The sequence below is a fragment of the Pygocentrus nattereri genome, chromosome 18 (genome assembly GCF_015220715.1).
Source record: "Pygocentrus nattereri isolate fPygNat1 chromosome 18, fPygNat1.pri, whole genome shotgun sequence".
Lineage (NCBI taxonomy): Eukaryota > Metazoa > Chordata > Actinopteri > Characiformes > Serrasalmidae > Pygocentrus > Pygocentrus nattereri.
The window spans coordinates 35,944,313-36,016,401 of record NC_051228.1 but is presented as its reverse complement, the minus strand read 5'-3'; the positions used below and the strand labels follow the sequence as shown (position 1 = coordinate 36,016,401).

Here is a 72,089-nt window from a genome sequence, read left to right as displayed (position 1 = left end):
GAAAGGTTTCCTTTAAAATGTCTCTCAGCGTTTGGCTTTTTACAAGCCTGAAATCGCTTCTCATTCGCCAGCTTCTTGTTCAAATTTCCCTGCTCCACCTTAAATGGTGCTTGAGGCTCCACAGTGTAGCTAGCTATATAACTGACTGTTGCAGCATTTAAGGTGGAATGTGAACATTTGAGTGAGGAAACTGACTTCAGCTTCGCGACTTTTTAGTGTTTGATGGTTTCTCACTGCAGATTGTATCAGGAAACCAGCTGGAGGGTTTATAAATGGCAATAATTTGTCTCCAATTCCATTCGTCTCCAAATGATCAATGTTCTTCTTAAATGTTTGTCTTTTCGTTGCCAGGTGAGATTGTTATCTGCATTGTTAGGACCTTCAGGGTTAAAGAGTGAATCAGCAGTTTTACATTAACTCCAGCGTTTAAGACCATTTACCGTTAAAAAGCTTTATTTTACTGTAAAGGAGGATTTAATTTTTGCCTAAAAACCTAATTCTGCTGTGGAGCCACGACAGGGCAGTAAAGGAGCTGTATGTGGCTCTGAAGCTGCATGGGGCCGACCCCTGACCTAGGACTATTAATGCATCTAGTAACGTTAGCAGGGCTATGAATGCATTCGTATGAAAAGCAATAAAGGCCAGGGGGGTTTTGGGGTAGCTACTGAAAAATTAGTAGTTAGCTACTTTGTAGCTACTTTCCCAAAATGTGTAGCAGCTACAATTTAGCTACTTTTCCAGAAATATTAGTGGCTACTTTGTGACTACACCTGATTGGTGTATGTACAGACATGACATTCAGAGTCTTTATTAAACTTCAGCAACACTTCAGCCTCAAAATCCTCATCGATGACTCCGCCTCTGTTTGGGGTGAGAATCAGGCCTAAATAATCTGTCCACTGCTGCTGCAGCTCCACAGCAGAACTAGATTTCTAGGCAAAATAACATAATAATCCTCCTTTACTGTAAAATTATTAACACACATTTCTAATGCAGTTTTCACAATAAATGGTCACTGGATTTAATGCATAACTGCTAATTCACCAGCCTTTAACGCTGAAGACTGACGCGCAGACTGTTGGACACACAGCAACACGGACAGCTAAATGGCAAAGATGGAGATTTGAGACAAACATCGTTAATTTGGAGATGAACTGACTTATTTATTCGTTTATAAATCACTGGTTTGCTTATACATTTAATCTGCAGCAACTTGTGAAACTGAAGTCACTTCTTCTCTTTCTTCAGCTTCTCGTTCGATTTTCTCCCGCTCCACCTTAAATGGTGCAGCAGTTCAATCTGCCGCCTCAGGCACCATTTAAGGTGGAACGGGACAAATCGAACAAGAAGCTGGTGGATGAGAAGCGACTTTAGCCTTGCAAAAAAGGCGAACAATGGGAGACATTTTACAAGAAACTCGAGGAGAAGTTTCCTGAGATGCGAGAAAAGCAGCTACAGCCGAGCTGAAGGTTAAAGCAGAGCAGAGTCTGGGGCTCCCAAGGTGGCTTCATGTTTGTTGAAAGCGCAAAACGGCTCTTCTTAACGTTTGGGTTGCCACCCCCGAGTTAAGCCTGGTAGTAAGGGGTGATCAGCACGTTTGCTCGAACCGTCCACAGCTCAGTCAGGATTGCACAGTCGCCACCAGCCCAGTTAACGACTGTGTTCTGTGGTTCATTTTGCGCAGATTGATTGAAGCCTGTATTGAAATTGTAGTGAAAGTTTTCGCAATGGCTCCACAAAAGTTTGTAGGTGCTACAGCTACTAGCTACAAATATTTGTAGAGAACTACAAACAGTAGCGTGATAATTAGCTACTCCCCCATCCCTGATGTTACTCATTTAAAATGTCAATTAACACATTCAACCCACTAATTCAGTTTTGGCAAAAATATTTGTGTATTTAAACTCATGTTGATGTATGACAGTGAAGTTTGAGGATCAGTCATTTATTTAAAAGACACCTTCTGGGACTCAAATACCCATGAAAAGATTTCATCTAGAGTTTCATAAAGACAGTCTTAAAAATGCGTCGAAATTCAGCAAATCTGTTGGGTAGAGCAGACGCAGGTGAGTTTCCTCTCTCTCTCTCTCTCTCTCGCGCGCGCGCTCTCGCTCTCTCTGTTAAAATGAATTTAAATTCCCCTCACGCTCATCCCAGGAACATCTAGAGTAATACCATCACACAGCGTATCTCAGCAATAGCACACATCTGGAAACGGATCCCCTCAGACCCCGTAGTGATAAACATCACCTTCAAACCAACGCCCAGTAAACCCTCTCACCAGCACAGTGATCAAAATGAGTCCACGCACAGAGAGAGGTAGAGAAAGTGAGAGAGAAGTGGAGAGAGGGACACGGAGAGGTAGAGAAGAAAAGTGAGACATACACAGAGAGCTCGAGACACACACTGAGCTACAGAGGGACACAGGAAAAGAGAAACGGCAAGAGACACACGGAGGCAGAGAGACATGGCAAGAAGCAGACACACAAACACAGAGGTAGAGAGAAAGAGAGAGACCCACTGAGAGAGACACGGCGAGAAGCAGACACACACACAGACACACACACACAGTGGTAGAGAGAGAGAGAGCGAGAGACCCACTGAGAGAGACACAGAGAGAAACAGACACACACATACAGAGGTAGAGAGAGAGAGAGAGAGAGAGAGAGAAAAACAGACACACATACAGAGGTAGAGAGAGAGAGAGACAGAGAGAGAAACAGACACACACATACAGAGGTAGAGAGAGAGAGACAGAGAGAGAAACAGACACACACATACAGAGGTAGAGAGAGAGAGAGAGAGAGAGAGAAACAGACACACACATACAGAGGTAGAGAGAGACAGAGAGAGAGACAGAGAGAGAAACAGACACACACATACAGAGGTAGAGAGAGAGAGAGAGAAACAGACACACACATACAGAGGTAGAGAGAGAGAGAGACAGAGAGAGAAACAGACACACACATACAGAGGTAGAGAGAGAGACAGAGAGAGAAACAGACACACACATACAGAGGTAGAGAGACAGAGAGAGAAACAGACACACACATACAGAGGTAGAGAGAGAGAGACAGAGAGAGAGACAGAGAGAAACAGACACACACATACAGAGGTAGAGAGAGAGAGACAGAGAGAGAAACAGACACACACATACAGAGGTAGAGAGAGAGAGACAGAGAGAGAAACAGACACACACATACAGAGGTAGAGAGAGAGAGACAGAGAGAGAAACAGACACACACATACAGAGGTAGAGAGAGAGAGAGACAGAGAGAGAAACAGACACACACATACAGAGGTAGAGAGAGAGAGACAGAGAGAGAAACAGACACACACATACAGAGGTAGAGAGACAGAGAGAGAAACAGACACACACATACAGAGGTAGAGAGAGAGAGACAGAGAGAGAAACAGACACACACATACAGAGGTAGAGAGAGAGAGACAGAGAGAGAAACAGACACACACATACAGAGGTAGAGAGAGAGAGACAGAGAGAGAAACAGACACACACATACAGAGTTAGAGAGAGAGAGAGAGAGAGACAGACACACACATACAGAGGTAGAGAGAGAGAGACAGAGAGAGAAACAGACACACACACACAGAGGTAGAGAGAGACAGAGAGAGAGACAGAGAGAGAAACAGACACACACACACAGAGGTAGAGAGAGAGAGACAGAGAGAGAAACAGACACACACATACAGAGGTAGAGAGAGAGAGACAGAGAGAGAAACAGACACACACATACAGAGGTAGAGAGAGAGAGACAGAGAGAGAAACAGACACACACATACAGAGGTAGAGAGACAGAGAGAGAAACAGACACACACATACAGAGGTAGAGAGAGAGAGACAGAGAGAGAAACAGACACACACATACAGAGGTAGAGAGAGAGACAGAGAGAGACAGAGAGAGAAACAGACACACACATACAGAGGTAGAGAGAGAGAGACAGAGAGAAACAGACACACACATACAGAGGTAGAGAGAGAGAGAGAGAGAGAGAAACAGACACACACATACAGAGGTAGAGAGAGAGAGACAGAGAGAGAAACAGACACACACATACAGAGGTAGAGAGAGAGAGACAGAGAGAGAAACAGACACACACATACAGAGGTAGAGAGAGACAGAGAGAGAGACAGACACACACATACAGAGGTAGAGAGAGACAGAGAGAGAGACAGAGAGAGAAACAGACACACACATACAGAGGTAGAGAGAGACAGAGAGAGAGACAGACACACACATACAGAGGTAGAGAGAGAGAGAGAGAGAGAAACAGACACACACATACAGAGGTAGAGAGAGAGAGAGACAGAGAGAAACAGACACACACATACAGAGGTAGAGAGAGAGAGACAGAGAGAGAAACAGACACACACATACAGAGGTAGAGAGAGAGAGAGAGAGAGAGACAGACACACACATACAGAGGTAGAGAGAGAGAGACAGAGAGAGAAACAGACACACACATACAGAGGTAGAGAGAGAGAGACAGAGAGAGAAACAGACACACACATACAGAGGTAGAGAGAGAGAGACAGAGAGAGAAACAGACACACACATACAGAGGTAGAGAGAGAGAGACAGAGAGAGAAACAGACACACACATACAGAGGTAGAGAGAGAGAGAGAGAGACAGAGAGAGAAACAGACACACACATACAGAGGTAGAGAGACAGAGAGAGAAACAGACACACACATACAGAGGTAGAGAGAGAGAGACAGAGAGAGAAACAGACACACACATACAGAGGTAGAGAGAGAGAGACAGAGAGAGAAACAGACACACACATACAGAGGTAGAGAGAGAGAGAGAGAGAGAGAGACAGACACACACATACAGAGGTAGAGAGAGAGAGACAGAGAGAGAAACAGACACACACACACAGAGGTAGAGAGAGACAGAGAGAGAGACAGAGAGAGAAACAGACACACACACACAGAGGTAGAGAGACAGAGAGAGAAACAGACACACACACACAGAGGTAGAGAGAGAGAGACAGAGAGAGAAACAGACACACACATACAGAGGTAGAGAGAGAGAGACAGAGAGAGAAACAGACACACACATACAGAGGTAGAGAGAGAGAGAGAGAGAAACAGACACACACATACAGAGGTAGAGAGAGATAGACAGAGAGAAACAGACACACACATACAGAGGTAGAGAGAGAGAGACAGAGAGAGAAACAGACACACACATACAGAGGTAGAGAGAGAGAGAGACAGAGAGAGAAACAGACACACACATACAGAGGTAGAGAGAGAGAGAGAGACAGAGAGAGAAACAGACACACACATACAGAGGTAGAGAGAGAGAGACAGAGAGAGAAACAGACACACACATACAGAGGTAGAGAGAGAGAGAGAGAGAGACAGACACACACATACAGAGGTAGAGAGAGAGAGACAGAGAGAGAGAGAAACAGACACACACATACAGAGGTAGAGAGAGAGAGACAGAGAGAGAAACAGACACACACATACAGAGGTAGAGAGAGAGAGACAGAGAGAGAAACAGACACACACATACAGAGGTAGAGAGACAGAGAGAGAAACAGACACACACATACAGAGGTAGAGAGAGAGAGACAGAGAGAGAAACAGACACACACATACAGAGGTAGAGAGAGAGAGACAGAGAGAGAAACAGACACACACATACAGAGGTAGAGAGAGAGAGACAGAGAGAGAAACAGACACACACATACAGAGTTAGAGAGAGAGAGACAGAGAGAGAAACAGACACACACATACAGAGGTAGAGAGAGAGAGACAGAGAGAGAAACAGACACACACATACAGAGGTAGAGAGAGAGAGACAGAGAGAGAAACAGACACACACATACAGAGGTAGAGAGAGAGAGACAGAGAGAGAAACAGACACACACATACAGAGGTAGAGAGAGAGAGACAGAGAGAGAAACAGACACACACATACAGAGGTAGAGAGAGAGAGACAGAGAGAGAAACAGACACACACATACAGAGGTAGAGAGAGAGAGACAGAGAGAGAAACAGACACACACATACAGAGGTAGAGAGAGAGAGACAGAGAGAGAAACAGACACACACATACAGAGGTAGAGAGAGAGAGACAGAGAGAGAAACAGACACACACATACAGAGGTAGAGAGAGAGAGACAGAGAGAGAAACAGACACACACATACAGAGGTAGAGAGAGACACACAAGGTAGACACAAAGATAGAAAGAGACATAACCACTAAGGTAGAGAGACAGAGACAGGCGCACAAAACCAGAAAGACTCACAGAGGTAGAGAGGCACAGTGAGATGCGCGCTCACACACACACACACACACACACACACACACACACACAGACAGACAGCCGTTTTGGAGTTCACTCTTCTCAGACATCAGCTCAGCTGTCAGCAGTGTAAAGGTGCATCTCCTCTCTGGTTTGTGTGAAGTGTCTGATCATTAATTCTGTAATGATCTCAGACATGTTTACAGTGCGTCTTTCGCTTTATTGATTCAGCTTTTCTCCCTGTTCTTTTTCAGCATTGTCCTTTTTCACTGCTGTCATCCTTTACTCTGCTGCTGTCCTTTTTCACTGCTGTCATCCTTTACTCTGCTGCTGTCCTTTTTCACTGCTGTCATCCTTTACTCTGCTGTTGTCCTTTTGACTTTCATTGTCCTGTTTCACTGTCGTTGTCCTTTTTAACCGCCGTTGTCCTTTTTAACCGCCGTTGTCCTTTTTAACCACCGTTGTCCTTTTTAACCGCCGTTGTCATTTTTCACCGCCGTTGTCCTTTTTCACCGCCGTTGTCCTTTTTAACCGCCGTTGTCATTTTTCACCGCCGTTGTCCTTTTTCACTGTCGTTGTCCTGTTTCACTGTCGTTGTCCTGTTTCACTGTCGTTGTCCTGTTTCACCGTCGTTGTCCTTTTTCACCGCCGTTGTCCTTTTTCACCGCCGTTGTCCTGTTTCACTGTCGTTGTCCTGTTTCACTGTCGTTGTCCTGTTTCACTGTCGTTGTCCTTTTTCACCGCCGTTGTCCTTTTTCACCGCCGTTGTCCTTTTTCACCGCTGTTGTCCTTTTTAACTGCTGATGTCCTTTTTCACTGCTGTTGTCTTTTTTCACCATCATATTTTCTCACTTTCATACTTTTTTCATTGTCATTGTGGTTTTGTGCCACTGCTATGGTCCTTAATCATTTGATACTGTTCTTTTTCCGGTAGTCTGTGGTCGCATGAAAGAGAGTTCTTTTCTTTCCGTTGTTGTTTTTTGTGATCTCCTCTTAACTGCCTTTCATAACCTGAAACAAAGCTTTACAACAAGCGCTTCTGAGGCAACTTCTTGAGACAAATCTTGAAGTTTTAACCTTTTATCCATCATTTCCACTACACTATCTCCTCATTCTCTCTGCTTCTTCCCCTAGTCTCCCCTGCTAACCTAATCCTAGGCTTGGACAGTGTGCTGGAACCACTGATGCTGCTTGATCTGCTGCAAACTAGGCCTCGAGGATGGGTTGCGCTGAAGGCACCATTCAATCAGATTATAGCATTCTGCACAGAGTGAGCAGATTGGATGGGAGAGAGACACTTAATCACTGCATTCCAGAAGAACTACCAGTAAAAGAGTGGGATGTGACTATAACATGGAAAAATACACTAGTTTATACTTAGGTTTCGGGACATAATCCATCCTAGATATGCTTCATTTACCTGGACACTCCCATTTATCTTACCTTGTGATAGGCCCTTTCTGAAGTGCAGAAACCCTTCAGTGATGTCCTGTTTTCTAGTAAAGGGATATTGTCCACAAACCATCATGAACAGCAGGACACCAAGCACCCAAACCGTTGCAAGATCGGCATGATACCTGTTCTCCAGATGAAACTCGGGAGGGCAGTATGGAAACGTGCCTGAGAAGATAACAAGGGAGAGAAGTAAGCACCGGTGAGCACAATGATCCATTTAACCACTGAATAGCTGAGGGCCACGGTTCTCCATTCAGATCATGGCTATAGTGAAGCACCTCGTAGACCTAGTTGGTAACTCACTCACACACTCTTTCTCTCACTTTAATCTGCAATGACAAACTGTTAAACACTATAAAGTCGTGAGGCTGAAGTCACTTCTTGATCAAATTGTTCCGTTCCACCTTAAATGGTGCAGCGGTTACATTCTGGTTGCTCAGGCAACATTTAAGGAGGAAACACTGGCACCAGTGAACGAACGTCTACTCTCCGCCGAGCACTCGCTCTCAGCTGCTGATCAATTTTGAGGGTGAACATGAAAACTGTTGCTCTGAAAGCGGCTGCAGCAGCAACTTTAAACCACAGACTGCGTTCAGTGTAACGTTAACTTGTTAATGCAGACACAGAGGCTCTTTTACTCCGTATGACAAAGTTTATTGTCTTTATAATTTATAATTCAAATATTTTGGCCCAATCCCATTTCTTATTTTCACCCCTACCCCTTGTTATCGAGTGTCTCCTTGCCCCTTGGAACTGAGTTAAGAGGTAGTGGTTAAAATGTTCTATGAAATGGGACAAACCTCAAATAAACAGTGCATCACTTCATTAACAGCTACTAGCGCCGCTCTGTAGGCGTCCCTGCCCGTCTGCAGGGACAGCAGAGGAGGGGAAAGTTCAGCTCCTCACTGCTGGACTTTAGTTACATTTAGGGCATCATACGCCTTCAAAGAGGGGGGGAATTATTTATTAGCACCCACCCCTAATTCTTCAGTGATATGAGGCTGAAGTCAGATATTCTATAGATTCTTGTTCAAATTTTTCTGTTCCACTAACTTGCATACTACTTAACTCAAAACAAATTCCTTGTTTTTACTTTGTCCATTTTCTCTATTTTCTTTGATCATTTTCTTTATATCGTTTTCTACAGCCAGTGTCCTTAACTTTCCTTTTCTACTCCACTGCCAACCCTTTGGGCTGCATGTTAGCTCTTTTTTATCCCATCATGTTTCCTCAAAGACAGCATTTAGTTTTACAGTATGGGGCAAGTGGACTGACCTGGCACAGTGGATTTTTCTGTCCCTGAGTTGTTCTCTTGGGCTGGTTCACTGCCCACCTCTTGTTTGCTGGAGCTTCTGTGTTGGGAACCTCACTTGTTTCCCCCAAAGCAGTCCGGCCACATTTTCTACGTACAGATCATTTGAATATTTAATATTCTTTCTTACAACATAAGCTGAGATAACAACAAATATTATATTTTTATTTATATATATATATATATATATATATATATATATATATATATATATATATATATATATATGTGTGTGTGTGTGTGTGTGTGTGTTGTTATGATACATTTTATATCTTGTATTATGTTATATAGTTATTATGGAATAAGAAGTGACTGACACAGAGTGAGAGAAAGAGCAAAATGACTGACACACACAGAGAGAGAGAGAGAGAGAGAGAGAGAGAGAGAGAGAGAGAGAGAGAGAGAGAGAGAGAGAGAGAAAGAGCAAAATGACTGACTGAGAGAGAGAGAGAGAGAGAGAGAGAGAGAAAGAGCAAAACGACTGACTGAGAGAGAGAGAGAGAGAGAGAGAGAGAGAGAGAGAAAGAGCAAAATGACTGACAGAGAGAGAGAGAGAGAGAGAGAGAAAGAGCAAAATGACTGACAGAGAGAGAGAGAGAGAGAGAGAGAAAGAGCAAAATGACTGACAGAGAGAGAGAGAGAGAGAGAGAGAGAGAGAGAGAAAGAGCAAAATGACTGACTGAGAGAGAGAGAGAGAGAGAGAGAGAGAGAGAGAAAGAGCAAAATGACTGACAGAGAGAGAGAGAGAGAGAGAAAGAGCAAAATGACTGACAGAGAGAGAGAGAGAGAGAGAGAGAGAGAGAGAAAGAGCAAAATGACTGACAGAGAGAGAGAGAGCAAAAATGATTGAGTGACAGAGAGAGAGAGCGATCAAATGTGACTGAGTGACAGAGAGAGAGAGAGAGCAAAAATGATTGAGAGAGAGAGCAAAAATGATTGAGAGAGTGAGAGAGAGAGAGCAAAAATGATTGAGTGGCACAAAAAGAGAGAGAGAGACTCATACACAAAGAGAGATGGAGGAAGGAGAATGAAAGAGAGAGAGGACGTCTATTCACACGTCTGCAGTTCCAGTCCAGAACCTCTAGAATGAAAGAGAGCTTGAGATTAAATTGATGAACCCAGATTTTAATGAGCCCAGTCCAGATGTGTCCACTACAAATCCCCTCACCCCAGCCCAGCCCCTGTAATTAACACATACTGTCTGGCCAGTTCACTGTTATGTGTAACTCAGATCTGAGCAGCTTCTCTCTCTCATCACAAGTTAAATGTAACGCTTTGGTGTGTTCTGGGCAGAGTGATGCTGAAGTGTAGATACTTCTGACCCTGATGTTTCTTTTGAGAATCGATCTTCACATGAAAGTACTGAGTGTTTTTAAGCACTAATCTGAGTATCTGTCTTTTTTATCAAACTCAATGTGTCTTTATTACTGAAAACGTAAAAAAAAAAAAAAAAAAGATTTTAGCAGATAAACGTGTTGGACCTTTTTTTTCCTATGTCATCGTCCACCACTCCACACACAAGCTCACAGGCACAGGCAACCACAGGATGCAGTGAACACTCTAACATCATTATATGGAATAGAACAGTCAGTCAATGTGGAAGTGTATTTGATGCTAATGCAGAGGCTCTCAAACAGCCTTTTGATGTCCACATTTATACTGGGTTTTAGTCTGTCTCTCTCTCTCTCTCTCTCTCTCTCTCTCTCTCTCTCTCTCTCTCTGTGTCTCTCTAGCGTTCTCTCTCCTCCCTACTCCTCAACGAATAAGAGTAAATGGAGGTAAATGGCTAAAAACAAAAAGTTAAAATAGTTTCTAATCAGAACTTTGCTTTAATTTTAGAAAGTAGAAGGATGTATTTCACTAAAATCTAGTGATTTACTTGCAATGTACAACCCCAATTCCAAAGAAGTTGGGACGTTGTGTAAAACATAAATAAAAACAGAATACGATGATTTGCAAATCCTTTTCAACCGATATTCAACTGAATCCACTACAAAGACGAGATATTTAATGTTCAAACGGATAAACTTTATTGTTTTTTGCAAATATTTACTCATTTTGAATTTGATGTCTGCAACACGTTCCAGAGAAGTTGGGACAGGGGCGTGTTTACCACTGAGTTACATCACCTTTCCTTTAACACTCAATCAGCGTTTGGGAACTGAGGACACTGATTGTTGAAGCTTTGTAGGTGGAATTCTTTCCCATTCCTGCTTGATGTCCAGCTTCAGCTGCTCAGCAGTCCGGGGGCTCCGTTGTCGTATTTTGCGCTTCATAATGCGCCACACATTTTCAATGGGAGACGGGTCTGGACTGCAGGCAGGCCAGTCTAGTACCCGCACTCTTTTACTATGAAGCCACGCTGTTGTAACACGTGCAGAATGTGGCTCGGCATCGTCTTGCTGAAATAAGCAGGACGTCCCTGAAAAAGACGCTGCTTGGATGGCAGCAGATGTTGCTCCAAAACCTGTATGTACCTTTCAGCATGAATGGGGCCTTCACAGATGTGCAAGTTACCCCTGCCATGGGCACTAACACCCCCCCCCCACCATCAGAGATGCTGGCTTTTGAACTTTGCACTGAGAGCAATCCGGACAGTCCTTTTCCTCTTTGGCCTGGAGGACACGACGTCCACGATTTCCAAAAACAATTTGAAATGTGGACGCGTCAGACCACAGGACACTTTTCCACTCTGCGTCAGTCCATCTCAGATGAGCTCAGCCCAGAGAAGCCGGCGGCGTTTCTGGGTGGTGTTGATATGTGGCTTCGCTTTGCATGGCAGAGTTTTAACTTGCACTTGTAAACGGAGCGACGAACTGAGTTCACTGACAGTGGTTTTCTGAAGTGTTCCTGAGCCCATGTGGGAATATCCGTTACAGAATGATGTCGGTTTTTAATGCAGTGCTGCCTGAGGGGTCGAAGGTCACGGGCATTCAGCGTTGGTTTTCTGCCTCGCTGCTTACTTGCAGAGATTTCTCCAGATTCTCTGAATCTTTTGATGATATTATGGACTGTAGATGATGAAATCCCTAAATTCCTTGCAGTTGCACGTTGAGAGACGTTGTTCTTAAGCTGTTGGGCTATTTGCTCACGCAGTTGTTCACAAAGTGGTGAACCTCGCCCGTCCTTGCTTATGAACGACTGAGCCTTTCAGGGATGCTCCCTTTATACCCAATCATGACAATCACCTGTTTCCAATGAACCTGTTCACCTGTGGAATGTTCCAAACAGGTGTTTTTTGAGCATTCCTCAACTTTCCCAGTCTTTTGTTGCCCCTGTCCCAACTTCTTTGGAACGTGTTGCAGGCATAAAATTCAAAATGTGTGAATATTTGCAAAAAACAATAAAGTTTATCCGTTTGAACATTAAATATCTCGTCTTTGTAGTGGATTCAATTGATTATAGGTTGAAAAAGATTTGCAAATCATCGTATTCTGTTTTTATTTATGTTTTACACAACGTCCCAACTTCACTGGACTTGTGGAGCAGTGAACGACATGATCAGTGATTCAGTAGTAAAAACTCATTTATATATTTTTTTCTTCATAACTAGCATTGTTGGTTGTTTTTTGCATATGACAGTGGTCGGTCCAAATATCTTTCCAAATATCTTCCTGTAGCTGTTATGTAAAAGCCAGTAGGGGACCTGTTTCTCCTAGTAGTCTTCGTTTGGTGAGCGTCGGGGCCGTCAGTGTTCATCTAACCAAGTGAGCAGTTCAACACGCTTTCAATGACCAGATGCGGGGCCTGGTCACGAGGGCCCCAAGCTGAGAGCAGCCTGTAAAAAACATAATACATTTACATATTGTGACGATGCTTCGTCAAACCCCGTGAGGAGACACAAAGTCACCGGGTAGGTTGTAGCTGAATGGGTAGGAGGAATGCAGGTGCAGGCTGAAGATGGACCAACTCAGAATGATTCTTTACAAACGGCGCGATTTATTTACAAAAGTGGAAACACACCAAGAAAAACTGTACAAACACAAAATAAACGATGATTAAAATGTTGACCTGACTCGATAGCAGCACCAGTAAATATAGCTAGTCTTAGGCCACAAGGCCATAGGACTATACTGTCAAGCTTTGCTCTACTCCTTTCTCCTCAGTCTCCTCACAATCTGAGGTGAGTATCTCAGAGCCAGCCTCCTCCCAGAACCTTCCCCCACTTCTTATAGGGTTAGCACCGCCCCTGCATCACCTGAGCTCATCCATTCCCCTCTGCAGGGGTGTTGCTGTCCCACAAGAGTGGATTAAAAACAAGAATAAATAAAAGCACAACTGATATCACAAGGCCTTAATATCCCATTACCGGTAAAGGTGTCTAGCTACAGTCTGCACACCTGCTCCCCTGTCTTACTCTGTTTTCTGCATATGTTACAGACATCACCCCTCTCATGAGCAAGCTGTGGGCCCTCCGGCACGTTCATGAGTGAGCCTCCCTTTTGCTGCCTCTGCCAGGTAACTGTCAACAGGTAAATATCACACACACTCTCAGTCTCTCACTCACTCACACTCACTCTTACTCACTCACTCTCACTCACTCTTACTCACTCACTCTCACTCACTCATTCACTCACTTTCTCACTCTCTCTCTCACTTTCTCTCACTCTCACTCACTCTCTTACTCTCACACACTCTCTCACTCACTCTCTCACTCTCTCTTGCACTCTCTCACTCACTTTCTCTCACTCTCTCACACTCACTCACACTCACTCACACTCACTCTTACTCATTCACTCTCTCTCACTCACTCACTCACTCACACTCACTCTCTCTCTCTCTCTCTCTCTCATACACTCTCACTCACTCATTCACTCCCTTTCTCGCTCTCTCTCTCACTCACTTTCTTTCACTCACTCACTCACGCTCACTCTCACTCTCTCTCTCTCACTCTCACACACTCTCACTCACTCACTCTCACTCACTCATTCACTCACTCTCACTCACTCACTCACTCACTCACTCACTCACTCACTCACTCACTCACTCACTCACTCTCTCACTCCCTCTCTTGCACTCTCTCTCACTCTCACACACTCTCACTCTCTGGTGATGGGCAACGCATACATCCAGATGTTTAGTAAACATCATTTACGATGTGGGAGCTGCTATGCAGCTAGCCACTGTTCCTCATCAGCTGTTGTAACTACTCAAAATAGCAAGACAATATAATGAGTTGAGTTGAAAATGTAATAAATGTTAAATTTGATGCCCAGCTCCTTGCCTTCTACCTACTGATCGCTGGGATAGGCTCCAGCAACACCCCTATCCGCAGCGCCCAGGGAGCAGGTCAGGGTCAGGTGTCTTGCTCAAGGGCACTTCACTCACATACTGCCAGCTCAGGGGAACGAACCAGCGACCTTCCGGTCACAAGGCTGGTTCCCTAACCTCCAGCCCATGACTGCCCCATATATAGATGGTTCCTAGTAGAGGATTGTTTGGATCCATTGACCTGTGGGTTATGGGCCCAGCCTGCTTCTGCTAGCACTAAACCCCAGATGGGACTCTCACAATCTCTGGCTTAGGATGCCAGTGCTTTATCCATTAAGCCACTTATAGCCTACTTTCTTACCCATTCTATTATTCATAATGAAATGTATCTCTACTGAAATCAAATCTCCATGCAGTCCATCTGATCTGTGTCTTTCTGTTCTTGCTCTTTTACAATAAGCCGTGAATGTTGCTAGTCCAAGCTGAATGTAAAATAAAGGCACAGATGTGTAGATGTTGGCTTTTCTGATGATTGTGAGTGGCTGTGATAGTGGATAATCATTATATTAATTATTATTGCTTAATGGTCAGTCACTTTTGCTTGGGTTGTTGCATTTGAATCTCACTTTGTTTCAACTGTGCATGTGTGTTTGTGCTACAGTGAGCACATGTAGGTCAGTGTGTAGGTCAGCACTGCAATGTCCAACAGCTGTATTCTACCTTAATGCATACAACAATTGGTTTTAAGTATTATGTTTGAGGGCAGCCTGATATTGTAGCTTGTATTGTAGAGCTTGATTGCTTGACCTCTGAAGCGACCTGCCTGCATGTTGTTGTGTGATTACTGTGTTTGGCTGTTTTGAGTGGACTGTTCTTCTAAGGGAGTGAGACGGTCAGCGTAAGAGTGCACATAAGACAATCCGTCTGAGAGATTATGTTGAATTGTTATGAGTCTATCAGTGTGTCCATTTCAGTGCATGCAGTAAATTAAACAACATATCTACCACAAACAGCATCACTCAAAGTGCTCAGCGGGTTTCCCAGGGCTAAAACCTGAAAGCAGTGGCAGGTGTGAACCATCTACCAAACCGAACTGAACTGGAAATGTCAAATACTCTTTATAGCACAAAACACTGTGCTAATGTGAGACAGTGCGTGTGCATGTTTGTGCCTTATGATACACTAGAGCCACATTCATGCTATTCATGCTAGGCTGTCGCCTCTCTCCAGCAAATATGGATGGTCCTGATATGATTTTGGAGGAAACATAGTGAGCAGATATCGCTAGCTAGTAAACTTGTTTGTTTCGTCTACATGAACTCAGCCTGTAGCGAAATCTTTTGTTTCATTTACTTTGTCCTTTAGTATTTAAAGTAAACTGGCTTTTTTGCCAGGCAAATAATCCAAAATGAGACAAAAGTTTTTTTCAGTTCTTATTTTTGAACATGATTTGAGCCTTTGGTGGTTGCCTTTTACATTGTGTGAAAATGTTAGTGAACAGACTAATAGAAATGCTCCAAAATTACTTGAAATCTCTTTACATTAACTTATATTATGTAACGCATGGGAGCGATGATGAGACGGACACATACGGTGAGAGAAGCGAGGTTTATTGGGGGCAAATCCATACTCAGGGTCTTAACAGTCCAGGGTCAAAGAGGTAACACAGAGAGATCGAGGGACAGATATAAGGAAAAAGGAACAGAGACTAAACACACAATGGAGACCAGAAGAAACAACACCATACAAAGACCAGCAACTAACAGGGGAAAACACAGGGCTTAAATACAAGAACAACGAGGGTTAACAAGACACAGGTGAAAACAATCAAGGGCGGAGTCTAGAAACAAGGGGGCAGAACAGGGAAGAATCAAAACAAGGAAGCACATGGACAAGACTAGAGGTAAACAAAAGTACATGGAGGACTGGGAGGGGCCAGTCGTGCCACAATAAAAGTTTGGAACATTTTGCCTTCTCCTGCAAAGCCACCATTTTGGAGATACTTGTTTTTTTTTGGCTTTTTTTGGTGAGCATAATTCTAAGACTGACTGGTTTTCTTCCGACAGCAGCGACATCTGTTTCCATATCATCGCTGTCACTTGTTTTTTGTACAATATTTGAGAACAATTGCATAAAATTTTCAGGATAAACAGACAAACAGAAATAGTTAGTTACTTGTTTCATTCAACATCCATTAAAAGTTAAGAATTTTTTTCCTTCTCCTCTAAAATGACCATTTAGGAGAAACAAGGTTTTGTTCAGAGAGTGACTATATATTTGTAAATCAATGAGGCACAAATTTCTCTGCAAATCATAGAATCACTCCTTAAGAACATTGAGCCTCCTTTAATAAGTAAGTAATACTTTTTGATCCCACAAGCGGGGAAATTCCACCTCCGCATTTAACCCATCCATGAAGTGAAACACCACATACACACTAGCGAACACACACACTAGATGGCAGTAAGCACACTTGCCCGGAGCAGTGGGCAGCCCTATCCACAGCACCTGGGGAGCAGTTGGGTGTCTTGCTCAAGGACACCTCAGTCATGGACTGTCGGCACTGGGGATCGAAGCGGCAACCTTCCGGTCACAGGGCCAGTTCCCTAACCTCCAGCCCGTGACTGCCCCAACTGTTACAAACCGTTCTTAAGAGTAAATCGAATCAAATCGAGTCAAATTTATTTGTAGCGCTTTTTACAACTGACACAAAGCAGCTTCACAGAATTCCAGTAAAGATAAAGTTTTAACATGAATGTAAAACCCCCAGGTGAGCAAGCCAGGGGCACCAGTGGCGAGGAGAACCTCCCTCAGAGCTGAGGAAGAAACCTTGGGAGGAACCAAGGCTCACCTGGGTGGGACCCTCCTCCTCTGGTCAGACTACCTACAGAGTTATTATACTACTAATATTAATAGCAGTAGTATCAGTAGTAGTAATAGCTAGGAGTCCATGAAAACTTCAATGTAGGGTGGGCAGCTAGTCCAAGGCAATAAATTCCTTCTTAAAAGCTACTTATGCAATTTTTACAAAAACTCTGACATTCACCAGAGTTTTCATATTTAGGATCTTAGGTAAGAGCAGAATCTACAAACACTCAAGACAACAAAGGTGAGAACAGTTCTGTGCTTTAAGGACATGACATGAATCTGACGTAGAGTTTTTCTTAGGGCATTTTTCAAGAACAAATAAAAAAAAATAGGAAGCTATTGGTAAATAAGGCCCATCGTTCTTGGTACTTGTATATGGATATCAGCCTTGGAATTGGCCCAAGAGGCGAATGAACGGTCTTACTCAGTCCGAGTGAAACATAACCCTCGGTTTGGCTCATATCTGGTGTAGTTGTTGGTGCTGCCAAAGGCTGATAGGATATTCTCAGAGTGTCAACTTCTCAAATGTAAAACTATAAATGTTACATGTGAACGTTTAGCCTAGCAGCCAGTATCTAATCAGTATTTCAGCTCAAATGGCCAATTAAAGGTCTGCATATTATTTTACTTTGCTAAAACATGAATGTCTTAACATGCCACAGACACAGGTGTGGCCATGCAAAGTAGCACTTGGACTCTGCACTGGTGTCAGAAGTGTGATGTTGCCATGGATTTTGAAGGAATCTAGAGGTGCATCAAGGAACTCGAAGGGCGATGGGGAAGAATACATAGCCTGGAAGAAGATGGGTCCAGCCAGGAAACACACAGCAAGACATATTCAGCGAGGCTGTGCAGGATTTGGTGCTGGAACAATTCCTGAAAGCGCTGCTGCCAGAGGAGTTGAGATGTAATGGGATGGATGAGAAATGGAATTGCCCTCGTTGACACCGGCTTTTCAGTTTCATCTTCCAGCCTTCAAATCCACATGTGAGGGAGGAAGCAGCTCCTGATCGTGGTGGAGGGCCTGAGCCAAGTGCAAGAGTTCCGGCTTGCATTGCATACTTGGATTGGATTTCTCGTGGTGGCCGGGCCATGCTTGACCTCAGGAAGGAATTGCTGGGCTTGGATACTGGAGAAGGTTACAGGGTGTGGCCATGCAAAGTGGCTCTCGGGTTGCCACCACACTCTCAGTGTGAAAAGAGACATTTGTTGTATAAAAGCAGTAGAACACTTGAGGTCGTGTGTTTACGTGAAATAACATCATGGCTGTGATTTGGATGTTATTCGCAATAACACACGATCTCAAGTGTTCTATTGTTTTTATACAGCAGTTAAATAAATACAGTAAGAAATGAATAAACTGGCCGTGAACGCGGCGTTTAATATGTTTTAATGTTCAGTTCTTTCCTCCAAATTACAGCTCCTTAACGAGCAGCTTGTTGCTACGTCAGAGTAACGAGCTCCGCCCACTCGCTGCTCAACCGGCAGTTCGTTCTCCAGCTCCTTACACTAAATTGTCGTCACCAGTGAGCAGCTTTTAGTTTTTTATTGGGTCAATTTTATGGCTCAGTCTTGGTCAGACTCTGAAGATTACAGGCGAATGGTGTTGGGTTCATTTCTGGCTGATTCCAGGTTGTTCAGCTGTTCTTCTGTCACAGCTGCCGCCTGAAAAGCTGCTCAGTGGTGACGACAGTTTGGGAATTTAGTGTCGTCTCGTCTTCAGAGTCGGACCAAATCGGCTGTCGGTCAGATGTGATCTTAACAGTGTCGTTTTCTGTTTGTGGCAAAGTAAAAATGTTCAAATAGCTTGAGCGTCTCCTACAGCTGTCAAAGTTGTTGCTTAGCAACAGCGTCTCCGCGGAGTGGTACAGTGTTTGTGAAAAGCCGGTGATGTTATGGTGAAATAACAGCACAGTTAGAACGCTGCTCAACCAATCAGCTCGCGTGGCCCGAACTGTTGTATGATGTTGTTTATGCTGTGTGTGGTCGGTGTGTAGCAGTGTTCGTTAGGGTGACTGTGTCTGTGGAGAGTGTCTACCCTCACTTGTCATCCCGTCCCATGTTTACCCCCTCCCTGTGTTTCGTGTTGGGGACCGCTGGATTGGCCGTCTCTGGTCTTTGTAAAGACTCACTGTTGAAGTGTCTGTTCATTAAACCTAACCTGCCTGTAAGCCACGCCTTCTTCTACGCCGGCTTTATGTCAGGCTGTTTAGCCCCCAGATGTGCTCTGTAGGGTTCCTTCATCTCCATGCCAACGCAGAACCGCCCACCAACGGCACCAAGTACGGAGCTCCGCTGGCGACATCCTGTAAAATAAAAATAAGGCGTGGGAATGAGATGATTAAGACGTGGCCACGACTTAGTAAAGCGCGGAACGAGATCCTAATGCGTGGCCATGACTTACTAAGCCGTGGTCTCTTCCCCACGCCTTACGGAGTCATGGCCACGACTTAATCGTCTCATTCCCACGCCTTACTAAGTCGCGGCCGCGCATTAGGATCTCGTTCCCACGCGTTAATAAGGCGTGGCCACGTGTTATCTTTATCTATGCAGGAAGTCACCAGCGGTGAACACGCGTCACCTGTTTCCGCTACACCGGCCTCTCGCTCCACGCCGTCACCCGAGGCAGCGCGTGGAGCGGAACGCCATGCGCGCGCGCGAGTCCTCATTGGTCGCCTTCCTCAGCGCTCAGCCAATCATCTGCCGAGCTTGCCGCCAGCGCGCGCCGGATTTGCAAGTGTGAAGCGCTGCTGCTCCTTAAAAACAAAAACATTAACAGCCCGCAGCGCGAGGGGCCATGGAGCAGCGCGCGCTCCCTCACGGCGGCCACGAGCGGCAAACCCGTCCGCGCTCCGAGCGGAGCTGCTCGCTGACTCGAGGTGCGGCGGACACGAGGATGTAACGACCCCCGGCGCGTGTTTCTGAAGAGAATGGAGGGGCTGGCGAAGCGGACGCGCTGACAGGAGGGACGATAGCGCAGCGGCTGTCCGTCAAATGGAGACGAGCGTCAGGCAGAGCAAGTTGGAACCGCTCGCCGTTTTCCTTCACGCGGGTCCTCGTCCACAGTGCGTGTCCCGTTTTGGTCCAAACCCGTTTCTGTCTTCGTTCCGTTCCCTGGTAATGACTTTCTTCTCACTCTCTCTCCTCGAAGACGCGCAGGGAGCTCGGAAACGGGACCTCGCCCGCTGTGCGTGTGAGGCGTTGGTGTAACCCGACGGCGAGTTGCGCTCCTCTCTTCTCCTCCCAGAGCTGACCTCCTCTCTGTCTGCTCCTCACTGCTCCAGCTCGCCTGAATGAGTCTCCGTCCCTGAAGCCCGAGCTCTAGTCCCGGCATGTCCGAGGAGGACGTGGCCGTCGCGAGGAACCGCACGGACCCGGGACACGTGGGGCGCGCTCTGGGCTCGAGCGCGCGACCCGCCTGGGCCATCGCCGTGCTGGCCAGCGTGCTCATCTTCACCACCGTGGTGGACGTGCTGGGCAACCTGCTGGTCATCATCTCTGTGCTCCGCAACCGCAAGCTGAGGAACGCAGGTGAGCAGCGCTTCTTCTTGGCTGGACTTCACAACAGAGTTCAGACAGAACAGCAGCTCTGTGGAGGTTTAATCCCAAAGAGGTGTCATTTCTCAACACTACTCCACACTGCACGCTCTTCGAAGAAGGTTCCTCCAGGGTTCTTGGTTCTCCTTGCAGGGCGAAACGGTTCTTCGGATTGATGGAGAAGGTGTTGTAACGGTTCTTCTACTGGTGAAAGCATGACTTTGTAACAGCAGCAGAACCCTTTTAGAACGATTCCTAAAAAGCCCCAAAAAGGTTCTGTGTAGAACCGTATATAACACATTCTCCATCAATCTGAAGAACTCTTTCACCATGAACATGGTTCTGTATTGGACTCATGCTTCTAAATAGAACCACTACCTTTGAGGAACCCTTGATGAACCACATTTTGAAGTGTATATGATTAGAACATTGATGGGTGGAGTTTGGCTCTTCTGGTGTTTCTCTTTCTTGGGGGTGAAATCATGGGATATTAGTAAGACGGGCGGCAAATGCAATTTTATACATATTATTTTTGTAAATTTCATTTCATAAATTCACCATCCATTTGGAAAGACTGGTGGCTGAACACTTGCTGTGAAGTGCATTTCACTCCCAGGATTGCCTTGAAACAAATAAGTGCTGAACCATTAAAAAGCTCCAGTTATAAGCATTTCTAGTGTTTCATATGTCAAGAAAACCATTTTCTGGGTCATTCTTAGCGGCTGTGTTAGACCTAGGCTGGTGAAGTAGGTCCAGTAGCAGGAAATGCTACTTAGATTTTGTTTTATGTGTGCACAATATCAATGAACAGATCTTGACTACTAGCAGATATTGCTTGATTGACACAGGTAGATAGAGATAGATAGAACTTTATTGATCCTGCAGGGAAATTGCAGTGTTACACTCATATAATTGCACATAAACTTATATACATTATGCAGGTCATTACATTACCAGCACAAACCATTAAATACTTAATGAGTGTTTCTCTGAGTGATTCCTCTAAATCCTGCTTTTCCGTGCAGGGGATGAGTAACTTAACCATTAGGCTAAACAGCCAATTATAAGACATACATGCACAGCTCAAAAACTCCTCCATCCTGAAGTACAAGCTTGTAAATATGCATCAAACATTAGGACTGATGTCACAGCCAGTATTTTGTGTGAGGCAATAATTGTTCTTCTGTCTGTTTATATATTTATATACATATTTATCTGTTAGAAAAAGCTGTTGAAGTAATGCTGACTGTTTCTCAGCTGTGCGGTGTGCAAAAATGTGCAGTTCTGATGTTAGAAGCTGTTTGTATCTTTCTTTTTATTTTGCGCAAAAGTGAGTGGTGTCATTTTGTGTTTTTGCTATCTACTTGAAGGAGTGGTCAGAAACAGAATAAAGTATAAAAGTATATTTATTTATATATTTACATGGCATATGAGACCGATTCGCTGTATTTACAAGACAGCAGGTGCTCAGTGGTATAAGGAGGTCTAACAGCTCTTATTATAGGCTTGACTAACTTGTTGGTTGCACAGGAAGACTTATTAAAGTTGCACTTTTACGCAGAATAATGTAAATGCTTTTGGTTTTAAAACGAGTAGCTACTGACAGTGAGTCAAAATATTGTCTATGTGGGTGTAATCTTTTAATCAGCTTCTGATAATGGCCTGATAACGCGTTTTCAAACTGCCACGTTTTAAGCACACTGTGGAAAAACTCCTTTCCCCATAGACAAAGAAATAAGCACCAGTTTATATAACTAAACTAATATTACGTAAACCACAGGTGAGTGATGTTCTGATGTTTACCAAAGTGTCCCACTTTACCTGAACCCAGCAACTGGCTGTCAACCTGAGCCTTAGAGTAAAGAGTCAGGATAGTGTGACGTGGCAGTTGTGAATGACGGTGTGTGTAAGACGGCACGCGCCCGAGTCGCCACCACTCACGTGCGACTGAACGGGAACGTTATGAATGAATAATGCAGCGCATGAATTAACTCCCGGCCTCATTAGCCGGGGGCTTATGCTTTTTTAATGTGGCGGAGCGGGATTCGCTCTTGGCTTGAAAAGAGCTCACAATTAAAACTTGCCAGCTGATTTGGGTGCCCGGAGATGAGAGGGATGCTTTGTTCACAGTTGTTTTTGCCATTTAATACCTTTTTTTTTCTCTGCTCGTCTCAAAGACGTCAGTGTAAGTAACTTGCTTTAAAGGTTGCGTTATAGATGAAATGAATGTGGAATAGCACTGACAGCATGAATGGGACGAGATAACAAAGAGAAGGTGCGTGATGGGGCATGGCACAGAGGTGGAATGGAAAAAGTAACATGGGGTAATGTTTTTTGTTGAACCTCAGCTTCTTCTTTATTAGAAGCCAGTTGTTTCTCGTGTGTTAACCCGGGCCGGGCATATCGGGGCTGAGAGGTTAGGCTATGTTGTTGTGATATATTTAACTTTTTGATGATAAACAATAGATTTATGTTTACAGGAGAGGAAAAAAACCTGCTTTGCTTTTAATGGAAGTCGATGGAACCAGACTTTTTTCCAAGTCATTTTAATCCAATTCTTTTGGTCCATTTATCATGACATTTACACACAGTGTAAAGATCAACAGGCATTTTCAAAGTAGGTCAAAAACTGAAAAACAACAAAAATTGACTTTTCTTTCCCCCAACAGCGGCGATATATTTCAGTATTCCTGCATTCTTTGTGAAATGGCTTAAAAGAGTGATGTTTCAAATGGAAGATCCACAGCAGCCTTTATTAAATATGATAAGCCACATTTTTATTGGTATCGCAATATGAGTTTCCACTGTAAATACATGGTTGACTGCCATGACAGAACAGGCACAAACCATTAAATACTTAATGAGTGCTTCCCTGAGTGATTCTCTAAATCCTGCTTTTCCGTGCAGGGGATGAGTAACTTAACCATTAGGCTAAACAGCCAATTATAAGACATACATGCACAGCTCAAAAACTCCTCCATCCTGAAGTACAAGCTTGTAAATATGCATCAAACATTAGGACTGATGTCACAGCCAGTATTTTGTGTGAGGCAATATTTGTTCTTCTGTCTGTTTATATATTTATATAAATATTTATCTGTTTTTATAGCCTTTTAGAAAAAGCTGTTGAGGTAATGCTGACTGTTTCTCAGCCGTGCGGTGTATGAAAATGTGCTTGCAGTTCTGATGTTAGAAGCTGTTTGTATTTTTATTTTTATTTTAAAGTGAGTGGTGTTGCAATTTTGTGTTTTTGCTATTTACTTGAAGGAGTGGTCAGTTTGATTTCTGTTTACACATCCAAATAAATCTGTACTTGTATCACATCCAGTCAGAAGCAGAATATTTTAATAATAATTTTCACTTCTTATATCATCCCTGTGATATCCGAAACTTTTATTTAAGCATTTTATGTCATTTTGTGTCCGATTTCTTAGATCGGAGTAAGGGACAAAGAGAGCTGGATTTTAGCTCAGTTATCAGATTTATCAGTGCATGCAAAACAAACAAACAGAATTAAGTGAGCAGCGTCACCACGAGACGCAGCAAAACACTTTTGGAGCTTAAACCGACTTCATGCTTGACGAAATGAAGGATGTATGTTCTTAGTTTCAGATAAGTGGCGCGATGTTTTGAAAAAAAAAAAACAAAAGCCGCAGCACGAAGTTTGAGTTTACGTTATGTTTACGTCACGTCTTCTTCTGTGAGTTCATTGGCTGGTTGAAAAGCAGAAATCGGATTACTGTCTGACTCATGTGGGCCTGGAGTTTCCTCATTATCTGATTACACAAGTGCATGTAAACGCCTTGATTTGATTACTTACACAATCTGATTTTCTGCTGTTATTGGATTATTAAGTACATGAAAATGCACTCAATGTCATACAGCCCTAATTAAATTCAGTAAAATTTGGAAGTAAACAACAAATCTTGCTGAAAAAAGAACTAAAATAGACTAAATAAATTAAGGCGAACAAGGTCTGTTTTATAAATGTTATGCTTAGATTTCTTTTATACCACAAGAGTGCACAATCCTGGAGATCTAACACTCCAGAGAGTTGAGATTCAACACACCTGGCTCTAATTTCCGGTTTTCTCTTAAGACCTTCATTACCTGCAACAGGTGTGTTGGATTGGAGCTAAACTCTGCAGGGTGATAGATTTCCAGGATCAGGATTTGGCACCATGCTGTAAGGGATGCGGTTTCAGGTAGTGGATGTTTTTTTTTGTTTTGTTTTGTTTTTTTTATTTTTACACTCCCTGTCTAAGTACGCCTACAATTTTAGCAGACACTCACATTCAGAGCAGCTTAGTGTGGCTGACTAAGGCACTGGTGGAAGTCTTGCATGTACAGGGAACCTGCACAAGGAGTCGAACTGCAGTTTTCTACATACAGGGTGATGGAGTTATCCACTATGCTATCCAGCCGTTTTACACAGTATGTTATACCTTGAGGCTTCCACTTTGCTAATGTGCTAATTGGGCTTAAAATGAGCATATTGAATGTGTTGTGTGACTGCCATGGTCTTCAGGAAACTCAATTGCAAACATAAAATAAGGTGTACTAAGATCACTGTGATATTCATAAGGTTGCATAATTTGTACTGGTGGCACCTATTCAGTAGTTATGCAACCTAGGCTGCACAAAGGAAGTGGCTTAAAAAACCATATTTCTATTCTGAAGAGATTTGTATGTCAATAAAATCCTGGTTCGCTTAGTATTTATGCATTTTCATGTATAGCAGCTTATATGTACAGTTACTTAAGCAAATAAAGCAACAAAATGTATTAAATTGCTCAACAGTGTCTTCAACCAATACACAATTGAGATAGAGTACTTGGTTGTACAAAAGTTGCCTCACTCAGGAATAGAACATGATCTTTATACTGCTGCTCTTTCCTACTGGTTTGTGGAGGCTGCTGTTCTCTGATACAGTAGTAAAAACCTGTAATTGTGAGGTTGTTAAAATAAACATATCTCCTGTTTGTGCTGTCAAATTCCAACTACTGTTAAACTATTCAAATAGAAAAAAGAAATGGAGAAAAGAGCTAATATTCTCCTCTGAAGTGCTTATGTGACAAAGAATTGGAAGTGTGGCTCTACTATGATGAGCATCTCTATACTGACTTAAACTATATTTCCAAAAGTTTTCACTCACCCATCCAAACAATTGAATTCAGGTGTTCCAATCACTTCCATGGCCTCAGGTGTATAAAACCAAGTCCCTAGGGGCATAGTGCACAGAGGTCACCAACTTTCTGCAGAGTCAATCACTACAGACCTCCAAAGTTCATGTGGCCTTCAGATCAGCTCAAGAAAAGCATAGAGAGCTTCATGGAATGGGTTTCCATGGCCGAGCAGCTGCAACCAAGCCTTACATCACCAAGCACAGTGAAAAGCGTGGAATGCAGTGGTGTAAAGCGCCGCCACTGGACTCTAGAGCAGTGGAGACGTGTTCTCTGGAGTGACCAATCACGCTTCTCCGTCTGTCAATCTGATGGATGAGTCTGAGTTTGGCGGTTGCCAGGAAAACGATACTTGTCTGACTGCATTGTGCCGAGTGTAAAGTTTGGTGGAGGGGGGATCATGGTGTGGGGCTGTTCTTCAGGAGTTGGGCTCGGCCCCTTAGTTCCAGTGAAAGGAACTCTTAAAGCTTCAGCACCGAGAGTTTGAACGATTTCATGCTCCCAACTTTGTGGGAACAGTTTGGGGATGGCCCCTTTCTGTTCCAACATGACTGTGCACCAGTGCACAAAGCAGGTCCATAAAGACATGGATGAGCCAGTTTGGTGTGGAAGAACTTGACTGGCCTGCACAGAGTCCTGATCTCAACCCGATAGAACACCTTTGGGATGAATTAGAGCGGAGACTGTGAGCCAGGCCTTCTCGTCCAACATCAGTGTCTGACCTCACAAATGTGCTTCTGGAAGAACGGTCAAAAATTCCCTTAAACACTCTCCTAACCCTTGTGGAAAGCCTTCCCAGAAGAGTTGAAGCTGTTATAGCTGCAAAGGGTGAGCCAACATCATATTAAACCCTATGGATTAAGAGTGGGATCCCACTCAAGTTCATATGCGGGTGAAGCCAGACGACCGAATACTTTTGGAAATATAGTGTAATTGAGATAATATATATCAAACATGTTGTGCACTTATTGTATCCCAGCCTCTTTTTTTATTATCATTCACTAATTTAAACTGCTTCCACACATGCGATTTCTGAGGCTTCTTCACTCTTTCAGCCTTAAAGGCCACGTTGAAAATGATGCATTTTATTGTGCAGAAGAGGTGACCTGAATGTCTGGCATGAATTCATGTATTCAGCTAACCAGCCAAAATGTATTTATATCGAACCATTTCTAGATATTAACAGTAACTGTTGTGTCTAAAGGACTTTGCTGATTGCAAATTGATTCATTTTTGGCTACAACTAAAAAATGAATACCAATTTAAATATTCCAGTTATTTCTACCAGGCATAATCCAGATATATTCATTTGCATCATATCTATTTTCCTCCAGAAGTTTTGCTCCAAACATCTGTAAGTGCTATTATTGTGAAATGGAAGCATCTAGAAGTAACAACAGCTCACACATGAAGCTGTAGACCATGCAGACTCACAGAGTGGGGCCACTGAGTGCTGACGAATGCAGCGCCTATCCTCTGTTGAATCATTCACTAAAGACTTCCACAGAGTCCAAAATCGTGTAGAAAGCTTCCCAGAAGAGTAGAAGCTGTTATAGCTGCAAAGGGGGGACTGACTCCATATTAATGCCTATGGATTTAGAAGAGGATGTTATGAAAGCTCCTGTAGGTGTAATGTGTAGGTTTCCCAATACTTGTGTCCTTTTATATAAGCATATATATTTATATATAAGCATACACAGTACTGTGTGGAAGTTTTAGGCTTCTAAGCTAAATTTTCAACACTTTACCTCAGCAGGGAGTTTATCGCAATATACATTAGAATAAAGTCGTATTCATAATTCAAATAAACAGAAAAACAATAAAAAGTAACAAGAATTTCTTGGGTCCAGATTTTTCCTGGACACCTTCACAGCCGCCACAGAGACTCGTTAATATCATCAATTACATCATGAGCTCAATTTACTGAGCACTGATTGGTCAAACCAGGAGCTGCTTTATAACTACATATAATACTGGACTTCCTCGAGGAGCGGCTTGGAGATGGGTAAACAAACACACCAACATCCAGAAAATCACTATGTTTATTTCAATATTAACACTTTTCTCAGAAAATAAACACAAATTACACAAATAAATAGATTTTGAAAATGTGTTTTGGGTGCCTAAGAGTTTCGCACAGTACTGTGTGTGTGTGTGTGTGTGTGTGTGTGTGTGTGTGTGTGTGTGTGTGTGTGTGTGTGTCCTTGATTTTGCAACTTTTCCATCTGTTTTGCTCTTCAAAAACTTCTGTTTATTGCTAAAATTAAAAGATGTGTCATTACTGAGTCAGGAGAAAAAGACACAGTATAAATATGCTGTGCATGTGGTGGTGAGTCACACATGGTCCAGCTGGATGTTGCGGTCTCACATGTAAAATCAGCATTATTCAGATGAAGATGATGATATATAATTCACTCACATCCTCAGAAGACACGTCCTTCACCATGTTCTGACTGAGCTCTCTCCTAGTACTCTTTCAATGCGTTCCCAGGTGTGTGAAGCACTGAAGAGGTCTCCAAATCCCCAAAACGCACATAGTGTATCTTCTAATAGTTCTGTCAATGTTAAAACTGTGTGTGGAATTTTTTACGCATGTATAAGAATTGCTTCAAGTTTGTTTTCAGTTTGTTTTCATGGTGAGGCTGTTTATGGCTCTGCAATTTGGCCATATAATGGGACAACGTCGCATCAATATTCTTTTCATACCAGCACTCCTCCCACGCTAAACACATAGAATTGTCAACATAAAGAACATACAGAAATGAAAGGATGAATTAATCATTGCATTCCAGGGCCGGTTTGCACTCTCGAGACATTTTTATGTAAAATGGAGTTCCATTGACCGCTGCCATTATGTGGAGAACCTACTTGAGTGATGTAATGACAGCAGAAGTGGCTGTGAGTTCAGGTTGACGTCAGCTTTGAGGAGGAATGGAGGAGTCATAATGGACAAATGGCTAATGGACAAATATTATTTACTGATATATGTCCATCTTGAGTCCAGCACTAAAAAGTCCTGTGTAGTTATGTCCATTTGATCAGCTCCACTTACTGTATAGCTGCACTCTGTAGTTCTACAGTTACAGACTGTAGTCCATCTGTTTCTCTGATACTCTGTTACCCTGTTCTTCAGTGGTCAGGACCCCCATGGACCCTCACAAAGTAGTTTTTAAACACTGTGTCCACTCACTGTCCACTCTATTAGACACTCGTACCTTGTCGGTGCACCTTGTAGATGTAAAGTCAGAGACGACAGCTCATCTGCTGCTGCACAGTTTGTGTTGGTCATCCTCTAGTCCTTCATCAGTGGTCATAAGACGCTGTTGGCTGGATATTTTTGGTTGGTGGACTATTCTCAGTCCAGCAGTGAAACTGAAGTGTTTAAAAGTCTGATCCACTCAGACCAGCGCAACACACACTAACACACCGCCACCACATCAGTGTTACTGCAGTGCTGAGAATGATCCATCACCTAAGTAGTACCTGTTCTGAGGGTCCATGGGGGTCCTGTCCACTGAAGAACAGGGTAACAGAGTATCAGAGAAACAGATGGACTACAGTCTGTAACTGTAGAACTACAGAGTGCAGCTATACAGTAAGTGGAGCTGATAAAGTGGACAGTGAGAGTAGAAACAGGGATATAATGTTATGCCTGATTGGTGTATAGTAATGCTGTAACATGGGGGATTGGGGGGCATGGGGGGCATTTGTACAACATCTATGACATTTCCAATGCTAAAAGCTGTTAAAAGTGAAGGCGATGGTGTTTAGTTACTGCATTGATGCTTATGATTGTATGTATAACTATACACTTGCATTAGAGACACATATGACAATAATTCTTAGTGTTATGTGTGGGGGAGTGATGTGGGCTTGAGATGTGTACGTAGGGTTTAGAGTGGCAGTCTGTTTTGTAAAAGGCATTTTGTCATTTGCACTTCGTTTCACAACCCTGGCAAATGCTTTGAGAAGTGCATTCTACTGTGAGCAGTGGGTTCAAGCAGTCGAGGAAAAAAAATTAAATTCAGTGCAAACCTTTTAAAAAAGCTCCTCAAGAAGCATTTCGGGTTTGCTGCGAGGGACACGTTCCATGTGTTACAAGAAAAAAAAAAAAAGACATTTCTCTAAGTGGTTGTTCCTTAACAGACAATCTGAACACCGTAAGAACCCAGTGCCTTCTTAAAGGCAGTAATAACAGAGCAGAGTCATCGTAATGGCAGACATGAGGATCTACACATTTATGACTCCTGCTTCTTTGCTTTGTGGCACAACATAGAGGAATTCGAACTGGTGACCTTGTCTTCATGAACATGAACCTACTAGAAGTCTTTAACTGTTAGTATTTTACAACTCCGTTTCCAAAAAAGTAAAGAAATATCATTCACTATTAATGGTGTCTTCACAGATGTGCCAGTCACTCATTCCATGTGCACTAATGCCACCCCTCCATACTGGCTTTTGAACTGTGTGCTGATAACAAGCCTGATGGTCTTTAACTAGGAGGAAACAGTGTCCATGATTTCTAAAAAGAATTTCAAATGTTTACTTGTTGGACCATAGAACACTTTTCCACTTTCCCCTCAGTCCAGCTAAAGTGAGCTCTGGCCCAGAGAAGGAGGCAGCATTTCTGGGTCCTGTTTATATATGACTTGTTCTTTACATAATAGAGTTTAACTTGCATTTGTGGATGAAGAACGTGGTTCACAGATGGTGGTTTTCAGAAGTGTTCCTGAGCACATGCAGTGGTTTCCACTACAGAATCATGTCTGTTTTTAATGCAGTGCCGTCTGAGGACACGAAGATATTGGCTAGCCAATACCGATTTTCAGCCCTGTCCCTTGCATACAGAGATTTCTCCAGATTCTCTGAATCTTTTAACTGAAAGGAATGAGATTATGACATTTCCCCCCGAAGTTCTTTGTTATTTTATGTAGAGAAACGTTATTCTTGAATTGTTACACTATTTGCCCACAGAGTGGTCAACCACGCCACGTTTGTACTTCTGAAAGACTCAGCTTCTCTGAGATGTTCTTAGCATTACACAACTGTACCCATCTTTTTTTGCCCCGTTCCAACTTTTTTGGAACGAACATTTTTTCAAAAAACAAATTTCTCAGTTTCATCATCTGATGTGTTGTCTTCGTACTATTTCCAAATAAATGTAGGGTTTAAATGATTGACACATCATTGCATTTTGCACAGCGTCCCAACTATTTTGGAAATGGGGTTGTAATTATAATTGCGTGTTATTGTACTGTTAACCAGCAAGAGTGCTTGAACGCCCGCTAGAGCCTGTCAGCATAAGTGATACTTTTTTGATCCCACAAACGGGGAAATTCCACCTCCACATTTGACCCATCCGTGAAGTGAAACACCACATACACACTAGTGAACACACACACTAGGGGGCAGTGAGCACACTTGCCCGGAGCGGTGGGCAGCCCTATCCACGGTGCCTGGGGAGCAATTGGGGGTTAGGTGTCTTGCTCAAGAACACCTCAGTCATGGACTGTCGACCCTGGGGATCAAACCGGCAACCTTCTGGTCACAGGGCCAGATCCCTAACCTCCAGCCCACGACTGCCCCCAGCATAGCAACAAAGACTAACGACGTATAGGCACTCTGAGAACAAACAGGCTCGTTTTCATCTACAAGTCTCTGGGTATATAAAACCCTCTTCAGAGCTAATTTACTCAAGCTGTTAGCACATCTTTATGTCTAGCACAAGCAATTCCGACATCATTGATGCTGAGAAAGAAATTTACTAATAGAAGTGACTTAATTCAACGACTGTGTTGCTGGTTCCACATGTCCTCCCACCAATCTTCAGTTACATCACCAAGCTTAGCCAACAGCCCACCCATTCAGGAGGAACATCAAATCAAATCAAATCAAATCAAATTTATTTATATAGCGCTTTTTACAACTGATGTTGTCACAAAGCAGCTTTACAAAAATGGGAATCACAGCACAGAGAATCAGACAAAACACTGAACATAATATACAGAATATACAGAACCCCCGTGAGCGCTGAGGCAAGGAAAAACTCCCTCAGAGCTGGAGGAGGAAGAAACCTCGGGAGGACCAAGACTCACATCTAAAGGGGGGACCATCCTACCACTGGTCAGACAACTTATAAGTTAAACATTGAAAAGTCAATTTTACATCCACGCAGTTCTAATATATTCAGGTGTGTATAATCAACAGTGGAAACAATTAGAGTTCATATAGATTTGGATGTGATCTGTAGTGGAGAAGCTGCGTTCCAGAAACTTCCATCAGTCTGGTCAATCAGGGGGACAGGGGGACTTGAGGGTGGGACATCCATCAGTATTGGGCCGGACCGGTGGACAGTCAGTAACTCGGAGGAAGGAAAGATTTAGGAATTAGTTTAGACTGTATTTATGAAGAACAGAAAATGTAAAAAATGATCAGAGTGTGACTAATGACTCCGGCAGGTCTGAATATGACAGCCTAACTAAAGGGAGAGAGCCAGAAGGTAACATAGACACGGAGGCTCCCTGAGACACTGGCATTCACCCACTCCACCGTCCACAAACCTGAGTGACTGCATGTAGTGAGTGACAGCAGCACCAGCATCTCAGTTTACCCACAATTCACTATGTCCATGAACCCCTGGATCTGCAGCCTTATCTAAAGGGAATTAACATTAACTACCAAAAGCTAAACTAAACAAGTAAGTTTTTAGTCTAGACTTAAAGATTGAGACTGTGTCTGAGTCCCGAACATTATCGGGGAGATTATTCCAGAGTTGGGGCGCTTTATAAGAGAAAGCTCTTCCTCCTGCAGAGCTTCTCTGAATTTTGGGAACTACTAGGAAGCCAGCACCCTGTGATCTAAGTAATCGTGGTGGTTCATAATAGGAGATAAGGTCTCTCAGATACTCAGGAGCGAGCCCATGTAGGGCTTTATACGTTAACAGGAGAATTTTATAGTCTATGCGGAATTTGACTGGAAGCCAGTGAAGAGCTGATAGGACTGGACTAATATGGTCAAATTTTCTAGTTTTAGTAAGGACCCTGGCTGCAGCATTTTGAACTAGCTGAAGTTTATTTAAGTTACTGCTAGAACATCCTGACAGTAGCGCATTACAGTAGTCTAGCCTTGACGTAATGAAGGCATGTACTAATTTTTCTGCGTCATGTAAGGATAAAGCATTTCTTAGCTTGGCGATGTTACGGAGATGTAGAAAAGCTGTTTTAGTAACATTAGATATGTGTTTATCAAATGCTAGATCTGAATCTATGATAACGCCAAGATTTTTAGCTGTTGAACCAGGTGTGACTGAGAAGTCGGCCAGATTCAACATTAGGTGTGATAATTTATTTCTAGCAGCTTTAGGGCCTAATAGAAGAACTTCTCTTTTATCACTATTTAATAGAAGAAAGTTGTGTGACATCCATGATTTCACATCTTTTACGCAATCCTCCATTTTCTTTATTCTCTGTTTGTCATCAGGTTTGGCTGATATGAAGAGCTGCGTGTCGTCTGCATAACAATGAAAATTAACATTATGTTTTCTAATAACTTTGCCCAGGGGGAGCATGTATAACGTAAATAATAACGGTCCTAAGATAGAGCCTTGTGGAACTCCATATCTAACCTTTGTATAATTGGAGGGTATATTATTTACCCTCACAAACTGAAAACGATCGGTCAAGTATGATTTGAACCACGATAAGGCAGTTCCAGTTATACCGACCATTTTCTCTAATCTTTCTAGGAGGATATTATGATCTATTGTATCAAAAGCTGCGCTCAGATCAAGAAGTACCAGTAAAGAAACGCAGCCTTGGTCAGCGGCAAGAAGCAGATCATTTGTTAACATGACAAGAATCCGTTGAATGTTCATACCTCTAGAACACCAGCGCATGTTTGGTGCCAGTCATGTCTGCAGCGTTCCAGCCTCACTCCCACTCACTCTTTATGATATAATGTGCAGCGAAATAAGAATTCCTAACACATGTATGTCTTATCACAACACAGCTGTTCATGGGTTTGCATCATATGTGGGTTTATATGAGAAAGAGATAAAGAGGAGACTCTATCCTCGCAATGACGAATTCACTTTATCTGCTATATTCACTATATATTCACTATATGATTGTATCGCAAAATATGCTGTTGTTACCCAAAGCTATCTCCTCTGCAGTCAACAAAGAAGCAATAAGTCAAAGGGTGAAGAAAACAATGAAACGCCAGACGTACTATGACTGTGTTATTATCAGCTGAGTTCCAAAGCCTGGGCTTTTTCTCGGCTGCTACGTCATAGCAGGCCGATCTAAAGTGAAGGACCTTTCGTATATACAGCCTAGAAATGCAGTCTATGTTCAGAGTAATTTCAAGGATGCTTCATATGTATCCTTTCGGGCCTTCAGCAAAGGAAGAAAAATAAAGCAGTTTTGTTTTAAAGTGTTGTTCACGTCCCATTCGTCTTCGTTACCTTATGAAGTGGAGAATGACCTACACTTTTTGCATACCATGTCTTATAATTAAGGAACTTAGGGGACTTCAGTACAAACAGGTTGATCTATTCTTAGGTTATAGAAGCATGTATTCAAACTTTAGGCCTGTCAATGGGCCCTGGCCATTTAAGGGGTTAAACCTTCTATGTTTTTGGTTTTTAGATGTGAAGCACCTCATGGACATGGCTAAAGGATAAAGATGCAGAAATGACAAGGGGGAAAAAGACCGATGAGCTCCTTTTGTTTATTACAGAGACTATAAAGCATTTTTTCCTACAGAATTTGTCAAAATAGGATGAAATGGAAACTGGATATTGATAAAATGGGATGAAATACACTTGGGTGTAGCCTGTGTGCAGGAAACACCGATGCATTAAGAATCAAACCGATATTACTAAAATGTTTCTTTTCTCAGAATCATGTTTTTAATGCAGGGCCGTCTGAGGACCCAAATATATTGGCTAGCCAGTACTTGTTTTCAGCCTTGTCCCTTGCATATAGAGAATTCTCCAGATTCTCTGAATCTTTGAATCTTTTAATGTTATTATGTACCATAGGCGATGAAAGGGAAGGTTTACAAGACAGCAATGGGTCCTGCTATGATGTCTGGTTTGGAGACTGAATGTATGGTAGCTCTGTCTAAAAGACAGGAGGCTGAGCTGGAGGTGGCGGAGATGAAGATGCTGAGCTTTTCGTTGGGAGAGACAAGGATGGACAAGATTAGAAATGAGCAGATCAGAGGGACAGTGAAGGTGGAGCAGTTTGGAGATAAAGCCAGAGAGGCCAGGTTGAGATGGTTTGGACATGTGTTGAGGAGGAATAGTGGATATATTGGGAAAAGAATGTTGGAGATGGAGCTGCCGGGTAGAAGGAGAAGAGGTAGACCTCAGAGAAGGTTTGTGGATGTAGTGAAGGTGGACATGGAGATGGTTGGTGTGAAAGAAGAGGAGGCAGTGGATAGGGCGAGATGGAGGCAGATGATCTGCTGTGGCGACCCCTAAAGGGAGCAGCAAAGGCAGCAAATTGTTGCACTATTTGATGGTGCAGTCTTTCACAGAGTGGTGAACTTACCTCCGAAAGACTCCACCTCCCTGGGAAGCTCTTTTTATACCCAGTGATGTTATTGACCTGTTGACCAGTTTACCTTCAGGTGTTTTTTTTTTTTAGCATTACACAACTTTACCAGCCTTTTGTTGCCCCCGTCCCAACTTTTTTGGAATGTGTTGCTGCCATCAAAGTCAAAATGAGCAAATATTTGTTTTCAAGAAACAATAAAGTTTCTCAGTTTCAGCACTTTTGATGATATACTGTCTTTGTTCTAATTTCAAATAAATCTAGGGTTTAAATGATGTGCAGATCATTGCATTTTGTCTGTGTGCAGGAAACACTGATGCTTTAAGAATCAGACTGGTGTTACTAAAATGTTTCTTTTTTTTTATCCCCGAGTTCATTTAACATTCAGCGCGGGGATATACATGATCATTTTCAAACAGAGAGAATTTCTCGTAGTAATTCCTGTCATTTCTAAGACCATGGGCTAAAAAAACTCAACAAACCCACTTTTGTGTTCTTCAGTGTGGAACAAGAAATGTTGTAAGACATGGTTAGATTTTCTTTAAACTTAAAATGTGTCTAAGGGAGAAAAACCTGACTCATTAGTTCTTCCACTGCTCCAGGGTGCAGATGCTGTGCTCATTTTGCCAGGTTATGTCAGGAGTTGTAGCTTTGGTTACAACTCATTTGTAGATTCCAGTCCTGTCCTAAATATCAGCCCTGTGAAGCTAATGATGTAGACCGTGACATTCCTCCTTGCTGAGACGTGTCGTCCTTGTTTGGCAAGAACTGTAATGGCTATTGACACTGTTTCTCTTAACATATCAAATAACAGGCCTGCAGCCTCTGCACCGACTGTATTCTGTAACAGTCTCCAAAGCTGGCATACAGGATTTGTCGTCTGAGTTTAGCCCTGATTTGCCATCCCTGCCAGATTTTGAAGATTGGGGTGAAAATCACTCCGTGGAGGCACAGTTGGGAACAGATTATCTTGTAGTTTGAGACCTTTCACGAGTCAGTTTTAAGCCTTGAGATTGACTTGCAGACAAGTCGGAGGCCCTCCAATTTTTTCTTGTTCCGTTTTTCCATTTTGGGTCCTGTTGTGTGAGAAGGTCGCCAACGTCATCCGCTCTGCAAAAGTCACTCAAGTATTCTGAGAAACACTGTTTATTCAGTAGTTTATTTTAAAAACCCTGAAATGCACACCCAACCGTAGCTTCTGTTGTTTAGAAATTCACATATTACATATTAAAGAGTTGTTATTTTGGCAGTGACATGTCACAACAATGCCAGCATGACTGCAGAAAATCAGATTTGGTCAGTAATCCGTGAGTAAGTAATTTCTTATTGACCAGGGTGTATTTTGGCTTGTCCATCTGAATTTTCGTGACCAAATCGTAAGGCAAATTATTCAGTAACTGCATGAAATAAATATAATTTTTTATTTTAGTAAAAGTTTCCCTCAAACTAACAGAATGTGTGTTTTATGATCTCCACATATCACTACACGCTCACAATTTACTGCTGAAGGCCAAAAATCTCCGACGCTCTTTGTGTTGTTTTCTAAAAGTGATGTTTCCAGAGCAGATCACTGAAGAGACGCCGTCTGTTTATAGTTTAGAGCCCAGATTTGGGGAAAAACGGCTCGACTTTCAGTAGAAAAACAAAGTTCAGCTTCTTTTATTATAAGGGTTTAAAATGACATCACCGTCTATTAGACTGGAGAGAAGAGCTACAGCCTCACACGACGCCCAGCTTCTGAATGGAGCTTATGGAATATGAACGGTATGAAGAATAAGACGAAGAGCGTTTTGGACCCACCGGTGGTCTCGAGGAGTTGAAGAGGTTAAATGCACTTGAGTAATCAGATAATGGTGAAACTGGCTCTCGTGGCAACACAGCTTTCTTATTTCTGGTACCACATTTTGCTTTTGTGCATGCGCAGACTGATAAATCTGAAAGAAATCAGAGTAAGAGTGCACCCAGAAATCAGGGGCACCTAATCTCATTTCTAGCTCGGAGTACGCTGTGTGCGCGACGACTTGAATAATTGGATAACTGCAGAAATTCAAATATGATCAGATTGTTGACTGCATGCAAACACACTCGGTATGACTTATACAGGGCTTTTGAAATCTAGAAAAGCAGAATGACCTTTTGCATATGGTGTCTCCATTACCTTGTCTACACCCTGAACTAATGAACAGTAATGAGTGTGTGAGAGTGACATTTACAGAGTGTCACATCTCTGTGTCTGAGGCTGGCCTTGAATCCACACTTCTGAGGTGTAACATGATTAGGAGTGGGGCAGTGTGATTACGATCATGTTGTGATACATTACATCACTACATGGTCTTCTGTCACTGGCACTTAAAGAACACTACAATTGCATGTTTCATTATGGACAGAGCATAACTGGTCCTGTTTAACCTTTTGTGCTCTTGAGTATATTTTGGTTTGTACATCTGAATTTGACCAAATCGTAAGGCAAATTATTCAGTTACTGCATGAAAAAAATGTACATTTTAATTTTTTTTTGTAAAAGTTCCCCTCAAATTAATAGAACGTGTTTCGTGAGCACACATGTTGCTATATGCTTACAATTTACTGCTGAAAGCCAAAAATCTCCGACGCTCTTTGTGTTGTTTTCTAAAAGTGATGTTTCCAGAGCAGATCACTGAAGAGACGCCGTCTGTTTATAGTTTAGAGCCCAGATTTGGGGAAAAACGGGTCGACTTTCAGTAGAAAAACAAAGTTCAGCTTCTTTTATTATAAGGGTTTAAAATGACATCACCGTCTATTAGACTGGAGAGAAGAGCTACAGCCTCACACGACGCCCAGCTTCTGAATGGAGCTTATGGAATATGAAAGTTACGAAGAACATGACGAAGTGCGTTTTGGACCCACCGGTGGTCCCGAGGAGTTCAAAAGGTTATATATATAATATATAATAAATACTATAACACACTAGACTAAATTCTAGTGTGTTATACTATTTATTATTCACAAATACTCTGCAGAGCTGTATATTGTTGTTGGTGGTGTTCACAGTTTCCAGTATGACACTTTGATCCATGGTCCCACCCAGAAGCTCAGCTGCTCACACACTGTTGCTATGACTCTGTGACTGTAGCCTTCTGATTCATAGACAGCATTTAGATGACGAGATCCAAGTTACTGCAGTGCTGTGAGGTTGTTAATCTTCAATGTACACTGAGCCTGAAGTATCATATACAAGGAAAAACAAACTGCTGATACTGACAAAATCAGTAATCAGAAGACAACTCTGGGCAGTGCTTGTGAAAAGCCCCCTGATAAATCAACGAGCAGCAAACTGACAAAAGCAGCACCAAAAGGACAAGCTACAGAGTCTTCACTGTAACAACTTGCTACACGACTGTATGAATGAGAGTGATAGCAAGAGGCTAAAATCACAGAGTAGTTGTAACATGCAGCCACTGTTGCTCTCTCTGGAAGTCAGTAATAAATTGGAAATTGTGTTCAGTCTATTTTCATGTTCCCCCTATGTGTTACAGGTGTAGCAGCAGCATTCAAACACAGTGCATTTATTCACATCATAAAATTGCAACATCTGCCAAAATAAAAACAGTAACACTTTCTATGAATGTCACATTTCTCAGCATCTATAAACACATTTATGACATGTTATAATGCTTTTGATACAGCATTATAAACGGGGTTATAAATATTGATAACAATCAGTTATTAACACTGAATTACAGTTTATAGCCATGTATACATTATTAATTGTTAATATAATGCATTATAAGTAGTGTTAATAACATGTTGTACTGTCCGAGCCTAAGAAGTCAGTCCCAGCTTGGAGAGCATAAAGTAAACATAAAGACAAAGTTTATTTACACCCTGAGATTTCCAGTGTCTTATTTCTCAGTGCTGGTGCTGTTCGGGCTGCATCTTCAGGCCTTCAGTACTGAATATTCAGATGCTCCAAACAGGCCGTCCAGCCTAGAATCACTGCTACAGTGAGCTTTTCTTACCCAGCACTTCACTTTAAACACTACATTACATCACAGCAAACCAAGTACCCATCAGCCCCTCCCCTGAACCCCCTCTGACATCACACTGAGCGTGAAGTCACTGTGGATTGAAGGCCTGGAGAGGGAGAGGCGAGATAGTCGAGTGCTTTCACTGTAATTTGTTCTCTCACTGGTTCTAACGTCAAGCTCTAGAACCCTTCACTCTATAACACTACACTACACTACAGTACAGTAATGCTGGTTTCTGCTGGCGTTCTATTGGATATGCAGTGTTAAGTCAGTGCCAGGCTAACGGTGGTGCACATTAACAGTGGTGAACATTGACTTTCCCACATTGGGTGAAACACTGAGGGCAGCTCTAGTTTAAACTCTGACATTTGAAGCCTGTAATGAGCTTTATTGTGTTTTAGTGTTTCAGTAAATCCTTCAGTAAATACGTCAACATGAAGCCTCAGTCTAAACCCTGGAGGATGCTTTAGTCCAGTACGCTTCACTTTACTGAGAGCGGACAAATACAGCTTATGAGCTCTTATAATTTATGAAAAGTACTTATAATGTATTACACTAACAATTCATAATGCATAATAAGTATATCTATAATGTGATGCATTCTTATATTTATAGCTATGTTTATAATGCGTTATGAATGCATTATAACATGTTATGAATGTGTTTATAGATGCTTACAAAGGTGACATTCATAGAAAGTGTTACTATAAAAACAATATACAGGGTGATTAAAAACGATCTGTATTCTAAATGATTTACTTCACTTGTAAATCCACAGATCAGTGCAGTAAACTGAAAATGGTTTGAAAGAGCATAAAGTTTATTATGTAATGAAAAAGTTCTCAATATGAACCTCCTCCAGCTGTACGGACAACATCAACTCCATAGTCAAACTCATCCCAGACTGGACTGAGCGTGTCGGGCGTCGCTGCTCTCACGGCTCTTTCAGTGGGATTTCGGAGATCATCCAGTGCTGTGGAACCAACGCCAAGCGCTCTGAGCTGTTGGAGGTTCTCTGCTGATAAAAATCGCACTGCACAGTTACAACGGATTCACTCTGATTAAAGTGGAGAAGGCAGAACGCTCTGCTCAGGGGTCTCATCTCCTCTCAGACTGAAGGGAGCCCATCTTCCACTGATAGTCAGAAACTCTGACTCCCTCTTTCAGTTGGATTGTGATTGGTTCCTAGACGCCTCGCAGTTGTGAATAGGTGGTGTGGCGCTTTGAAATCGGATGAATCTTTTTGAATCACTCTGTATGTATAGGCCCATTTACTGATTTGGTGTTTTGAGCAGAAATCTGCTGTTTCTAAACCCTAAACATGTATTATTTATAATATTTGATGGCCCTAAATATGTTATGTATCATGAAAACGCCTTAAAGAACTGTGATATGCGGTCCGAGTTTGGAAGAGCATGTATTGGTATCTGTCAGATCACAGTAAACATCAACACCTACAAAAAGATCTGACTGACAGCACTTCACCCTCTTCGCTGAGTTTGTATTGCACCTGTGCTGTTCTAAGAATTGTTAGACAGGTGCTTGACAGGTGGTGCGTTTGAAATCAGCTCCTTTGGGCTGTATATTGAGTTCTTGATTATATTACTATTCAGGAAGGTTAATGTTGGCTTGAGTGGATGGTGCACACACACACTGTGCGCGCATATGTGCGCATGTGTTCGATTCACAGATTCCCCTGGCAGGTTTTTACGTCCGTGGGGTGTAGGTGTTCGGCACTTCAAAGCAAATGCTGCGTACGCGTTAAGCAAGACCCTTTCCTGTCTGTTCTGCTTCAAAGGCAGCCTCCCTGTCTTACATCACCTTTCCTCTGATAGACAAAACTCGAGCTCTCGCTCCTCTCCTGTCCCCCTGTGTCGCGTTTCGTGCACACAGAGGTGCTGATGGTAGCTCATTAGGCTGAAGGAGGAACCCTGCCAGATTCTGTTCCTGCCTCGCCGCCACGTCCCGAGCCCCGGCTGCCACTTTCAGCTCCCCTCCAGTGCAGACGGCTTGTCTTTTTCCATGAGGGAGGAAAATTTATTCCTTCAGCTTTCATCATGCCATCATTACAGGGATGCGTCCAGCGTCATTCACAAGCAGTAACAATCCTGCAGATATGCAGTGGGTGTGCCTCAAAGCTGCGAACATCAGCTTGAGAAAAAAGAAAAATTGCTTCCCTTGTTATCGATGCTCAAAGATGAGGAACCCAGTAGTCAAACAGCAGCTGAACTAAGATCCTCGTCTATAACTATAATCGGGTCTTCGAAAGTGAAAAAAAGAAAATTAGCGTGTCGGGGTGATGTTGTCAGACAGGTGTTACTGAAATCTTCCTATTATGCCTAAAGTCTTTTAATATTCAAAGCACGGATGGTTCATTTGTAAGCTGAAATGTTCTCTTTAGTAAGTCATGTTAGTGGTAGTTACAAGGCTTGAGGGTAACACTTTATTTGAAGTGGTCATTTGTAGATGATAAATAACCTCAGATTATCAGTAACACGTCACCAACATATCAGTGAAGTAGCAGTAGTGAAGCATCTCACACTGAAGTAAGTGTGTTATTCGGGGCAGTCGTGGGCTGGAGGTTAGGGAACTGGCCCTGTGACCGCAAGGTTGCTGGTTCGATCCCCAGCACTGACAGTCCATGACTGAGGTGTCTTTGAGAAAGACACCTAACCCCCAATTGCTCCCTGTGGATAGGGCTGCCCACCGCTCCGGGCAAGTGTGCTCACTGCCCCCTAGTGTGTGTGTGTGTGTATTCACTAGTGTGTATGTGGTGTTTCACTTGGAATTGGTGGAATTTCCCTGTTTGTGGGATTAAAAAGTATCACTTTAAAGGTGTATGGTTGATACATTACTTAAATTAAGTAGATTGTATTATTTGCTACTTTACCCAACCATACACTGTTAGAAATAAAGGTACTATGCAGGTCCATGATTCATTCATCAAGGTACAAACAATGTAAGTGCACCCTCAAAGCTGCAGCAGTGGCTTTAAGGTCCAGTGGTGCACCTTACATGAGTTTTTCCCTGTGGAAAAGTAGATATTTGTACCTTTTCATAACCAAACGTTTTAAATCAGAACATTAAAATAAAAGCCTGGAGGCGAGACGGGGGGGCGTGGAGTCGATACAACTTAGAGAATATCATTTCAGTGGATTCCGGTTCAGTTATGTTCCCTGACTAAAGGTACTGGGATGTACCCCTCAGGGTACCACCACAGTGACAAGAGGGGAACTGCCCCAGTCACAGTGTCGTACCTTTTTTCTGAGGGTGTACCTTAATCCTAACTCTAAACGCAACACAAAACATAAACCTAACCCTCATGTTTGACATATTATTGAGAGTCCTTAGAGAGTCCTTAGAGAGTGTTTTATCTAAAAGGACCTTTTAAAATGAAGTGTCAGTATTGATCTGCTGAACTATCCATCCATCCATTTTCCAAGCCTCTTCTCCGTCACGGTCGCGGGGGTGCTGGACGTCACCGTCTATTAGACTGGAGAGAAGAGCTACAGCCTCACACGACGCCCAGCTTCTGAATGGAGCTTCTGGAATATGAACGTTATGGAGAACATGATCAAGTGCAGTTTGGAACCACATCGGAAATGTTTCTGAAAAACTTAAAAGACTCAAAGTGGATGGAATATCTATGAGGGAAAATCACTGACAGAAGTAGAGAAGACCAAAGACACTTGGACACTCACACCCCAAGTTCATGGCTATCCTGGCTGGCTAGTCGTAGCTGTACTGTGGTAGTTAATCTGATGTTACTATTTGAACGTTTACAGTTACACTCTACAGCTAATTCTCATTATAGTACAGAGATAGACATAATCTGTTCCAATAAAAGTTAACTTACGTTTGCTGGTGAATTTGTGCTGAACAGAATTTGACCGTCTGACTCCTCTCCGACTGTATTCCAGAAGCAACTCCGCAGTGTTGTGACCGGCTTATCGGCATTTCTGAAGTTGCATGTGTTTCTGTATTTGCAGCACGTGTATGAAATATAGCGTCGGTGTCGTCATTTGGATGAAAGTGCTTTCTGAGTTTTCAGTTTGAGTGTCTGACTGTCTAAACGAATTGGCAGTACGTTTGTAAAATGCAGCACCCATGTTGTCATTTATGGCATTTGGCTGAGGCTCTTATCCAGAGCGACTTTCAATTTGATCACTTTACACAGGGAGGCCAAGGCGGTGTTAGGAGTCTTGCCCAAGGACTCTTATTGGTATAGTGTAGGGTGTTTGCCCAGGTGGGGATTGAACCCCAGTCTACAGTGTAGACGGCAGAGGTGTTACCCACTACACTAACCAACCACTGTGATGAAAGAGGTTTTGTGCATTTGCAGCTCGTTTTTATCTACAGTTTGTTGGCTCTTCTTGGCCACCGCACCTTTGTGTAACACCTCTTTATTCCCTTAGAACAGTTTCAGTTTGTCAGGCAATGGACCCAACATTATGTAGAATGCATTCCAGAACTGCTGGCTCATGATGAATGATGGAGTTCCCAGATAATAAAGCTCAATACCGTCCATCCATCCATCCATTTTCCAAACCGCTTCTCCGTCAGGGTGCTGGAGCCTATCCCAGCAGTCTTCGGGCGAAAGGCAGGATACACCCTGGACAGGTCGCCAGTCCATCGCAGGGCAGACAGACAGACACAGACAGTCACTCACACATTCACACCTAGGGGCAATTTAGCATGTCCAATCGGCCTGACTGCATGTCTTTGGACTGTGGGAGGAAATCGGAGAACCCGGAGGAAACCCACGCAGACACGGGGAGAACATGCAAACTCCACACAGGGAGGACCCGGCTGCCCGGCCGGGGAATCAAACCCAGGCCCTCCTTGCTGTGAGGCGACAGCGCTACCCACCGTGCCACCCCAGCTCAAGACCATAGACGTTCAAATAGTTAGATTAAGATTAAGTGATACTTTTTGATCCCACAACCGGGGAAATTCCACCTCCGCATTTAACCCATCCGTGAAGTGAAACACCACATACACACAAAGGAACACACACACTAGGGGGCAGTGAGTACACTTGCCTGGAGCGGTGGGCAGCCCTATCCACGGCACCCGGGGAGCAGTTGGGGGTTAGGTGTCTTGCTCAAGGACACCTCAGTCACATACTGTCAGCCCTGGGGATCGAACCAGCAACCTTCCGGTCACAGGGCCAGCTCCCTAACCTCCAGCCCATGACTGCCCCAATGAGGTCATCACCACTCCGGCACAGTGATGTCCTATGGGGCACCGTCCTGGTGAAAAAATCCATCTGCAGAAGGAAACAGTTTGGACAATGAAGGATGCATTTGGTAGATAACTTCAGATATTCTGCAGTATTCACACATTGCTGCTATGGAACGTTTTTAAACATCCTCCACACCATTACATTAATCCTAACTCCAGCCCATAGTGTTGCCATGTGGCAAAAGGTTGCGCCTTGATCATGTTGGTTTTGGCTTTACTCCAGGCCTCCTGTCAGTGTGAAACAGCTGGACTCTGTCCATCACATCCCAATTCTCAGTCCCTCAGTGTTTACTACACTCTTAAAACAAATAAAGGTCCCTAATTGGTCTTGAATCTATAGTTTTAGGAAGTACATTTCATTAATATAGAACCTTTTCATTATGTGAGAGCTCTTTAACCTTCTTTAACGTTCTTCACTCTTGCACTCTCCTTTACAGGTAGATGCATCTTTAAATAGCTATCTGAAACATTTTTTAGAGAACCAAAATTGGTTCTTCTATGGTATCAGTAAAAGAACCATTTTAGTACATCCTTTAAAGGATCTTCTATGGTTCTTTAAAGAACCCTGACTTCTTTGCATCATGAAATGATATTCAGATTAATGGAGAATGAGCTGAAGACGGTTCTGTATAGAACCTTTTTGAAAATGGTCCTATATAAGGGTCTATAACAATAGAAGATATCAACACAGGCTTGGCATCGTAGCAATAGGCAAACCCTTTTGGGTGTTGTGTTGAACACTTCTCAAAAAATGCTCTATATAGAACCATCCAAAGGACATTCTGAGGAACCTTTTCATGATATAAAGAACCCTATAGTCCTGCAAAGGGTTCTTTGAATGTTCATGATTCTTTAAAGAACCATTTTCTTTACTAAAAAAACCCTACTTGTAACTTTATTTCCCCATTTTTTTAAAACGTGCAGACTAGTATTGTCCTTAAGATTCGAAATGAGCAGATCAGAGGGACAGTGAAGGTGGAGCAGTTTGGAGATAAAGCCAGAGAGGCCAGGTTGAGATGGTTTGGACATGTGTTGAGGAGGAATAGTGGATATATTGGGCAAAGAATGTTGGAGATGGAGCTGCCGGGTAGAAGGAGAAGAGGTAAATGGAGATGGTTGGTGTAAAAGTAGAGGAGGCAGTGGATAGGGTGAGATGGAGGCAGATGATCCGCTGTGGCGACCCCTAAAGGGAGCAGTCGAAAGAAGAAGAAGAAGAAGAAGAAGAAGAAGACTAGTATTGTCCTTCCTTAGTCCACTAAAATTGCAGTTTTTCATTTTTTAAAATTTTTTATGAAAATCATGGAGCTCTGTAACATCGTGAGCTGCTATCCTCCATTCTGTCGAAGTGCAAAGGGCTTTTAGCTTCAGTGTCATCTTGACTTGTCAGTTAACTGAAGCTACTTTGTGTTCTTTGCTACAGCTAAGGTCAGCCAGCTTTCACATCTTTTCATGAGCAAGGTATTTTGAGCTTCGCTGAGTGGTTTTTAGGTGTATAGCTGGTCCAGATGTACTAAAGACATACTCGAATCAGCACATCTTGCACCCACTATTATACCCTGTCCAAGTCACAGATTTTTTTCTTGCTCATTTTCCTCAGATGAACAGTTTGTGTCTCAATTTTCTCCATTCCTTCTTTAACCTTCTCTTAACTGTAATCTGCCCTGATTGAAACAGATTTAACGGTTAGACATCATATCGCTGGCTTATTACTGGTCTTTCATTTCTTATTTCTCTTTCAACATTTCCCAAAGCGTTCATGTAATGCAGAGCAAGAGGAACAGGAGAATGCCAGGTGAACTGTTCATTGTGTCAGGTTCCTGGGAGGCCCTTGGTCTTGTAGCTAACCTGCAGCTTTCTGCAGCAGCAACACGTGGGTCCCCTGGCTCAAAATCTGAATGAACGTCAGGGCACGTAAGGACATAGAGTGGGGCTGCCGCTGAGCACTCTGACAAGAGCCCAGAGCATACGCCAGGGAAGCTGAGAGAAAGAAAAAGAGATGGACAGAGAGAAGAGGAATTCAGGTTGTGTGTCATCATTAAGCAGTGAACTAAAACCTGAGTGCACTTGAGCAGCTTATGAAAATGATCACCTTGACTCATTTCTGCACATCGTGTAAAGCATGCCTGAACGTACCAGCACCAGTGACAGTAAGAACAAAGTACGGTGTCTCCCAGCTTTCAGATTCTCTTACACAGTTTCTTTAACATAGTGATTGGCAAAAATCTCATTTACACACATGCGCCTGTCCCCTGGGCCCTGATGCTGCTTCACCTCGCCTCGTGTTCTACCCAGGCGGCCAAGCTGCGGAGCAGGGGGCAGTAACGAGGAGGCGGAGCAACGAGCTCTTGTTCCCTCTCGGCTTGGCTGCTGAGCTCCATTTAAATAAAGCAGAGAAGACAGGGAGCACATTGTTCCGACGTCCCACCCAACCACCCCTGCGCCGCAGTTTGGCCACCCGGGTCGAACGTGAAGTAAAGTGGCCTCATTGTGGAATAGAGGCAGGGCCCAGGGCCAGAGTTCTCTTCCTGCAGTTCAGCCCCCTCTCGTGGCCGTCATCAGGGCCCGGGGGACAGGCGCATGCCATACACACTTTACCACTTACACCAGATGTAGTCAATCAGCCCAGACAAGTTTGGTATCAAAGTTTTGCGTCTTCTGTTTTAAGCTGGAGCTACAAAGCAAATGTTGCTAACAAACAAGTCAGTGTTTATTATTTTTTTGTGAATATGTCCCCAAAAATTCTCTCAAACTGCATTCAGGTCTTCATCAAGGTTGCCCAGACTTGTCAAAGGGGTTTAGCTCACAGTATGACTTACTGTGAACTACAAAGCTGAACAAAACTTTACGGTGTAGTTGGACACAGCAGGAATTGTTTTTAAGAAGGTTTGCCAAATTTTGACTCCCATTTACATGCATGCGTTATGCAGGCATATGGACAACTTTGTTTCTTTTCATAACAAATTTAGTTATTTGATTAATCTTGAATTTTTGAACTGAAGATATATCTTTAGAAATAGAAGCAGCTGAAAATTTGCATGAAATCTAGTGGCCAGATGCATTCACATGAAGGGGAGACAGATTCTGCAGAGGACGTAGAATTGAGCACAGCACCTGTTGTCTGTTGTCTAAAATAGCTGCCCATGGTGCTTTGCTATTCACTAAAGTTGTTCATATTTATAATGCGAAGACAGTAAAGCCTCATTCAAGCTGAATTACCTGAGAAGGTCTGGTAATGCAATTTGTGAGGGATTTGACTGGCCGTCAAATGGACAACGTTTCAGTGTAATTCCCTCAAATTATCCCGAAAAGCCTGGATGGAAATGTCGAAGCCCAGATGCTCACATCAGATTAAAATAAATCAGCTCCAAACAAACAACAAAAACTAACTTCCAGGTAATACCAGATAAAATAGCCTTAGGCTAGTTAAACGGCCTCTTTCACTCAACAGGACAGAAAGTGCAGAAGCCCTGTGAGATGTACTTTCAAGATATTTTATTTTCATTGTCCTTCTCATCAGCCCAGCACCAAAACGGCTGTCGAGCCTGATTTGAACTTAAGGATAAAGGAACAGTCTTAAGCCTCATCTCCTGGTCACCAAAAACAAAGGTGCCGTTCTCTGAGGTTGATTTGAACAGAATCATTATTACTGAGGGAGCTGTGGGTTTGGCATATTATAGAATGTAATTTGCTCTAGAACAGGGCTGTCAAACTCAACCACTAAAAGGACGGTATTTAAAAATATCGGCTTTGAATTTGAAAACAACTGCAACAGCAAAATAGGCATTGATTACTTATTCAAAAATAATTCTAATTAAGGAATACATTGTTTTAGATAGTCTTTTCTTTCTGTGTAACTGCTGGCCCATCGATTGTTTTTGGGGACGGGGGTCAGTACGCACACTATGTTGCAGTGCACGCTGGGTACTGTAGTGCATCTCAGGGTGAAACAGGCTAATGAGAACAGAAAATTAAAAGAATTTCATGGGCCGAATAGGACTGCGTCACGGGCCTGACTTGGCCCATGGACCTTGTGTTTGACACTTGGACGCTACAATCATTGCTTAGCAGACTTGTAAAAACTACAGATAGTGCAGAATCATGCTGGATTAAAATGAGTCAATAACCACTTGATTTACAAATACAGCACTTTCCCAGGTAGAACTAATCCAACTTGAATAGGCCATAATTCACATTGTGCCCTAAACCACACTGACGAATCTGTATGACCTTAATAAATACGTGGATGTGGGTTGAACAGGGAGAGTTTGGAGCCCTGTAGTTCCAGTTTAAAAGGGACCTGTTTTGCTTTTCACACTGAAACCACTTCTCCCAGCTGCCTGAAACACCTCGTTGGAGTTCTAGCCCTTTTCCTTTGTTACAAGATGATGCACTCGTAATACAATACTTATTGGCTACCTGTACATTTATGGCATTTGGCTGATGCTCTTATCCAGAGCGACTTACAATTTGATAATTTTACACAAGTAGGCGAAGGTGGTGTTAGGAGTCTTGCCCAAGGACTCTTATTGGTATAGTGTAGGGTGCTTACCCAGGTGGGGAACCCTAGTCTACAGCGGAGAAGGCAGAGGTGTTACCCACTACACTACACCTGACAGTTGACCAATCAGAAAAGAGTAGGTGAGCTGACCAGTTATAGCGCACTGGGCTTATTGGGAGGTGGGGCTTAAAGACACCAGAACTCTAACAGAGGGGCAATAGAGATGAACAGTATAACAATGAATTCAGAACCATTTGTCACTGTGTTTTTCACACTGTGGAATTAGACCTCCACATTTAACGCAGCACACTACTGAACACACACACACAGCACTGCCCGGAGCGATGGGCAGCCCTGTCCACGGGGAACAATTGGGAGTTAGGTGCCTTGATCAAGGGCACTTCACTCAAGTGCTGTTACTGAGAGGATCGAACTGGTGACCTTCCAGTCACAAGGCTGGTTCCCTAACCTCCAGCCCACAACTGTATAAAAATGTTTTTGAGATAATAAAGCATGTTATTCTGTTCTAGTAGACCCCAAAAATGTAATTATCAACATTTAAAATGAGCATAATTGGTTCCTTTTGAAACTAAAGGAGCAAAATTTGGACTGTCTTTAACCTTGGTTCAACTCTAAGACAAATAAAGCCGAATGTTCAAGCAAAACATTTTTCCTTGGTCAATAACCCACCATGCTAAGCTAAAAACACTTTGGCAAATTTGGAAAAAATTAGCAAACCTTCCCGTTGATTTAATTGTATGCAGCACTAATGAAATTAAGAGAGGACAACTGAAAGTCAAAGCAACTGCCTTCCATCAAGCAGCAAACATAGCTCATTAGGTTTCATAGATAATGAACAAAAATTAGGTTTGAGGAGTGTTTTGGTAAAGCCTGTGTGATTCTTATTCCGTTTATTCTCTAGCGTAAAAGAGTTCATGGTAAAATCCCAAATCAGAGTTGTTTCCATGTTCCAAACCTCTTTTATCAAAACCTCTCAGGGTCCAAAGTGATAGCCGTGTTAGATGTTATTGTTCTGCCTTCTGCTTTCTCTGTCGCTCTCTCTGTTTCCTGTTCTTTCTTATTCCTGCTCCTTCTATCTTCTCCTTCTCCCCTTGTTCTCCCTCCTCCTCTCTTTATAGCTCTGAATTTCTCTCTAGCTTTTTTTTTTCTTTGCCTTTGAGCCCAGAGTGTGTATACCCAGCTGAACTCCTGTCCCTGCCATCTGTCTCTGGAACCCAGCAGGGTGCTGATCTAACGCAAAAGTGTACACCACCTCTGTCTGCTTCAGTCTGTCACGCGCTGAGAGACGCAAACACACGCAAGGAGAAGAAAGGGATTAACACCTACACGGAAGAGGGTCGGCAGATCCAACGTTCAGCAACACAAAGAGAAGGAAAAGAATGAAAGAACAATGCAAAGCTCCGAAGAGAAGCCATCACCATGACCACAACCCACCAGCAGCAACACCACAATCAGCAGAATTCCACATCCCACGTCCCTCGAAGACCCAGATAGAGTTGAGCGTGAAGAAGACAATCATCTTCAACTTCAATGCATGCGACCCAGTTCAGTGGATCGGCATGGAACGTTACTTTTTTATCAAATCCAATTTCTTATCCAAATCCCCTTCCATATCTCTCATAAATGCATTGTGATCATTTGCAGAGGAGGCTTATGTAACAGTCTCTCAGGACCTGAGGGCGTTTTGGGTGAAGGTGGAAGGGGTTTTGGCGAGGGGGGTTGGGCGGGGGGGGGTTGGGTTGCTACAGTAGCATTTGGAGCCTTTGATGTGTGCAGTGCCAGGCTGAAATGTGTCTGAGTGGCAGTGAGAGAGCGAGCAGCCAGCCCACCTGCTGTTATTTTGCCCCCGATATCATTACTCGTAACACTGTAAAACTGTTTTCACAAGCATCAAAGCCTAATGGAGCTGGCACCAGGGCCAGAAGAAGCTGCGCGTGGATTTTTCAGGCACTTGTGAAAGAAGCAAACATTAGGGGTTTAACTGCAAATCTGTTATTACTCACGATTTGAATTTGGAGATGTTTCAAGTTCCTGCTGCTAATTTGATTTCTCCCTGCTTTGGAGAAGTATGACGATTCGCTGAGCTGCTCAATTGTAATGTTCCGCAGGATGCAAATCCATGGTTTATTCAGCGTGGCAGTCTTAATAGCACATAATGTCATGTAATACAATTTATTAGAACGTCCCACACCAGCTTATTGCCCTACGCCGTGTTCCATTTTGAGGATGTGCCACACGAGTAAATACATGTCCTAAGCGATTACTCGTTTTTGTGTATTAGCACTCATCAGCGCACAAATGTCAACGCCTGCAGCGGGAAATGAAAGCTCACAGTTTTGACCAAATCAGAAAACGTGGGTCTTTTGTAAAATAACAACTTGCACAAGCTCATTTTAGAAGTGCCAGGGGATAAAATCATCTAGAAAGACCAAATGAGTCTTTTAAAGAGACCTCAGAAAGACTGCTGTTTAAAATTAATTGTATGATTTTGTATTCTGTTTTAAGGATAGAAGGGAAGTGGCCTTGGCTTGGAGTCTTAAATTTATGTGCACCAGGATGTCCTAGAGGTTGATTCATTCCATTATGATAGCCTGTGGATTGGTTTGACTGCCGGAATGCCAGACATAACACTTGTATTCACAAGAGGCAGTCTGTCTTTGGCAAGATTGGTAGTGCTTGACTTTGAAACAGTTGTGACTTGACTTTATTTATCAGGTCTTAACATTCCTGCTTTTTGTTTGTATCCCTTAAGGCTCAACTTTTGTGGAGTCGTATTGTCTAGTCCAGGGGGTGGCAACACACAGCTCCGGAGGCAGATGTGGCACTTTGACTTGTGCCTCCACAACAGAACTAGATTTGAAAATAAATGGTCTTAAATACAGGAGCTATATTTATATCTGTGTTTTCACCCTTTAAGCCTGAGGATTGGTGCAAAGGCTGCTGGTCACGCAGCAACACAGACAACAATCTCACCTACCTAGTAGCTTACATCATTGATAATTTAGAGACGAATGGACGTATTTACATGTATAAACACTCCAGCTGGTTTCCTGATATGTTTATTCTACAATGAGAAACTGTCAAACACAAAGTCATGAAGCTGAAGTCAGCCAGCGTCTTGTTAAAATTTTCGCATTCCACCTTAAATGGTCCAGCAGTTAGCTATATAGTTAACTACATTCTGCACTTCAGGCACCATTTAAACCAGAACAGGAGAATTCAACAAGAAGCTGGCGAATGAGAAGCTGACTTAAGCCTCGTTAAAAGTCGAACCTTAACAGACATTTTACAAGAAACTCCTGCCAGAGATGCAAGAGAAGCTGAGCTAAAGGTTAAAATAGAGCAAAGTAAGTGCGTTTTGATTTACATTATAATTTTAGTCTATACTACAGTTAAGATGGAACTGGAATTCAAACAAGAAGCTGGTGAATGAGAAGCTGACTTTGTAAAAAGTTGAATATGACCATTTAAGTTCATCTTAAGGTTTTTACTGTGTGCCGTAGCATCTTTCCTAAATACAGTTCCAAAGTGCTCCTGCGGATATTCTGACAAATTGTAACTTGCCCCCAAGAGAACACTCCAGAAAAACAGCCACATAAACTTAAGGGTAGGGACAACCTGTGGTATGTGTAGGTGTACAGAGGCGGCCAAAGAGGAGTTCAAAGGAAGACACGGTAAAACAAAAAGGTCTAGTCAATAGTCTTTACCAAGTTACAAAATTATGGTTAAAACAAACAAAAAAACACATCACTGCTGTCAGAATAAAACCTATTTTGTTCTTTACATTGTATGTAAATTACATGATGAATGGACCAAAAAAAAAAAAACGACCCAAAATTACTTGGAAAGGAATCTGGTTCCATTGACTTACATTAAAAATAAAGTAGGTTTTTTCCTTCTTCTGTAAAGTTACTATTTTGGAGATACAAGGTTTTATTTCCGACAACAGTGATATATTCTGGTCAAAATGGTTCAAGACGGTCTTCATGTATGTCACATGTTGAAAACTTGCAAGGTGTATTGCAGTGTGTAGCAATACAGGCATTTGTCCATGTTGTGCATCTGTTTTGTGCACATACACTGTTAAAAATGAGAGATCAGCTCAACTCAGAATGATACAGTAACTGATTACCTTTCTTGTGTTGACTCAGCAGTTCTCTTAATTGTTTAGTTCTGTGTCTCAGTAAAGTAAATAAAACATATTTTTTTTATACTCAGCTTCCCCACTAGCCAGGACTCTTTCCATCACACAATGCTGATAGACGTTTTTCCTCTTGGGTACTTACTTCTGGATGGCTGTGGCATCGCTGGGGCTCAGACTCACAACCTACTGTTGGGGTGACACCTTGGTCCACTGCAGCACTCAGGAATACATGAAACAACTTTTTTGGGTCTTTGAATATTTAATACACTGGAGAAAATTGTTGTTTTAACTTAAAGCATTCCATTGTCTACAGCTGTCTAGTAATTCATCCCAGCATCAGGAGGTTGTGAGCTTGAATGCCAGCAGTGCCACAGCTGTCCGTTTCCAGAAGCCCAAGAAAAAATATGGCAGAGGAGACTGTGTGATGGAGGGAGCGCCAGCTAGTGGGGAAACACATTTAGTTTTGTTTATCTAAGATGCAGAGCTAGAAACAGCAGCTGGGAGAACTTTTGATCAGCTAAGAGTGAGTCTGAGTGTGAACTCCGTTGTCCTCAAGTTGAGTCAACTCAAGAAAAGCGATGTAATCAGTTACTGTATCATTTTAAGTTGAGCAGACTTCACAGTGAAGAGACACTGCAGTGATATCTGTGAATGCATTACCAGTTAGAATCATGATGTCTGGGTTCATCGAGATTAATATCAGAACAGACTGTTACTTTCATAGTGATTCCTTTCCCAGATCGACGGGCCTCTGCTACCTGCACACTCAGATGTCCAACTGCACTAATTTCACAAACGAACGAATCATCAAAAGCAGATCCATTTCAGTGAGCGAAAGATCTGTGTAGTATCCTTAGCATCAGGCAGCGTTTGATCAGAGTGGTTTAATGAACTCCACGGTCATGTCCCGTACGTAAAGTGATAAGGATGCAAAGCTCTAGACCAAATCATTTGATCGTTGGGTGGATTGTGAGCTGGGGCTCTGAATCTGCATTTCATGAAGCCAAATCCTGATCTGATCAAAGACTGAGGCCCGCAGCATTTCATCCCTTCTCTGTGCTACTTTTCTGTCAGCACAAAATAAAAATGCAAAATCTTATGATTTGGTTGACCTAAATAATTGAACACCCATAAAGACACATAGTATGAAAGTGTTTGTGCAAGCATGGATTGTGAACAACGCAGTTTAACCTTTGCAGTGCAGTTTATGGGAGGTTATATAATTTAGCACAGTTTGAATGTTTACATTATGTTTGATTCGTCTGCCCCACTTTGAGGAGGGTCATAGGTTGCCATGTTGACATTTAGAGTGGAGTGATTGGATGATGCACTCATGAAGGGATTTGCGTGTTTTGGTCAGAGAGGATGGCAAGGGCAGGGGAAGACGCGAGTCGAGGTCCATGCGGAAAAACAAACAGCATACCGAAGAGAGGATCGAGTCAGTGTAACGGAAGGACTGGTGCTTAATGAGAGAATATTCTGAAAGATATATTAGCTTACGTTTAGTTATCCACTGCGTAAATACTGAAAAATTCACCAGTCTTTGAGAGGGAAGACGAGGTTTTGGGAAAAAAGCCATGTTTCAGCACTCCTGGCTGAGTGCCTCGCTCAAGGCCACAACAGCAGGCTCACTTGGTGGTGTTGATCCAACAGCCCTCAGGTTATCAATTAAACATCTTTCCTGGGATTTACTCCATCACAACTTTCTCTTGATTCCTCTCGGTGGTAAGCATGGCTGTAGACCTGGACACAGGTCAACTGATGCCATTTACGGTGAAACAAAGAAACCGCACATCTGCGACCACGAAGGTCAAATTCTGTGTAGTGCAGTTTGAGTATTGAACTGGGAGCGATTGAGCCTGCATGTCAGGCAGTTCTACACTTTACCATCAACCCAAGCATTGACCTCATGCATATCTTATAACTTAATCTTAACCCTTGTGTGGTTTTGGGGTCCGTGGGACCTGAATTCAATGTTTATCAAATGAAAAAGTAATGTGGTTCATTATTAGTTCAACCTCAGAGTCTTGGCCTTTGCTCATTTTCTGTGAAGAACATATAAATGAGCCCATTTTCAGACCTTCACTCTGTCCAACCCCCACACATTTATATTACACATGTGGTGCTGGGTTGAACCCGCGGGGAGTAAAAGTGTGGAGGTGCTGCGTCCTTCACTCTGTTCTCCTCCTACGTGCCCTGCTGTTAGGCTACGTTTACACAGCAGGTAAAATCCAAATCTTTTTCTTCATATGTGACCCAGATGTGTGTCAGTGTGAACAGCAAAAATGCATTGAATCTGACATTTAAATTCCAATTTGAAACGCTTTCATATGTGGTACTGAAATCCGATGCGTATCTACGGCAGTGCGACTCAGTCTGGACGGCCAGATTGGAATTCATGCGACTTTTACGTCAGTCCAACTCGACTTTCATCATAATTTCACGCTGCTGAGACTCAAACATTTAGGCTGATGTTTCTGTACTAAAAAAATGAGAAGAGGCTTATTGCAACCACTCCGTGTTTGACGAGGTTTCGAACAAAAAGGCGGAACGTTGCTGGAGGAGACCGAGGCTGCAGAGTCAGAGAATCTGAGGACACAAACCGAAGACGTGGCCGTGGCCAAATAACATGCCCTTTTTACGGCGAACTCGAACATGTTGTGGGTGATGAGCCCAGCTGTCAGTCATTGGAACTTTATAATCGCTCCTGTGATGTTGGTGAAGACAAAACCGAAGCCCCGGGAGCAACTGGCATTCACTAGTCGCCATGGCTGTTTACCTCTGGACAAGCATGACACGTGAAACACGTTCTTAAGCGCATGCGGTCAGTTTAGCAGCTGATCTGTTCAGACTGATGTCGCGTACAGATCAAATTTAAAAGATACTGTGAACAGCCAAACAAAAAATTGGATTTGGTGAGAAAATCAGATTTGAGCCAGTTTTACCTGCTGTGTAAACACAGCCTAAGTGGGTGTGTGTCTGTGTTTGTATATGTGTGTGTCTGTGTGGACAACAGGCTGCTGACTGGCTACAGCTGCTAAAGGAGAACCCTAGGCTGGCCACTTGTGATATTTTAAACATCTGGTGTTTTTACATAAATATTGGCTGTATTGATTAAAAAATACTAATAATAGTGCACCAGACCACAGAGTAACAAACACATTAACACCACACAAGGGGTAAAAAAATCAGTCAGAGCTTTTCCTGATTTAACAGTTGGGTCTCTGTAGTTTTCTGTAGCTCTCAGCATGGATCAGCTCTCTGCGCTTGAGGGCTTAAACTTTTGGAAAGTTTAACTGAGGAGTGCAGAAACTTTCATAATCAAAGGATTAAGATCAAAGGCAAAATTTGATAAGCCTCAAGAAAACAACTGTAGTATAAATAAGATGCTAAATATAATGTAGACATGTAACTAACCATTCACTTTTCACTTCAACGTGCAGGCTGACCTAATGGCAAGACGAGACGCGATGAAAATATGAGACTAGAAACAATCCGATCTGACTTAAAACTCCCAAACAAAGACTTCACAACGTTCCGTTCCAATGGTGCGCGAGACTCGGGCTTGAGGGGTCTCCGAAGGATATCGGCTTTGATGCCGCCCTTCCCTACTTATTCGGCAACAATTATGACCAAGAAAAGAGAGGCTGCTGCTAATGAGCGCTCAGATCGGACTATGGGCGATGCTCCTCAAGGTCACTCCTCTTCTTTAGAAGCTCCGCAGAGGGACTAATGTAAAGCTAAGTTCGGGGCAGACTGCAGGCCATGGTCTTCTGCCTTCCTCTTAGAATAAACCTGCATGACCCTCCTCTGGTACGTACTGCACGTTATAAAGAAGGAAGGATGTGCAAGTTTGCTCGGTTCACCCTTTTTTTTCTTTTTTTGGCGTGTTTCTAAGCAACGGCAGCACAAGCGTCAGCGCAAAAGTGAATAAGGAGTCGCTTTAAGCTGGAGCGGTAACAGCACGGCACTTTCCTCAACTTGTGCACTCCCTCGAAGAAACCTATCACAGGCAGCAGAGCAGAGATTGTTTATTTCACGTCTCAACATGTTTGAGAATCCAGCGCAGGCAGCACAGACACGAGTTGGGTAATGTGTGTAAAATCTCACTAGCCCACACACAAGTAGCACTGTTTGGTGTTACTCTGCCTCATGGTACAAAAGCATCACTGTGGTGCATGAAATTGAATTACGCTGAACAACGCTGCCTACATTTGCCCCTAATTGTTGAGTTTGTTGCTTTATTAACTAAGGAGGTGCCTCTGCGCTGTTGGAGCGTAAAGAAGAGGTCGTTGGAAATTACACTTGAACGAATGAACTTCAGGGGAATTGGATTTCAGGACCACGGACAGTGCCCAGACAAACTCCGTGACCATAATGTGGTCAGCAAGACGTGTGCCTGCTTGAGCTGCTGTAACGTGAGCTTTGTAAAAGCTCCATAAAACGAAGCCAGTAAATCTAATGGCCAAAATCAAGAATTTGAGGCCAAAATAATAGAAATATGTTTATCATAGACACTTTGCAGTTTTCGGTTAAGAAGCATCCTTCAGGTCCAAAAACAGGCAGTGCTTTAACCTTTTATTCTCCAGGGTATATTTTGGTCTGTCCATCTGAATTTTTATGACCAAGTCATAAGGCAAGTTATTCAGTAACTGCATGAAATAAAAGTGAATTTTTATTTATTTTATATATTTAATTATTGTAAAAACTCCCCTCAAACTAACAGAACGTGTGTTTTATGATCTCTATATCACTATATGCTCACAATTTACTCCTGAAAAAATCTCCGATGCTCTTTGTGTTATTCTATAAAAGTGATGTTTCCAGAGCAGATCACTGAAGAGACGCCGTCTGTTTATAGTTTAGAGCCCAGATTTGGGGAAAAACAGGTCGACTTTCAGTAGAAAAACAAAGTTCGGCTTCTTTTATTATAAGGGTTTAAAATGACGTCACCGTCTATTAGACTGGAGAGAAGAGCTACAGCCTCACACGACGCCCAGCTTCTGAATGGAGCTTATGGAATATGAACGTTATGAAGAACATGATGAAGTGCGTTTTGGACCCACCGGTGGTCTCAGGTAGTTGAAGAGGTTAAAAAAGGAAATATTTAATAAGAACATTGCTGTTGTAGTGATTATGGTGGTCTTTGGCAATTTGGTCTTTTCTGTCATCATGCAGTTTAGGGGCGCAACGATTATTCAACTTAGTCGGCTAAAATCGATGACCATATTAGCTGGCAGCTAATTTAATAGTGGACTAGTTGGTGATGTCATTGGCTGTTTCTCGCACTAATTAGGGCCGTTCTGTTCATTGCTGCTTACTGGAGAGTTAATAAAAGTGCCAATGGCGGCTTTAGTGTGGGAGCATTTTACACCAAAATCCAAAAACAGGTTGTCAGTTGTACAGCTTGCTGGCACGGGAGCACATCCTCCATGCTGAAGCATCTAAAGAGGAAACGTGTTGGGCTCAGCTGATGAAGACTCATCTCGGTAAGATGGTTGGACTACTGAGCTGGTTAGCTATTGTTAATGGTAAAAGCTGTCCTGCTTAATGAGCTGAGGTGGAAGTTTTTCTAATTAAGAAGGCACGTTGGTTGATGGAGTTGGAACGGATAAGCAAGTACCTGTTATTTACAGCGACCCTGTTCACCTTCCAAATAACGTCGAGGCCACCAGTGTTTCCAAATTGGGCGAGCACAGGAGAGCATTCGTAAACAGTTGCATATAGTTTCATGTGTGCCTTGAGTTCGAAGGGTTAACGCTGAAATTGAATATTTATACAAAATTGCTCACCACTGTTTACCACAGTGTTTGCCGCTGCTTGCCACATTTGCCGGAGAAAGAGCTGCTCATAGATTTACTCACATAGGTGCTGCATTGGAACCAGCCAGGCACATTTTGGGGCTGTCAGCTTCGCTGCTGGATGCTGCAGAGACGCAGTTTAAGACAGTTACAGTCCAAAATTATACTATTTCAAGAATATTGCTCTGAGAAAGCAAGACAGGATTAAGAATGGAGGGAACCCAGCGATCCACGCTAATGTTTGGGTGATGTTAATGTGTAGATACGACTGTGTGGATGATGTAGCACAGAGAACGTGGTGTGATCAAAGGAAAACTTTATAGCTTTTTTTTTTTGAAAAGCTGGAAAATTAATTAAAACATTTTTTGATTAACAATTGTTAAATAAGGTATTCATCTTACTTGTCTTTTTTGTTAGTCTGCGAATGCATAAAACAACCTCAAGCTAAATTTGAAGTTATTTGGCAATGGAGTGATCCATCATGCAAATAATCGATTATTAATTTCAGTAATCAGTAGATTATTTGACTCAAAATATTGGTCTTGTTGCAGCCCTAATCCAGTCTAGGTCATGTAAGTAGGTGCTGTTCAGCCTCTCGGTGTTAATGTCCACTCGTTTAACAGCTTGTGTTTAAGACCTTATTTCTTAAAACTTTAGCCAGTGGAGCAGCATCTGTCACACCAGGTGGACCAGCTCAGTGTCCAGACTATCATATTAGCTGTTGCGGTGGGTACAGTTAACAAATTCTGACCAAATCTGATTCAGTGCAGTTAGTTAAGTATCTGAACAGACAGGTTTGTTTAAAAAAAAAAGGAAAAAGACACAAAAAGTGGCCAGTTGGGCTGCAGGCTCTGCGATTCTAGTGGCCAAAGTGTGAAATATTGTGGCTGGTGACACCAGACAATAGGCCACATCCATCCATCCATCCATTTTCTAAGCCACTTCTCCGTCAGGGTTGCGGGGGGGTGCTGGAGCCTATCCCAGCAGTCTTAGGGCGGAAGGCAGGATACACCCTGGACAGGTCGCCAGTCCATCGCAGGGCAGACAGACAGACACAGACAGTCACTCACACCCAGGGGCAGTTTAGCATGTCCAATTGGCCTGACTGCACGTCTTTGGACTGTGGGAGGAAACCGGAGAACCCGGAGGAGAACACGCAGACACAGGGATAACATGCAAACTCCACACAGAGAGGACCCCGGTCGCCCGGCCGGGGAATCAAACCCAGCCCCCCCTTGCTGTGAGGCAACAGCGCTACCCACCACGCCACCGTGCTGCCCCACCCACGTCCACAGGCCACATCCACCCCTGCCTATTTGAAAATATGATAGCAAGTAATTCAACATGATGAAAATCTGTTCCCAAGGATGGATTTTCTACTTGAGGTATGCCTGCTGTCTTGCCAGCACCATGTGACCAGGTGCTAAGTCAGCACAACTGGTTGTGTTCTACCAACAGGTGGTCACTCAAGCATATTACATTAGTGCTGATCATGATTTAAGCAGTAGAACACAAAGGGGAGCATGTTATCAGGAATAACATTACGACAGTGATTTAGCCACGGTAGATAACAGCTGTGATGTTACTAATGATAACCTTGACTGTTCTGCTGCAGCTTTACAAAATGCTAAAGAGTCGAAAGTATTGGCCACACATTATTTGCATGATCCCCTATAGATCAAATATGGCTATGGGTTAGGAGAAGGTGTAGGTTTTGCCTTGAGGTTAAGGTGAGGTTTAGTTTTAAGGTTAGATTTAATAGATTCTTTCACACTAAACTTGATGTTCAGTTGAATTTAATGGATTTTTAGTTGATTGTTACTTAAAGGCCAACCGAGCATTTGCAAAGCACCTACAGTGGACTTTCCAAGTAACACTTAACTTCACAATCAGTTTCCTTTAATGGCTATTTAGTTGAATGTTACTTAACCTCATCAACTACCTGAGACCACCGGTGGGTCCAAAACGCACTTGGTCATGTTCTCCATAACGTTCATATTCCATAAGCTCCATTCAGAAGCTGGGCGTCGTGTGAGGCTGTAGCTCTTCTCTCCAGTCTAATAGACGGTGATGTCATTTTAAACCCTTATAATAAAAGAAGCTGAACTTTGTTTTTCTACTGAAAGTCGACCCGTTTTTCCCCAAATCTGGGCTCTAAACTATAAACAGACGCCGTCTCTTCAGTGATCTGCTCTGGAAACATCACTTTTAGAGAATAACACAAAGAGCGTCAGAGATTTTTGGCTTTCAGCAGTAAATTGTGAGCATGTAGTGATGTGTGGAGATCATAAAACACATGTTCTCTTCATTTGAGGGGCTTTTACAAATAAATAAATAAATAAAAATGGACATTTATTTCATGCAGTTACTGAATAATTTGCCTTATGATTTGGTCACATAAATTAAGGTGGGCACCCTGGAGGATAAGAGGTTAAAGATATACTGAACATTTACAAAGAACATCCAACATCTTCAGTAGACCATCCAAATAAAGTGTTACCAAAGTATCTGTAACAGTTTCAGTAAAGTGACCAGTGATGTTCATCACTATCCAGTGGTCAGCAAAATGATGCAGGTGTGGGGGAAAAAAAAACAAAACAAAAAAAAACTGTGAGGTTATCAGATATAAAGCGCTTTCCAACCGGAATGAAAGGTTGATCAGAATAAGGTGCCACAAAGCTGTCAATACTTTTGATCAATAAATTAAGGATATGAGAAGTTTAAGGAGGCAGATGTCAGAGTGCAGTCATCAGTGTGACAATAGTTGATGGGTCTCTTAGCCTTGATGTCGAGTTACGAGGCCATTCATTGTGAAGAACGGCCGTGCCGCTCATACCACTCGCCTGGATTTACTCTCCCTGGATACAGTAATGGCTTGGCTCACTTCCAATCCATTAGAAATTGCCGGCTCATAACTTACGGTAGCACTGAGGAGGCTTTGTGGAATGTATTTATTTATTTATTTATTTTTGTATGTTGTCCGGCTCCATAAAGGAGACAGAGTGAGGGTCAGCCTCGTCTGTCCTTCACCTCCTCCATGTGCTTGTGGACAGAGGAGCGAGTGTGGACTTGAGCTCGCTCACTTCTAAGGAGACGCAGTTTGACAAGTGAACAAGGATGCCTTCTCTCACACAAGCGCCCCAAGGACATCCCTGTGTCATTATAATCCTCTCTGGCTTCTTCTCAACTTCTGCAACGGTCAGCCTTGGACATGCAATGAACCTTTCACCCCACCATCCCCTGCCCCACTCCCTCTTTCTTTCTTTTTTTTTGTTTACTGTGCCTCCACCTCTTCTAAAGCAGGATGATTTATTGAATAGAATATTGCGATTTATATTTTTTAAAGATTAATTTAGGAGTGGAATTATTCATTAATTAGGAATCTGGTACAACAGGTTCAAAAGAGTTCTTCCCTGTTTTTTTTCTGTTTTTTTTATGTAGTGATAAACAGACCCTGGTTGTTTTTTAAAGCTGACTCCAACAGCGATTTGGAGACTTCGAATACTTGTTGGTATTTCTGAATGAGTTGAAGGCTGAAGGCTGCCCGTTAGGGCAGTCGTGGGCCGGAGGTTAGGGAACCGACCCTGTGACCTGAAGGCTGCTGGTTTGATCCCCAGAGCTGACAGTATGTGACTGAGGTGTCCTTGAGCAAGACACCTAACCCCCAACTGCCCCCCGGGTGCTGCGGATAGGGTTGCCCACCGCTCCAGGCAGGCCCCCTAGTGTGTGTATGTGGTGTTTCACTTCACGGATGGGTGAAATGCGTAGGTGAGGTTTCCCCGTTGTGGGACTAATAAGGGTCTCAATCTAAAACAAGACTGTTTACATTTCATAATTAGCCTCTTATTCTCCAGGGTAGATTTTGGTTTGTCCATCTGAATTTATCTGACCAAATTGAATAACTCCGTGAAATAAATGCAGATTTTTATTTTATTTATTTATCTTGGTAAAAGCGCCTCAAATTATCAGAACATGTGTTTTATAATCACACATATCGCTATATGCTTACAATTTACTGCTGAAAGGCAAAAATCTCAGACGCTCTTTGTGTTATTCTCTAAAAGTGATGTTTCCAGAGCAGATCACTGAAGAGACGCCGTCTGTTTATAGTTTAGAGCCCAGATTTGGGGAAAAACGGCTCGACTTTCAGTAGAAAAACAAAGTTCAGCTTCTTTTATTATAAGGGTTTAAAATGACATCACCGTCTATTAGACTGGAGAGAAGAGCTACAGCCTCACACGACGCCCAGCTTCTGAATGGAGCTTATGGAATATGAACGTTATGAAGAACATGACGAAGTGCGGTTTGGACCCACCGGTGGTCCCAAGGAGTTGAAGAGACTGCCCAGAATTTTAAGTTTGTTTGTTACTACAGTTCAGAAAATATCCAGTAGGCAGCAACAATGTTAATAGTCAAACTGAAGCCCAGCTGCTCACACGCCGTATAGAAGCCATGATTGTAGCTGCTGAAAAACAGCTGTTATGAGTCCTGTAGACAGTGTGTAACAAAATAGACTTATTGATTGATTCATCTCCATCATAAGTTTTTTTGGGTTGTTTTTAATGTTATCAAATTAGTGTATTTTTTAATCATGGAAAGCAGCACAGGTGGACGATATGGCCAGAATATATCATGACACGTGATATTAATTTTTTTCAGATATCTAATCAGTTGCAAGTGAGAAAAAAGGGCTAGTAGTTCTACATTTAAAAAAAAACTGGCGTACTGTTTTACTCTCAATCCATTTAAACACGACTAATTTAATGCAATATCTATCACGGCTGTGATCTACGGCACTAAATAACTAATATAATTTATATGAACGATAACGGTTCTTTTTAAGCTTTGCTGATGAAACTTAGTCTACAACTCAGTTTTGTCTTCAACTTGGCTTGAACAAAACTGAAGCTTCCATATCGCTGCAATATATTAAATATAGAACCAAATGCCAATATTATGAACAAATACTGCAGTGTTCAAATTATTCTGGCCAAGCCCGTCTTTTTAAAATCATTTTAAAGTGATTTTATTCTATGTTGCAACTGCGTTGTAAAATTTCCCTGCGTTTAATAATAAAAAAACCCCGCAGCGCTACCTCTCACCAATTCTCCCAACTCCTACTCTCCTGTCTCACACGCACACACAGAGCGATGACCTCTGTAGTTATCAGAGGGGATCATGTCACATTAGATGCTTAGTGAGTAATGAGAATGCTGGGAGAGGAGGGGTGTGTGGGTCTCAAACTGGCAACGCTGATCTGGGAGGATGTTTCATTCTGCTCTGCTCCGTTAAGCTCCCTGACTCCGGGATCAGACAGTTGGCTTTTCACAAGTCATATCAGACTGGATTACACAGGCACGCACACATAATAGTGGGCGGTGTGGTGGCAGAGATACCGAAATACTTGTAGACATTTTATTGATACATGATACGTTCCACAATATTTAAATATTTCAGGTTTTACAAACACATTACGGCAGACCTACAGAAGTCCACCGGTAATGTGATATAGTTATATCTATGTGTGCAGGATGTTTTCTAGTCTGACATCTTGAAAAATATTTAGGAAAATATTTAAGAAGAAACGGGAAGAAAAGTCAACCTACTGAAACCAGTGGGACGTCCAAATAGAAACTCGTTTCTCAGCAGTTTATACATTTGCTATACATGGGTTGTTGTTGTTTATAGATTTTTAGATGCATCGCAGTGCAGACATGGATGATTCTGAATCGATTTAAAAACGTCAGAAATCTAGTTTCTGAATTTTCTTTTAAAACGTGAAGTTGACGGAACGCAAAGAGCGGAACACGGAAGTGCGGAAGTGCAGCGCCTGGAGAGTCTGTGGCAGCACATAACACAAAAAAACCACTGCATTAAAAGCCAGGTTAGGTCTGGAGTTGACTGACCAAATGTCGAGGAGTCTTAGTATAGTCTAAAAATTTACATTTACGGCATTTGGCTGAGGCTCTTATCCAGAGCGACTTACAATTTGATCATTTTACACAGGGAGGCCAAGGCGGTGTTAGGAGTCTTGCCCAAGGACTCTTATTGGTATAGTGTAGGGTGTTTGCCTAGGTGGGGATTGAACCCCAGTCTAGAAGGCAGAGGTGTTAACCACTACACTACACCAACCACTATCCAAAAATACGAATGAAAGACTTACTTTTCTCTGCTTTAAGTTTTAGCTGTAGTCACTTTCCTCTCAGCTCCACCAGAAAACGTTTCTTCAAGAATAGATCAAATGTCTCTCAACGTTCGCCTGTTTTACGAGGCCGAAGTCGCTACTTATTCGCCCGCTTCTTGTTCGAATTGTTCCGTTCCACCTTAAATTCTGGCTGAGGTGCCACAATGTAAATGCGGCACCATTTAAGGTGGAACGGTGAAACCGAAAGACTGTTTGATGGTCTCTGCAGGCTTAACGTTCCAGGAAACCACCTGCGCTGCTTATAAATGCGAATAAGTCTTCAAACGTTCATCTTAAATCTCTCTTTGCCTTTTCATTAGCTGCTAGCTAGGCAGCACTACTTGCCATGTGACCTGCAGTCTGCACACCAGTTCTCAGAACCAGGGCTTTCGCTCTATGTTGCACTCTTTGGAGCTGAGGTTCAGCGTCCAGCCTTGAAGATATTTTACTGACGCAGTAACTGTGGGATTTTATCACAGATGAGCGGCAGCAGCATCTCGTGCTCCACACAGCAGCAGTGAATGAGAGCCTTCTGGGTCACTCGCCACATCCAATCCATTTGATTTATTAATAAAAGATATTGGAAGTAAATTCATTATGGATCATTACAAATACTTTGCTAAGCACCAAGTGAGAAAACAGAAATCCTGTATAGGAAAAAAAAAGATGCATCAGTAGTTGTTTTATAATCGCAGCCTCTGAATCATAATTGAATCGAATCATAAGGTGTCTAGAGATTCCCACCCCTACTGTTTGACCACTTACTTGAACATAATGTGCTGTTCTTTATATTTTACCTCAAGCTCAGTGTGGAATGCGCTACATCAGATCTGTGGGTTATGAGTTTACATAAGGAGTGACGGTGTGGCTGAGCGAGCGTGGTTGAACAGCTTCGCATGATGCACGAAATCCATACGGTCGTATTTAGGCCGATCAGGGAGTTTAGAGTTTTGACTTTGTTCAGTTTGTAACCTTGTTTGGCTCCGTGGGAGAGGCTGGATAAGTCGGCGTGCCTGTCCGTATGAAGCAGAGAAAGACAGAGGGGCATTTCTGGAGGCCACTAGGGTAAGCAGGAGAAATATTGACTGGGGTTCTGTTGTCTACTGTCACATTGCAATGGAATACCCAGCTGACTCTGTGGCATTTGGAATACAATGTAGAGAGTGAAGCTTTAGGCTTGCAGTGAGAGCTTTTGTATGTATGATGTGGTTTGGTCATGATTTTTGTGTGTGTGCATGTGTGTCTGGGTTTTTGGAATTGCCTGTGAATGGGGAGATCAATGCTGTCCAGCAAAGCCTGACCGATGTATCAATTGGCCTAAAAGATTGGCCACAGATTGGCAAAAATCCTGCTGAAAATCAGGGGTGGGCAGTAAGATTATATTGCATTGCTATCGTGATAAATTATGTCATAGTCTGCATTTCTGAGGATATTGTGGATATAATCTCTTTATTATTATTATTTACTATTATTATTATTATTATTATTAATAATAATAATAACAATAATAATAATAATAATTATTATTATTATTATTATTATAATTAATGTTATATCTCATTGTAGTCATTGTTTTTGATACACACATACACACACACACCTACACTTTCTAAGCTACTTATCCTTCTGGGTTGTGGGAATGGGGTGGTCTATCCCAGCATTCCATGGGCAGAAGGCAGCATACACCCTGGACAGCTTGCCAAGTGCATCGCAGGCGGACACACAAACATATACATTCACACACTCACTTGCACCTAAGGGGCAATTTAGCACGTCCAGTTGGCTAGATTGCATGTCTTTGTTCTATGGGAGGAAACCGGATCACGCGGACGAAAACCAAGAAAACTCCACACAGAAAGGACCCTGGCCGTCCGGCTGGGGAACCAAATGTAGGTCCTTCTTGCTGTGAAGCAACAGCACCAAGATTTTTGCCAATACTTAGAAATCTGTGAAACCTTTATATAGGCCAGTTTTGATTTGTAGGTCAAGCCCTATTGGACAGTGTTAATTCGCCCATTCACGGTCAATCCTAAAAACCAAGAGACAAAACAAAAATCTTGACCACATCACATCTCACATACAACAGCTCTCACTACAAGCCTGAGCCCTTGCATTGCACTGATAATACAGAGATGTTTTCAAGCTTGTTTTCCACTGCATAGAGTATATAGTCATTACACACACACACACCAAAAATATGAACTGATGAAAAATAAGAAAAATGACAGGTAAGTCAAAGAACCAACAAACCCACTAAGAATGGTGTGAAGCTCCATCTCTTAGACTGCATCTTTTAAAATACTATTTAAGACTTCGTCTCCTGTTTGTGTTTAAACGCATTTAACAACTAATCTGTTTGAGTTACCACCTAACTTTCTGTTTAATTTCTGACCACATAAGATATTATTACAGCTGTTTTTATTAACCTGCAACATTACATATACAGAACTATATGGAAAGTGTGAAATCTGCTTAACCTTCAATTTCAGTAACCCAAAACGCATGCAGCCCAATTTGGAGTGCGCGGAAAAGAAAAAGGACTGAGAGATAATGAGGTCTAACCAGCCAGGGAGCAGATGCAATGTGGTGATTGGCTTAAACAAATCACTGGTCACACTCCCAATACAATCAATCAAGGCTAGCTCACACTTCATTGTGGTTTATTCCCATTTCTGCCCAAGAAATTGCCTTACAAAACTATTTGCTGTTTACTTGCCGGCGTCTAGGTAATCTAAATGCAAATACATGGAATAGGACCGGTAATAAGTGGAATAGTATGGCTCTATTAGGAGTGCCAGGGTTTCTCGTCTGTAGCTTAATGAGATTACTCACCCCCAAGTGTTACGTAACTGGCTCTTGTAGGGCCTATTTAATGTGTGAGCAGCTGAGAAGATGGGCCAGTCAAAATTACACGATGGATAATGCAGGAGATCCATCCTTGTCGTTAATCCCAGGAGGGCAAGGGTTAAAAAGGTCTCTGCGGTCTTCCATAACAAGGTGTTGACCATTGTTACGGTGTGATTAAGGTAATCAAAGGATTTGCACACCTTGTTCAGATTAATTCTGACTCATCCTTCCTCTCTCTGTCTCTTTCTCTCTCTGTCTCTCAGGGAACGTCTTTGTGGTTAGCCTGGCCTTTGCTGATCTGGTGGTGGCCTTCTATCCATACCCGCTGGTCCTTTATGCACTTTTCCACGACGGCTGGTCCCTGGGCGACACACAGTGCAAGGTGAGCGGCTTCCTCATGGGCCTGAGCGTGATCGGCTCGGTCTTCAACATCACGGGCATCGCCATCAACCGCTACTGCTACATCTGCCACAGCTTCGCCTACGGGCGACTCTACAGCTTCCGCAACACGTTGCTGCTGGTGGCCCTTATCTGGATGCTTACAGTGCTCGCCATCCTGCCCAACTTCTTTGTTGGCTCGCTGAGCTACGACTCACGGGTCTACTCGTGCACCTTCACGCAGACAGCCAGCAGCTCATACACGGTGGCCGTGGTGGTGGTGCACTTCCTGGTGCCAATCACCGTGGTGACCTTCTGCTACCTGCGCATCTGGGTGCTGGTCATCCAGGTGCGGCGGAAGGTGAAGAGCGAGGAGCGCTCCAGGGTGCGGCCCAGTGACCTGCGCAACTTCATCACCATGTTTGTGGTGTTCGTGCTTTTTGCCATCTGCTGGGCGCCGCTGAACTTGATCGGCCTGGTGGTGGCCATCAACCCAGAGGTGATGGCGCCGCGGATACCCGAGTGGCTGTTCGTGGTCAGCTATTTCATGGCCTACTTCAACAGCTGCCTCAACGCCATCATCTACGGACTGCTCAACAGGAACTTTCGCAAAGAGTACAAGCGCATCGTCACGTCCATGTGGATGCCTCGGCTGTTCGTGACCGAAACGTCCAGGGCGGCCACAGACGGCATGCGCAGCAAACCCTCACCAGCCATCAACAACAACGAGTGACTAAAATGCTCGGCCAGTCACTGTTCCCTTTCTTTATTTCGCCTCAAATGGGGGGTGGGGGGGTGGGAGGGGGTCTCGTGGGACGCGTGGTCTGGGCCAAAAGGCCACTCCAATTACTACTTTTTAATGAGAGCATCAGCACTTGACATTTGTGACTTTGATCATGTCTTTACACACGGCTCAGGGTGCCTGTCTCTTCAAATCACTGTTATTTATTTCATCATTTATACTGAAGCCATGTGTATTCTACAGGGGTATCCTTTAACATCAGCTCCACCGGCGACATCAGATCATTCCGTGTCTCGTATTTATTAAAAATGTTTTTTGGTAAACTTTGTGCAAGTATTGAATAGTGTTTTATTCGCAAAGCCTTACAGTCAACATCTGTCCAGAAACATAAATTATCATTCAGACAGTCAGGCATATAACTGCCTTGTAGGACAGGGTTTAAACCAGGTCCTGGAGGACCTTCCAGAGGATGTTGCTCAAAAGCTGTGTGATTTTAGAGCAGGATCAGGCCCTGTCTGTTTGTGTCAAACCTGTCCTTTGATGTACGCAAGGTGCCAAATTTTTCTCTCCAATACAAAATACCTGAGACACAGCTTATGCCAAATTACAGCGCTCATTTTTCACAACCAATGGAAATAAGACTGAAAATGTCATACACTGTCATAGAGGATGTGCGGGCAATGAAGTAGAGTTATATTCCATTGCAGACAGAATCTGTCAAAGCCGTAGTGAAGCTGGATAAAGCACAACTTTTAATCTCCTCCTCCTGAGGATTCAGCCAAGATCAATTTTGCCCTTTGAAAGCAAGCGGAGTCAGTGTGAGGGGGCTCATCTCATCCACTCCGTGTTTGCCTCTTATCATTCCCACATTAAATGTCATTTATGACTTTGGGGCACTTCTTATTTTGCAGAAGAAAAAAAGAGGGAATGTGCATGACAGTATTCTGTAATCTTTTACTACTTTAACAAATGTTTTGTGACAAAGGAAGCCACGGGCAAGAAGATGCGAAAGCAAAAGGTCGCTGGCGAGGGGCGCGAGGTGTTTTCCTTTGGTACTCTCGAGGCAAGGAAATCGTTTGAATGTATTTAAGATATGTACCTGTTTTGACTTGACAATGTGCGGTTTCATTCACCATGACACGGTGCGGCGCGGTGAGACGAGACGATATCCATGATATTAAAACCTGTACTGTGTGTGAACATGCTGCTTTACTGTTGACCTCAATAAAGGAAGAGTCCAAATGAAAGCAGTGCTGCTTATGCAACTGGTCTCTTTGGTGATGAATGGCTCGGACTGAGGATTAGATGGAAAGGAAGAGATGCGTTTGAACTTTACGGCCACGGATATGTGGGGAATTACCAGGAGCATATGGGAAGAAACCGTGCAGATGGTGGCGATGAGAGTGACCACCGGCCAACCTCATAATAATCCGGTGACCAAGCCAAACCGCTACAGAGAGAGAGAGACTTACTCTCTGTATTTCAGTCTTTCTGTCTCATAAAGCTACACTCACACTCTCGGGTCAGCAGGTCTGACCCTCTCACCACTCCTGGGAGCTTGCGGTAGTGCTGACAGCCTCCTTTCCCTGAAGTGTTTTATGTATGTATGCCCACATACAAGCTTGTTGTCCTATGTTTGTGGGGCAGTTCCACTCTGTTTGTATGCTACCATTCAAAAGTTTGGGATCACTGAATAACATAAAACCTGTTTTACTGAAGCTGCAGGTATAAAATCACTCCAATATGATGCTCTTGTTCTATGGGTTTTAAATCATTAGTACGAAGCTGTAAAAAAGATAAGATGTGCTTGAAAAGAGGTGTAGATGGTTCCATAGCTATTTAGAAAGCTATATAGTTTCAAGAATAAACTTACTAAAATTACTAAAATTAATACTCATATTCTCATATGTGAAACGCCAATTAAATAGCTATTCGAAGCAGTCACAACGAGAAGTCAATAAAAAAAATGAATAAATTGATTAGTTTATTGATAAAGATTTAATTCAGTTAGTCATTCTATTTTATTAGTTTGCCAATGTTTATGTTTTGGTGTATACCCTCTGTGTTGTTGTCGAAAGGAGGGGGATAACTATGCACATTTTTGCATAATGCTTTTAAAATATTAGATGAATAGGTTTTTATACAGGAGCTAGTTGTAACATCCAATAAAATGTTTGGTGATGCAAAACGCAGTTAATTCAAGAAGTCTATATTGGAAGTTTTCCAACCTAAATACATAAACAAATCTCCATCAAAATAAATAAGATTCATGAAAAGTAAGTCTAATATGTCAAATATGCCAAATAATTTTTTTATACAACAAGAAGAGATGTCAACACAATGAAATAATAACTAGTATATTTTTTGTGATGAATCTGTGCTTAAAAATGTAAAAGATTAGCTGCTTTGAATTTAAATGAGGTGATATTGACAACTGACATTATTTTAAGAGGCCTAGTTTTAGCAGGCTAGCTCTCACTGAGTCATTTACATTCTTCAAAATCTACTATATTCCATCTTCCTATTTTTCATGTATTTCAAAATGACAAAATAATGTAGGGGTGAATAACATGGGGGTGGTACAGTGGCGCAGTGGGAAGCACAAGAAGGGCCTGGGTTTGATTCCCCAGCCGGGCAGCGAGGGGCCTTTCTGTGTGGAGTTTGCTTGTTCTCACGTCTGCATGGGTTTCCTCCCACAGTCCAAAGACATGCAGTCGGGATGATTGGACATGCTAAATTGCCCCTTGGTATAATTGTGTGTGTGTGTGTGTGTGTGTGTCTGTCTGTCTGCCCTGCCTTCCACCCAGTGATAGC

At 42.8% G+C, this 72,089-nt stretch overlaps 1 protein-coding gene across 1 annotated transcript; it reads left to right on the top strand.

Annotated features, from left to right (window-relative positions):
• Positions 1 to 19,816: 19,816 nt before the first annotated feature.
• On the top strand, positions 19,817 to 69,313 carry mtnr1bb (melatonin receptor 1Bb). Its single transcript, XM_017691296.2, has 2 exons — positions 19,817 to 20,660; positions 68,419 to 69,313. The coding sequence occupies exons 1-2, from the start codon at positions 20,462 to 20,464 to the stop codon at positions 69,264 to 69,266; spliced, it is 1,047 nt and encodes a 348-aa protein (XP_017546785.1). The 5' UTR covers positions 19,817 to 20,461; the 3' UTR covers positions 69,267 to 69,313.
• Positions 69,314 to 72,089: the final 2,776 nt, after the last annotated feature.

Bases quoted from the DNA above. Each gene is read 5' to 3' on its own strand.
- mtnr1bb (XM_017691296.2), top strand. From the start codon at position 20,462: ATGTCCGAGGAGGACGTGGCCGTCGCGAGGAACCGCACGGACCCGGGA. The intron at 20,661-68,418 runs GTGAGCAGCGCT...TCTGTCTCTCAG, and splicing joins CCGCAAGCTGAGGAACGCAG to GGAACGTCTTTGTGGTTAGC.